The sequence below is a fragment of the Triticum urartu genome, chromosome 6 (genome assembly GCF_003073215.2).
Source record: "Triticum urartu cultivar G1812 chromosome 6, Tu2.1, whole genome shotgun sequence".
Lineage (NCBI taxonomy): Eukaryota > Viridiplantae > Streptophyta > Magnoliopsida > Poales > Poaceae > Triticum > Triticum urartu.
The window spans coordinates 52,749,032-52,821,120 of NC_053027.1; positions in this window are offsets into that span (position 1 = coordinate 52,749,032).

Below are 72,089 nucleotides of genomic sequence, written 5' to 3' on the forward strand. Positions count from 1 at the left end.
GCTATGTGATGATATGGGATCATGGAACTACAACCGATTGAAATTGGAATTTCATCGGAAGTTTTATCCTATGCATCTTGTTCATCATGATCATAATTATATATATAATTTTTGGCCTCGCGAAGGAGAAAGCATCGCTCAAGCTTGGGGGAGGCTTAAGTCAAAGTTATATTCATGCCCCAATAATGAGCTCTCAAGAGAAATTATTATTCAAAAAATTTATGCTCGGGTTTCTCTCAACAATCGCTCCATGCTCGATACTTCTTGTACTAGTTCTCTTATGATGAAGACTAATGAATTCAAATGGGATTTATTGGAAAGAGTTAAATGCAACTCTAAAGATTGGGATCTCGACGAAGGTAAGGAGTCAGGTATAACACCTAAGTTTGAATGTGTTAAATCTTTTATGGATACCGATGTCTTCCGTGAATTTAGCACTAAATATGGACTTGACTCTGAGATAGTAGCTTCTTTCTGTGAATCCTTTGCTACTCATGTTGATCTCCCTATGGAGAAGTTGTTTAAATATAATCCTCCCATTGAAGTAAAAGTAGTTGAACCTATTGAAGTTGAAGAAAAGACTATCACTTACAATGTTGATCCTATTGTTTGTACCGCTTATATTGAGAAACCACCTTTCCCTGTTAGAATAAAGGATCATGCTAAAGCTTCAACTGTGGTTCGTAAGAGTAATACTAGAACACCTACACCCCCTGAGCAAATTAAAGTCAAATCTAGTATTGCTATGGTCAAAGATCTCTTGGCCGATAATATTGATGGGCATGTTATTTATTTCTGTGATGAAGATGCTAGAATTTCTAAACCCGATACTAAGCGTAAACATAGACCTGTTGTTGGCCTGACTGTTATTTCTGTTAAAATAGGAGATCATTGCTATCATGGCTTATGTGATACGGGTGCTAGTGAAAGTGCAATACCTCATTCCTTATACAAAGAAATTATGCATGACATGGCACCTGCTGAGATAGAACAAAATTGATGCTACACTTAAGCTTTCAATAGAGACACTATTTCACCAGTTGGGATTGTTAGAGATGTATAAGTCTTGTGTGGGAAAGTTAAATACCCTGTTGGTTTTCTTGTTCTTGGTTCCCCATAGGATGACTTTTGCCCCATTATATTTGGTAGACTGCAAAAAGGATGTTGTTACTATTGGTTTGGGGGATAAGTCTCATGAGTTTAATTTTGCTAAATTTAGTAGACAACCCCATGATAAAGAATTTCCTAGTAAATATGAAATTGTTGGTCTTGCTTCTATTGCAGTTCCTCCTAATGATCCTTTAGAACCATATTTGCTAAACCATGAAAATGATATGTTATGAATGAAAGAAGGGAAATAGATGAAGTATTCTTTAAACAGGGACTTATTTTGAAACACAACTTGCTTGTTCAAATCCTAGGGGATCCTCCTCCACCCAAGGGTGACCCCGTGTTTGAGCTTAAAACTTTACCAGATACTCTTAAATATGCTTATCTTGAGGAGAAAAAGATATATCCTTTTATTATTAGTGCTAACCTTTCAGAGCATGAAGAAAAGAAATTATCGAAAACTCTGAAGAAGCATCGTGCTGCTATTGGATATACTCTTGATGATCTTAAGGGCATTAGTCCCATTCTATGCCAACACAAAATAAAATTGGAGAAAGACGCTAAACCGGTTGTTGATCACCAATGACGGTTAAATCCTAAGGTGAAAGAAGTGGTAAGGAAAGAAATACTAAAGCTTCTGGAGGCAGGCATAATCTATCCCGTTGCTGATAGTCAGTGGGTAAGTCCTGTCCATTGTGTCCCTAAGAAGGGAGGTATTACTGTTGTTCCTAATGATAAAGATGAATTGATCCCACAAAGAATTGTTATAGGTTATAGAATGGTAATTGATTTCCGCAAACTTAATAAAGCTACTAAAGAGGATCATTACCCTTTACCCTTTATTGATCAAATGCTAGAAAGATTGTCCAAACATACACATTTTTGCTTTCTACATGGTTATTTTGGCTTCTCTCAAATACATGTGTCAAAAGAGGATCAAGAAAAGACCACATTTACTTTCCCTTTCGGTACCTTTGCTTATAGACGTATGCCTTTTGGTTTATGCAATGCACCTGCTACCTTTCAAAGATGTATGACTGCTATATTCTCTAACTTTTGTGAAAAGATTGTTGAGGTTTTCGTGGATGATTTTTCCGTAGATGGAACTTCTTTTGATGATTTCTTAAGCAACCTTGATTGAGTTTTGTAGAGATGTGAAGAAACTAATCTTGTCTTGAATTCAGAGAAGTGTCACTTTATGGTTAATGAAGGTATTGTATTGGGGCATAAAATTTCTGAAATAGGTATTGAAGTTGATAAAGCTAAAGTTGATGCTATTGAAAATATGTCGTGTCCTAAGGACATCAATGGTATCAGAAGTTTCCTTATTCATGTCGGTTTTTATAGGAGGTTCATTAAAGACTTCTCAAAAATTTCTAGGCCTCTGACTAATCTCGTACAAAAAGATGTTCCTTTTATCTTTGATGATGATTGTGTAGAAGCATTTGAAATACTTAAGAAAGCTTTGATTTCTGCACCTATTGTTCAGCCTCATGATTGGAATTTACCCGTTGAAATTATGTGTGATGCTAGTGATTATGCTGTAGGTGCTGTTTTATGATAAAGAGTTGATAAGAAATTATATGTTATTCAATATGGTAGTAAAACTCTAAACAGTGCCCAGAGAAATGATGCTAGTACTGAAAAAGAATTTTTAGCAGTTGTATTTGCTTGTGATAAGTTCCGACCTAATATCGATTATTCTAAAGTAACTGTTCACACTGATCATGCTGCTATTAAATATCTTCTGGAAAAGAAAGATGCTAAACCTAGACTTATTAGATGGGTTCTCTTGCTACAAGAATTTGATTTGCATATTATTGATAGAAAGGGAGCTGAAAACCCCGTTGCAAACAACTTGTCTAGGATAGAGAATGTTCTTGATGACCCACTACCTATTGATGATAGTGAAGGAAATATGCCCTAGAGGCAATAATAAAGTTATTATTTATTTCCTTATATCATGATAAATGTTTATTATTCATGCTAGAATTGTATTAACCAGAAACTTAGTACATGTGTGAATACATAGACAAACAGAGTGTCACTAGTATGCCTCTACTTGACCAGCTCGTTGAATCAAAGATGGTTAAGTTTCCTAGCCATAGACACGAGTTGTCATTTTATTAATGGGATCACATCATTGGAGAATGATATGATTGACTTGACTCATTCCATTAGCTTAGCATTCGATCGTTTAGTATATTGATATTGCTTTCTTCATGACTTATACATGTTCCTATGACTATGAGATTATCCAACTCCCGAATACCGGAGGAACACTTTGTGTGCTACCAAATGTCACAACGTAACTGGGTGATTATAAAGGTGCTCTACAGGTGTCTCCAATGGTACTTGTTGAGTTGGCATAGATCGAGATTAGGATTTGTCACTCCGATTGTCGGAGAGGTATCTCTGGGCCCTCTCGGTAATGCACATCAGTATAAGCCTTGCAAGAAATGCAACTAATGAGTTGCGGGATGATGTATTACGGAATGAGTAAAGAGACTTGTCGGTAATGAGATTGAACTAGGTATTGAGATACCGACGATCGAATCTCGGGCAAGTAACATACCGATGACAAAGGGAACAACGTATGTTGTTATGCGGTTTGACCGATAAAGATCTTCGTAGAATATCTAGGAGCCAATATGAGCATCCAGGTTCCTCTATTGGTTATTGGCCGGAGAAGAGTCTCGGTCATGTCTACATAGTTCTTGAACCCGTAGGGTCCGCATGCTTAAAGTTCGGTGACGATCGGTATTAAGAGTTTATATGTTTTGATGTACCGAAGGTAGTTCGAAGTCCCAGATGACATCGGGGACATGACGAGGAGTCTCAAAATGGTCGAGATGTAAAGATCAATATATTGGACTACTATATTTGGACATCGGAAAGGTTCCGAGTGATTCAGGTATTTTTTAGAGTACCGGAGAGTTACAGGAATTCGCCGGGAGTATCTGGGCTTTATTGGGGTTTCAAGGAAAGAAAGAGGGGACATTGCGTGCCCTCCCAAGGCCTAGTCCGAATTGGACTAGGGGGAGGGGCGGCACCCCCTCCTTCCTTCTCTTCTCTTTTCCCTTTCCTTCCCTCCTACTCCTACTACATGGAAGGGGGGGGGATCCTACTCCCGGTGGGAGTAGGACTCCCCAGGGTGCGCTGTAGTAGAGGGCCGGCCCTTCCCCTCCTCCACTCCTTTATATACGGGGAAGGGGGCATCCCACGGAGACACACAAGTTGATCATTGATCTTTTAGCCGTGTGCGGTGCCCCCTCCACCATAATCCACCTCGGTCATATCGTAGCAGTGCTTAGGAGAAGCCCTCCGTCAGTAGCATGACCATCACCATCATCATGTCGTCGTGCTGACGGAACTCTCCCTCGAAGCACTATTGGATTGGAGTTCGAGGGACGTCACCAAGCTGAACGTGTGCTGAACTCGGAGGTGCCGTATGTTCGGTACTTGATCGGTCGGATCGTGAAGACGTACGACCACATCAATCACGTTCTCAAAACGCTTCCGCTTATAGTCTACGAGGGTACGTAGACGATACTCTCCCCTCCCGTTGATTTGCATCACCATGATCTTGCGTGTGCGTAGGAAATTTTTGAAATTACTACGTTCCTCTCACATCCCTAGCTTCTGGTGTTCCCTAATGTTTGCATCTTGCTTGCATCATGTTTAAATTTCTGAAACTTGAATTGAGGATTGTTGAAACCTCAGAAATCTGATTAAAAGAAGGACAAGCACCCTTTAAATAGCATTCTGTGAATCCAAAATGCCCTAAAAATAGTTTTGTAAATTTTGGAAAGAGTTATATATCAAACCAAAATTCTGGAACATTTTTAAGGAATTATTTGGTCTCTGAATTTAAATCAATAATCTATTTGAATTTGGGGATATATTCATAATATATAATGAATATATTTTGAAATGCTTTGAAATGTTTTATGTACTTTTGGAATAGTCCAGAGAGGTAGCATAAAATATCTCAGAGTGTTTTGGCACTGTTTTGAATTCATTTTGAATTTTGAATCAGTGGCAAAATGTATAAATAAAAACAAAAACAAAACAGAGATAAAATTAGAAAAGGCAGAGGACATACCAGGTCCTTACCTGGCGCCCACCTCGTGGCCCAACACTGTAGCTGAGGCCCAGTCCAGCAGGCAGCCGACACGCCAGTAGTCTCCCTCCTCCCGCCAGTCGGACGGGGCGCGTGCCCGGCGCGCGCGCGTTCGGCGCGACACGCAGCACCCTGCCTGGCTGCCCCATCGTCGCCCTGGACGCCTCCCGTGACGCCACGCAGCCCTCTCGACCCCCCTCTCACTCTCCCCCATCCTCGTCCCCTCCTCTGCCCTGCTCCTCTCACCACTGAACGGAGCCATCGCCATTGTCACCGTTCGTCATGGCCACCGACCTCCCCACGGCCAGCCATCCCGACCACGAGCTCCGCCTCGCTGCCACGCACCTCTACGCCGAACCACATGACCCCGTACTCCCTGAAGCCTCGTCATCGAGCTCATCTTCTCTGCACGGCCACCGGAGATCGCCATCGTCGCCCCATCGCCTCCAAGCCTCCCCCGAGCCACTGAGCCGCTCGTCTGATTCGCTGTGAGCTTCTCCTTCGTTCGCCTCTCTCCCCTTGCTCGATTGAGCCACCTAGTCATCGTACCCACCGGACCCGAGAACTCACCGCTGCCGGCCATGGCGCCGCCGTAGCTAGAGCGCATCCACGACGCATCCGAGCCCACCCCCGTGCTCAGCGAGTCCGCAGGACTCCGTTTCCGAGCGTGTCGTAGCTCCGGCCGCCGCCCGAGTGGTCGCCGCCGTCGACCCTAGCCTCCCTGCGCCCAGCCGCGTACATCCCTAGATGCGGGCGAGCGAGGGCTCCCTTCTGGTGCCCTCAGCGCACCCAACCGCTGCCCCTAGCGCCACCCCGGCGAGCCGCCGCCGCACCGGATGGTCGCTGGCGGTTAACTCTGGCTGTGCCGACGTGGCACAGCCATTAGCGGCTAATCCCTCCACTAACCAACCCCCCTAGGCCACTGACTCATGGGCCCCACGCCCTAGTTAACATAGATTACATTTTCTGTTTAGTTTTAACTAACCTCAGTGGGCCCATGTGTCAGCTTTGACCAAGCTGACGTGGATGTTAACTAGGCCCACATGTCTGTGACCCTAACCAGCCCTAACACACTGACTATTGGGTCCCACTGGTCAGGTTTGACCTGGACCAAGCCCCGTTGACCTGCTGACGTCATGGCGATGTCATGCTGATGCAGTAATTAATTTCTATTTTAAAACAATTCAGGAAATTCCAGAAAATGACTTAAACTTCAAAAAATCATAGAAATTAAACCGTAACTCCAAATGAAATAATTTATATATGAAAAATTATCAGAAAAATTGAAGGAATCTGTTTATGGCATTTTCATGCATGTTAGAACAACTTATGGCTGCTGTTTAGGCCAATTCACATAAATGGAATTTAAACTCTCACATATGGAGTTTGAATTTGAACCTAGGGTTCAAACCAACTCCATTTAACATGTTGCTAGTTGCATTAGCTCAATACACAGCATATTGACATGTCATGATCATGCATCATATTGTGCATTGCATTGATTGTGTTCATTCTCTGTTGCCGGTGGTTGTCCCCTCTCGATAGACGTTGTACCGATGCTGTGATCGTTGACACTAATGAAGACCCAATGATATCTTCAGAAGTGCCAGGCAAGCAAAACCCCCTTGTTCATTCCGATACAACCCCACTCTGTCGCTCCTGCTCTCTTTTACCGCATTAGGACAACAACGATTCATCTGTTACTTGTTGCGGTAGTTGAACCCCTTATCCTCTGCATGACCTGTCATTGCCACAGTAAATAGGTGAAACCCACTAGCATGAGTAAGAGTTGTTTGAGCCCTGATGTGCCTACTCATTCATGCTTGTTTGTCACGCCTGCTATTGCATAGAATTGTGTCAGGTCTGATTCATCGGGAATGAATTGGAGGTGTGTGAACATGTCCTACTGTGTGTGAGCTAAGTGTGTGAACACGTTTTGGTAAAGGTAGCGGTGAGAGGCCATGTAAGAGTACATGGTGGGTTGTCTCATTGAAACCGTCCTCAGGAACTGAGTTCTGTGTCTATCCCTTCAGGGAAATGTCACGCGGTGACATCCGGAGTCCTGCCTAGCCTGCTACAGCCTAGGTTCCCCGAGTCCTGTTAGCCCAGTGCTACCGCCCGGATTCACACGCTGCTGACCGACATGCTCGATGTGATTCATGTATGCCTGTCCCCACAGGTTAGTGCTACTTTGGGTTCATGACTAGCCATGTCGGCCCGGGTTCTCTGTCATATGGATGATCGCGACACTATCATATACATGAGCCAAAAGGCGCAAACGGTCCCGGGCCATGGTAAGGCGACACCCGTGGGAATACCATGCGTGAGGCCGCAAAGTGATATGAGGTGCTACCGGTTAGATCGATGTGACTTGGAATCGGGGTCCTGACAGCGTTGGTATCAAAGCCTGACTGCCCGTTGCATTACCAAGCCAAGCTGGTCGAAGTCGTGTCTAGAAATGCTTTAGTTATGTTAGGGAATTGATTGTGGAAGGGAACGTAAGGCTCTTTTTACTGCTTTACCCTATGGCCTTCTTATCTGAGTCATCCTCTTCTCTTCTACGGGGATTAAGAACTAGTATTCTCATCTTTCTATCAGGATCACGTGTTACTAATCCGTAGACTCTTAGTATTGTTGGATTCAAGCCCAGTTCAGTCTCTACTACTTCTGTGTGTTCATAGTTGGTCTCGGAACCTTGATATTGTGCTTCTGAGTGGTTATGCCACCATTTCGCAGGATGTCTCAAATAATTTTGAGCATTTACAGCCGTTATGCTGTCCGAGTCATCCCAGGTTTCTAAACAATCTGATGCAATTGCATATCTCTTCATCCCGTTTCCGATGTCCTTTTGGGCCAGATTAAGCACACTAATCGGTCTGTGAGGTACTTCGTTGCCTTGGCGTATATGTTCGAGCTACTATTATGACCCTAGGTGCCTTATGAAACCATCTAGTCATCTAGCCATGTTTGGTGTTCTAGTGTGATGATTCTGGCCACCATTCTCGAAAGCATCCCGTGATGCCACTTAGTAGTAGGCATTCTACTCCTGGGTTCTTGACCCAAGATTCACCCTACTTACCTCATGTCGATAGTGTTTGCTAGTTCCTTTAGGATATTAGTAAACTTTGCATTAGTTCTCGAGGTCCGTGGTATTTCCTTCTTCCAAATACCATGAACCATCCTTGGCAGGAGTTTCTTTGAACCAAAATATCACAACCAGAATACTGTTGAGGAGTTCTCCATTCATAATTGTGATTATGCCAGTTCTACCTTTCTGCATGGGTTATCTGGAGGAAACCTGTTGAACTTGGTTCGACATATTAATCTATGCATCCACAACTCAGAAAGTTATATGCTCCTTGAGTTGCCCATCTTCAGTTGTATTCCGACCATCTTCTATCAATTGATAGTCGAGAGTGTGCATGCATTCGTTCATCGATGCCTAATTATTCTTGTGGTTTGACAAGTCGTTCTATTCCAGAATGACTAGGAGAAACAAGCTCCAGTACCTCATCCATTTCTAGGATTGGGCCAAAGCAGTTGTATTCCGCAGATCAAATGCAATCAAGCTTTGATTCTGTTCTACCCTGGGGTATTACCATCTTTATATCAGGAATGTCATGGGAATTGCACCACCTCTTATGAATTCTTGACGTAGTAATACTTCTTGCCATCATTGTTCATTCCTCTGTTCCATGTTATTATAACCGGAATGCCGACAAGTGAACCGTGATGTGTGAAAGCAATATTCCTAGCAACTCCGTTGCTTGGTAGTTAATGGACAATACTCTCATTCTTAGCGTGCTGGTAAATAAATCATCATCCTAAGATTGATCATGCTACCTAGTCCATATTTCCGGGTGCACTCATCGACCAATGAGTTAGGACTGTGATAATCCCTCGCTCCTTGATCATATCGTCTTGCCCTGAAAAGCAAGACTGTTCTCGAGCTTAATAACATATCGGTGGTTCGTGATGTTCCGAATATCTTCTTGGAAGTATTACCAGGTTGTCACCTGCCTGCTATGTTGAGTTCGTGATCATGTTGGTTTTCCTCCAAACCGTCCTTTCTCCAAGAATCTGTGTCGGATACCCTGAGCAAGTTGTTTAAGCTAAACAACAACTTGGAGAGTTGAAAGATAAAAGCTTGTCTGACTCAGTTCATTCCAAAGGGGTATCTTGCGTGTGTGTGCGTGTGTGTTGGAGAAAGATGATATCTTCATCAATTGATCCTCGTGATCAATTGTTGATGCTATTGTCTTACCCAAACTTTGATTTGAGTGTGGGCTATCGTCAAATCAAATCAGAACCAACGATATTCGTAATGTTGTCCTATTCGTGGTTGATTCCTCGAGCATACATCATTATATTCTTTGGGTCTGACCAATGCTATCACCGTGTTCACTTAATTATGGATTTCCATTTATATGGAAACCTGGATGAATTGTTGTTGAGCCCATCGACAACATCCATGTCCTCTCCATGATTTTGTCGAACATTAAGCGAGTGTTGGAAACTTTTGAAAGCATCTCTTCATGCTAGCTCATGAAGCATGTGTTGGATGAAAGAAGTGACTTCCTCTGATTCACGTGCATTTGGTGCAAGTTGCCGCCATGAGTTCGAGAAAGTTAGTTTTGCTTCCTCTGGAATCATCCCAAGTCAGTCATGCACGTGCGAAGTATTGCATGGTCTGATAGACTGATCATCTTCATTCCATATGAGTTCCATAGCACACTAAGCCACCGATTAACCTGTTCTAGGAAAAGGAGTTGTTGTGCTATCCTAGGTCATGCACAAGATTTCAATATCCTCAATGATGGTTCCCCACCAGAACTCGGTAGTGTTTTATTATAAGACTACTATGTGGTCATACTTGTCTGGGACAACGTGTTCACATGTTGTAGCAGAACCAGCTCATGTTTTGGAGCTTGCTATTGCAGTTCATTCCCCGAGAATCTCGTAGCATCGTCTCGTCGATTTCTGTTGCAAACTTTCTTTCTCCTTTCTAGACTCGATGAGTCTGGAATATCCTCACACCAACCAGATCTGAATCTCAGGTAGATACGATGGTTGGAGCATTTTCCAAGAACTATAATATTGGTCCCTCGAAAACCGGTAAAGTGGATGTCGTGGCCAGCACATCCAGCCGGAAGACCTATTATTGTAGTATCTCGATTGAAGAAAGTTGGCCACCTCCACATGAGGAATTCGTAGGATTTACCTCCGTAGTTAATCCTTACAGATTCTTGTGCTCCCGAAGTCCGACCTTTTACTTGATGTCCTAGATACCAAACCGTATCAATAAATGGGTTATCCTAGCACATCAAGGAGAACATTAGAAGCGGAGTGCTAACTGTCTCTCGGTCGATCATCCAGATTTTGTTCCCTTGGCCTCGCTAAGGTGAAATTTGAGAAAGTGTTATCTTCCTTTGCATCTGCATCATCCATCACCACTCATCATGGTGGTATGTTGTGTTGCCAGGATCCTTGACACGGATATTGGTAAAACCTTGATGAATATGGAGATGCTCAAGTTCTTGAGAGCACGCGCAAGCACCAGGTTTTACCGTTGGCGTTAACTGGGATTTGCTTCCAGTTTCCTGGGTTATGTTATAACCTTTTCAAACAGTGGACTCACTCTCGACTGTTGAGCTCTTCCCCAGTTACCAGAATCATTCCCAACATTTGCACTTTGTTCCCAGCTTGCACCTCAGTAGTTGTTGTTCAGGATCATCTTCAAAAGTAGACTTACCATGGGTCCCATCCATTTCCGATGATAAGCAAAAATCATCCATTGCGTTGTCTTCAACAAGATAGTCCACATCATCCATTCTAGTCGGAGTATGCCATTCTTCGAACTTCTTCAAACAATTGTTGTGATTGCCTTAGGCTGGTATAGAGAGTTTCAATGATCTTTGTATCAAAAGTAATTATTTTTGCAACCTAAGGGAAAATCCCACGGGTCATCTCCCCTAAGGTGCCCCATGATGGAATCATGGCAATTATTTCCTCACTATCTTGAAATCATGCACCATCCTTTTCAGCATGGAATTTTTTCCTACCCAGTAGAACCTTGTCATCTACCTCCTTTCCATCACTCCTGATCTCTGTTTCATGTCTCAGCTCGGGACATGTTACTATGTCTCATTCCATGAGTTGATCTTGTGATCATTAAGATGATCCTATGTTGCTCGAACCTCAGGAAGGTCGATTATTCTTAAATTCTCCCTTTCCACTCGTTGTCATGTTGGATGTAGTTCTCAAAGCAAGACGTCGAGATTAAGGTGATGCAATGAATCAACATCCTCGAGAAAGACATCTGGATCGTGAAGATTGTGATAGCTTGTGTCCCTCTGTCTTCTTACCTCACGACTTGAATCTCGGGACGAGATTCTTGTTTAGTAGGGGTGAGCTCTCACATCCCTAGCTTCTGGTGTTGCCTAATGTTTGCATCTTGCTTGCATCAAGTTTAAATTTCTGAAACTTGAATTGAGGATTGTTGAAACCTCAGAAATCTGATCAAAAGAAGGGCAAGCACCCTTCAAATAGCATTCTGTGAATCCAAAATGCCCTAAAAATTGTTTTGAGAATTTTGGCAAGAGTTATATATCAAACCAAAATTCTGGAACATTTTTAAGGAATTATTTGGTCTCTGAATTTAAATCAATAATCTATTTGAATTTGGGGATATATTCATAATATATAATGAATATATTTTCAAATGCTTTGAAATGTTTTATGTACTTTTGGAATAGTACGGAGAGGTAGCATAAAATATCTCACAGTGTTTTGGCACTATTTTGAATTCATTTTGAATTTTGAATCAGTGGCAAAATGTATAAATAAGAACAAAAACAAAATAGAGATAAAATTAGAAAAGGCAGAGGACTTACCAGGTCCTTACCTGGCGCCCACCTCATGGCCCAGCACTGTAGCTGAGGCCCAGCCCAGCAGGCAGCCGACACGCCAGTCGTCTCCCTCCTCCCGCTAGTCGGATGGGGCGCGTGCCCGGCATGCACGCGCGTTCGGCGCGGCATGCAGCACCCTGCCTGGCTGCTCCATCATCTCCCTGGACGCCTCCCGCGACGCCACGCAGCCCTCTCGACCCCCCTCTCACTCTCCCCCGGCCTCGTCCCCTCCTCTGCCCTGCTCCTCTCACCACCGAACGGAGCCGTCGCCACCGTCACCGTTCGTCATGGCCACCGACCTCCCCACGGCCATCCATCCCGACCACGAGCTCCGCATCGCTGCCGCGCACCTCTATGTCGAACCACACGACCCCATACTCCCTGAAGCCTCATCATCAAGCTCATCTTCTCTGCACGGCCACCAGAGATCGCCATCGTCGCCCCGTCGCCTCCAAGCCTCCCCCGAGCCACTGAGCCACTTGTCTGATTCACCGTGAGCTTCTCCTTCGTTCCCCTCTCTCCCCTTGCTCGATTGCGCCACGTAGTCGTCGTTCCCACCGGACCCGAGAACTCACCGCCGCCGGCCATGGCGCCACCGTAGCTAGAGCGCATCCACGACGCATCCGAACCCACCCCCGTGCTCAGCGAATCCGCAGGACTCTGTAGCAACCCGCAGCTCGTCCTTCCATGCATCAAAACGCCGTTTCCGAGCGTGTCGTAGCTCCGGCCGCCGCCCAAGTGGTCGCCGCCGTCGACCCCAGCCTCCCTGCGCCCAGCCGCGTACACCCCTAGATGCGGGCAAGCGAGGGCTCCCTTCTGGTGCCCTCAGTGCACCCAGCCGCTGCCCCTAGCGCCACCCTGGCGAGCCGCTGCCGCACCGGATGGTCGCCGGCAGTTAACTCCGTTTGTGCCGACGTGGCACAGCCATTAGCGGCTAATCCCTCCACTAACCAACCCCCCCTAGGCCACTGACTCATGGGCCCCACGCCCTAATTAACATATATTATATTTTCTGTTTAGTTTTAACTAACCTCAGTGGGCCCACGTGTCAGCTTTGACCAAGCTGACGTGGATGTTTACTGGGCCCACATGTCTGTGACCCTAACCAGCCCTAAGACACTGACTATTGGGTCCACTGGTTAGGTTTGACCTGGACCGTGCCCCGTTGACCTTCTGACATCATGATGATGTCATGCTGACGCAGTAATTAATTTCTGTTTTAAAACAATTCAGGAAATTCCAGAAAATGTCTTAAACTTCAAAAAATCCTAGAAATTAAACCGTAACTCCAAATGAAATAATTTATATATGAAAAATTATCAGAAAAATTGAAGGAATCTGTTTATGGCATTTTCATGCATGCTAGAACAACTTATGGCTGCTGTTTAGGCCAATTCACATAAATGGAATTTAAACTCTCACATATGGAGTTTGAATTTGAACCTAGGGTTCAAACCAATCCATTTAACATGTTGCTAGTTGCATGAGCTCAAAACACAACATATTGACATGTCATGATCGTGCATCATATTGTGCATTGCATTGATTGTGTTCATTCTCTGTTGCCGGTGGTTGTCCCCTCTCGATAGACGTTGTACCGACGCTGTGATCATTGACACTGATGAGGACCCAATGATATCTTCAGAAGTGCCAGGCAAGCAAAACCCCTTGTTCATTCCGATACAACCCCACTCTCTCGCTCCTGCTCTCTTTTACCGCATTAGGACAACAACGATTCATCTGTTACTTGTTGCAGTAGTTGAACCCCTTATCCTCTGCATGACCTGTCATTGCCACAGTAAAGAGATGAAACCCACTAGCATGAGTAAGAGTTGTTTGAGCCCTGATGTGCCTACTTAATCATGCTTGTTTGTCATGCCTGCTATTGCATAGAATTCTGTCAGGTCTGATTCATCGAGAATGAATTGGAGGTGTGTGAACATGTCCTACTATGTGTGAGCTAAGTGTGTGAACACGTTTTAGTAAAGGTAGCAGTGAGAGGCCATGTAGGATTACATGGTGGGTTGTCTCATTGAAACCGTCCTCAGGAACTGAGTTCTGTGTCTGTCCCTTCGGGGAAATGTCACGCGGTGACATCCGGAGTCCTGCCTAGCCTGCTACAGCCCGGGTTCCCGGAGTCCTGTTAGCCCAGTGCTACCGCCCGGATTCACACGCTGCTGACCGACATGCTCGATGTGATTCATGTATGCCTGTCCCCATAGGTTAGTGCCGCTTTGGGTTCACGACTAGCCATGTCGGCCTGGGTTCTCTGTCATATGGATGCTAGCGACACTATCATATACGTGAGCCAAAAGGCGCAAACAGTCCAGGGCCATGGTAAGGCGACACCCATGGGAATACTGTGCGTGAGTCCGCAACGTGATATGAGGTGTTACCCGCTAGATGGATGTGACTTGGAATCGGGGTCCTGACAGTTCCCCAACAGTGGCATCCGAACCAGGTTTATGCGTAGATGTTATATGCACGAGTAGAACAAAAAGGAGTTGTGGGCGTGGGTATATACGTATTGCTTACCGTCACTAGTCGATTCTTGATTCAACAGCATTGTTGGATGAAGCAGCCCAGACCGACATTACGCGTATGCTTACGCGAGACTAGTTCTTCCGACGTGCTTCACACACAGGTGGCTAGTGGGTGTCTGTTTCTCTAGCTTTAGTTGAATCAGATTCAATGAACAGGGTTCTTTCTGAAGATCAAAAAGCAATCACTATACTGCGTTGTGGTTTTTGATGCATGGGTAAGGACGGTTCTTGCTCAGCCCATAGCAACCACGTAAAACTTGCAACAACAAAGTAGAGGACGTCTAACTTGTTTTTGCAGGGCATGTTGTGATGTGATATGGTCAAGATGTGATGAGATATAAATTTTTGTATGAGATGATCTTGTTTTGTTGAAGTTATCGGCAACTGGCAGAATCCTTATGGTTGTCTCTTTATTGCATAAGATGCAAGAGCCAAATAATTGCTTTACTTTATCACTATGCGATAGCAATAGTTGCTAAAGCAATAGTTGGCGAGACGACCATGTGACGACACATTGATAGAGATCAAGATGATGGAGATCATGGTGTCATGCCGGTGACGATATAGATCATGATGGTACTTTGGAGATGGAGATCAAAGGCGCAAGATGATCATGGCCATATCATGTCACATATTTTGATTGCATATGATGTTTATCGTTTGTGCATCTTATTTTGCTTAGTTCGGTGGTGCATTATAAGATGATCTTTCACTAAATTTCAAGGTATATGTGTTCTCCCTGAGTATGCACCGTTCCCTAAGTTCGTCATGCCGAGACACCACATGATGATCGGGTGTGATAAGCTCTACGTTTACATACAACGGGTGCAAGCCAGTTTTTGCACACGTAGAAATACTCGGGTTAAACTTGACGAGCCTAGCATATGCAGATATGGCCTTGGAACACTGAGACCGAAAGGTCGAGCGTGAATCATATAGTAGATATGATCAATATAGTGATGTTCACCATTGAAAACTACTCCATCTCACATGATGATCGGACATGGTTTAGTTGATTTGGATCACGTGATCATTTAGATGACAAGAGGGATGTCTATCTAAGTGGGAGTTCTTAAGTAATATGATTAATTGAACTTTAATTTATCATGAACTTAGTCCTGATAGTATTTGCATAACTATGTTGTAGATCAATAGCTCGCGATGTAGCTCCCCGTTTATTTTGATATGTTCCTAGAGAAAAACTATATTGAAAGATGATAGTAGCAATGATGCGGATTGGATCCACGATCTGAGGATTATCTTCGTTGCTGCACAGAAGAATTATGTCCTTGATGCACCGCTAGGTGATAGACCGATTGCAGGAGCAGATGCAGACATTATGAACGTTTGGCGAGCTCGATATGATGACTACTTGATAGTTTAGTGCACCATGCTTTACGGCTTAGAATCGGGGCTTCAAGGATGTTTTGAACACCATGGAGCATATGAGATGTTCCAAGAGTTCAAATTAGTATTTCAGACTCATGCCCATGTCGAAAGGTATGAGACCTTTGACAAGCACTTTCCCTACAAGATGGAGGAGAATAGCTCAGCTAGTGAGCATGTGCTCAGAATGTCTGAGTAGTACAATCACTTGAATCAAGTGGGTGTTAATCTTACAGATAAGATAGTGATTGACAGAGTTCTCTAGTCACTATCACCAAGTTACTGGAACTTCGTGATGAACTATAATATGCAAAGGATAAAGGGAACAATTCCCAAGCTCTTCATGATGCTGAAATCGACGAAGGTAGAAATCAAGAAAATCATCAAGTGTTGATGCTTGACAAGACTGTCGGTGTGAAAACCGGCGGATCTCGGGTAGGGGGTCCAGGACTATGCGTCTAAGGTCAATGGTAAGAGGAGACATGGAACACAATGTTTTACCCAGGTTCGGGCTCTCCCTATGGAGGTAATAGCCTACGTCCTGCTTGATTGATCTTGATGAATATGAGTATTACAAGAGTTGATCTACCAAGAGATCGTAATGGCTAAACCCTAGAGGCCTAGCTTGTATGGTTATGATAATGTGTATCTCTCTCCGGACTAAGTCCTCGGTTTATATAGACACCGGGAGGATCTAGGGTTACACAAGGACGGTTACAAAGAAAGGAATCTACATATTTGGTCGCCAAGCTTGCCTTCCACGCCAAGGAGAGTCCAACCCGGACATGGGTGCAGTCTTCGGTCTTCGTATCTTCACAGCCCATCAGTCCAGCCCATGGCTAACAGGCCGAACGCCCGAGGACACTTAGTCTAGGACTCCCTCAGTATCCCCTGAAGCTGGGTTCAATGACAAGGTATCCGGCGCATAGATCTGTCTTCGGCATTGCAAGGCGGGTTCCTCTTCGGGTAGTCTTCGGATGTATCGAACATGTCCGGACCTGTAACACACAACACACACAACCGTAGAGAGAATATAATATTCCACGAGTCCAATCTGCTGACAACTTTTTACAATATGACATCACGTCTGCCCCGGTCACTATATCGAACCATTTTGTCTGCCACCCCATGTTTCGAGATGCAGTTTCCATTGGCACATCTTGTAAAAGCAGAGATTATGTCCCCATGTTGTGGGATCTTCATCAATACTGGTGTGGGCAACCCAACCGTGCCGTTTACACAGCCCTTGGGAGTAGGCGAGTAGGAAGGCGTTTGACATTCGTGGCCTTTATAAGGGGATAAGGATTCGTCCTCATTCAACCACTCCTTCACTTTCCTCTGCCCATCCATTCTTGAGCTCCAGCGCCCAAGCTCTAGCTTCCCCCACCGGAGAAAGCACTCCAACCATGTCCGGATCCGGAGCTGGAGGCAAGTGGATGGCCTCCTCTGTTAAGAAGAAAGACATCAAGGAGCTCCGAGAGACCGGATACCTGGCCAAGGAGATCGTTCACCGTCTCCCAACCGAGGGACAGATCATCCCTACCCCAGAGCCCCATGAGAGGGTTGTATTTCTCACACATTTCGTCCGCGGGCTGGGATTCCCTCTCCACCTGTTCATCCGCAGGCTGGGATTCCCTCTCCACCCGTTCGTCCGTGGACTGATGTTTTACTATGGGCTGGACTTCCATGATCTAGCCCCCAACTTTATCCTCAACATCTCAGCATTTATAGTCGTTTGCGCGGCCTTTCTCCGTATCCCACTTCACTTCGGCCTATGGTTGAAGACCTTCAACGTAAAGCCGAAGGTGCTGAGAGGCCAACAAGCAGAGTGCGGAGGCGCCATGGTGGGCAAGATGCCCAATGTCGCATGGCCCGAAGGCTCCTTTGTGGAGACGGTGAAGGGGTGGCAGTCGGGGTGGTTCTACATCACCGAGCCGCGCGACACCAACTGGTCGGCGATCCCCAAATTCCGATCCGAAGTTCCGATGCGGCTCACCTCCTGGCAAGAGAAGGGTCCAACCGGGGGTTCTTCGAATGAGCTAACCGAGATCCAAACGTGCGTCCAGAACATGATAACCAAGAGAATCAAACTTGTCAACGTGATCCAGGTTATGCTCATTCGCCGGATCCTTCCGTGCAATGCCGGACTTGCTATTTGTGGGAGTTCGATCCGGCCAAGCACTAGACGCTACTAGAGCTCTTCGGCACGACGCACGAAGATATCTGGTAAGTACTCTTCAAGGCCGGTAAGACACCACCGCCTATGACCGAGGATCGCGTGCTTAGCTTAAAATGCCAGGCAAATTCAGTAAGTTCTTTCATATTTTCAAGGTATAGCCTTTACTGGCGTATTTTGAGAAGGAGTCTAGATGCTGGACCTATCGGAGACGCTCGCCGCCACTCAGCGTCGCCTGGATGCCGCTCAGCTGGAGCGCGATGCCGCCTACGGATTCACGCCGCTGCAGCCGGGCCAAGCTGGGTCGCCGATGTGCGTGCCCGGGGAGGAGCGATCGGCCGGGCCCTCGGCGCCGTCCCAACCGTCTACGAGACCCCAGCAAAGAACATGCATGCTGCCCAGGCAGCCGCAGCCGGCCTGGACCAGATCATGGGTGAAGAGCTGAAAGAGCGCATCGGGCGGATGCGCGAACTCCTCCACGCCGCCAACACCCAGCAGGACCGCCTCAACTAGCTTGCCAAGCCGGCGGGATCCGGCTCCGCCCGCCTCGGCGGGTCCGGCGAACTTCTGCACACCGCTTCCTCGCCACCCAGCGACGCGCACTCCGGTTCTGCTCGGACTCGTCGCGACCCAGCCATTACAGCCGCCGGCGGATTGGGCGATGAGCCCGTCCTAGAGATCTAACACGGACCTAGCCCGCATGGCCGGCGTCCGGCTCCAACCGACCCGCCCCCCCGTGGCCTGGCCGCAAGTCGACTCGGCCCGAGCGCCATCGACGACACCGATGCTCACCACCGCCTCGATCAGCTGGCTCACTCCCTGGAGGTGGAGAAGAGCGGCGCTATCGGGCCGGCGTGCTTCGGCCCGCGCATCTGGGAGGAGCCCTTCCCCAAAGGATTCATGCTCTCCCGCGACACCCCCAAGTACAACGGGGCGGTGAAGCCACAAGACTGGCTTACCGACTACACCACGGCCATTGGCATCACCGGTGCCAATCGTCATCTCGCCGTGCGCTACGCACCGCTCATGCTCCAAAGGTCGGCCCACACGTGGTTGAACAGCCTGCCGATGGGCAGCATCAACACGTGGGTGGACTTCGAGGAAGCCTTCATCCGCAACTTGACCTACAAGTGACCCGGCCGCCCTAGCCAGCTCGCCATGTGCGTGCAAGGGCCTATGGAGACCGGTCGCGAGTACATCGCATGCTGGACCGAGCTCTGGAATAGCTGCGAGGGCGTCCATGAAGTCCAGGCGATCCAGTACTTCATCAGCGGGTGCCGAGACGGCACCCTCCTCAAGCACAAGCTCTTACACTCCAAGCCGGCCACCATGGCCGCGCTCATGGTGACGGCGGACAAGTACGCCAACACCGACTCCGCCATGAAGATCCAGGTGGTGCTGGATGAAGCCGGCAAGACAAAGCCGGTTCCCCCTCCGAAGCCGGCCGGCGAAAGCAGCCGACAGCAGCATCACCAGAACAACAAGCGCAAGGCTGACCAGCCGGCGCCGCGTCATGACAACCGGCTAGTCGCGGCCACCGAGCCCGCGGGGGACCCGGCGGCAAAGCACCAGCAAACCGGCAAGACAGCATGGCAACCCGCCATGAGCTTCGAACAGATGCTCGACGCCCCCTGCAAGCACCACAGCGGCGCAAGACCCTCCACGCACACGCTTCGGCAGTGCACCATCACCAAGCGCATGATGAGGGGCAACGTCCCGCCCCCTCCGGCTCTAGCTCAAGGCGCAGGACAGTCGTCTTCACCAGCCTCGGCGACGACAAGCACAGTGAGTGCCTCCTTCGGCAGGAGGTGAACACCGTCGTCCCGACCAAGCTGGAGTTCATGCATTGGTCAGATCGTCCTATCACCTGGACCCGGGAGGATCACCTAGCAGTCATGCCGAGTCCGGGTGGTTACGCCCTCATCCTCAACCCCACCATCGTCGCGCGGTGCACATGCAAGTTCTCCCTCGACATCCTCTACCGCGACACGAGTCCTCATCGACGGTGATAGCAGCATCAACATCCTCTACCGCGACACGATGTCCAAGCTCGGCCTCAAGGCCGAGGACCTGGAGCCGACCCGAACGATCTTCCACGGCATCGTGCCCGGCCTCTCCTGCTCCCCCATTGGCCAGGTCCGGCTAGATGTCCTGTTCGGTGACAGCAGCCACTTCCGGCGCGAACCGATCTGGTTCAAGGTGGTGGACCTTTCCAGTGTGTAAAACGTGTTGCTTGGCCGGCCCGCGCTCGCGAAATTCATTGCAGTTCCCCACTACGTGTACCTGAATATGAAGATTCCGGGTCCCAAGGGCCTCAACACCTTCACCGGCGAGTACCGCAAGTCCCTGGAGTGCGCCCGAGATGGCGCCAAGTTGGCCGAGTCGCTGGTCATTGCCGAGGAGCAACGCCAGCTCGATCGGATCGTCGCCCTGGCAGGCGAGGCCTACGCCGCGTCGATCCCGACCCCGGACCCGGACGACGAGGCCGCCTTCAAGCCCTCCATGTCAGGACCCCGATTCCAAGTCACATCGATCTAGCCGGTAACACCTCATATCACATTGCGGCCTCACGCATGGTATCCCCACGGGTGTCTCCTTACCATGGCCCAGGACCGTTTGCGCCTTTTGGCTCACGTATATGATAGTGTCGCTAGCATCCATATGACAGAGAACCCGGGCCGACATGGCTAGTCGTGAACCCAAAGCGGCGCAGACCTATGGAGACAGGCATACATGAATCACATCGAGCATGTCGGTCATCAGCGAGTGAATCCGGGCTGTAGCACTGGGCTAACAGGACTCTGGGGGACTAGGGCTGTAGTAGGCTAGGCAGGACTCCCGATGTCACCGCAGGACATTTCCACGAAGGGACAGACATGGGAACAAAGTGAAACACATGCCAGCCAGTCAAGTGGCCTGAGCAGTAGTGCTGGGCTAGCAGGACTACGGTGAACCGGGATGTAGCGGACTACTATGGCTCGAGGAACACTAGACTACATTTCCCCATAAGAGAGGTTGCCAAGGATAAACAACTAGATTTTCGGATCCCACTCATACCAAGCATTTCAATCATACAAACAATATGCCCGATATCAGTACATACAAGATGGCATCACAACAAAACTCTACAACTCAAGTACTTTATTTAAAGGCTCTAGAGAGCCGTACATAACATGTTCATATAGGTAGGGGTCACATGACTCGACACTCAAGTCATACAAGTATACAAGCACATGCGGAAGCAAATAGTCTGAGTACAGACACTAGAAAGCAAGAAAGCTTCTCGAAGCCTGTCTATCTACATAGGGCCCTCCATGGCCAGGATCACCACCTGGGTGGCGAGTTACTCATCGACGTCGAGGTCTACATAAAACCCATCAGAGGGGGCGGTGTTGTCGTCTACAAAGGTACTCAGCAAGTCTTACATCAGATCCTACTATACATGCTCATTCTCAAGAAGGTGGTGCGGTTATTGCAGCAAGCCAGCTTTGACTCTTGGCTAAGCTATCCTATGGAACTCCACTAGTAAAATAGTTTTCGCACATGAGTCCACTACTCACCAACACAATACTCCACCGGGGATCCTCCCTCATCATCCTACAAGAGGGCCATCCTCTGTACTCACACTTATCTTGAGTCTTTTAGTTCTATCCATTAACTTGTCTATGAACTGTATAGGCAACCAAGTAGTCCTTTACCGCGAACGCGGTTATTCGAATAGTTTTATACCCTGCAGGGGTGTACTTCTTCATACACGCTTTCACCACTTACCGCCATTTACAGGACATGTACTCGGCAACCTTCAAGCGGAAGCCAAACGAGGGTGTCGGCCACGGCCTACCTAAACACTCAAGCCTCTAGTCTAGGTTTATTGCCTATCCAGGTTCCATCCGCAGGGAGTCCGGCCGAGGTTTCCGCATACGGCCCCGAACGATGTGAACAGGGTTCCCGAGACACAAACGAGTGACTCGGTACACCATGCCACGGTGTATCTACCGCAAAATAGCCCACCCCTAGGGTCAGCGCTATGCACGGCCGCCAACACATAACCTACAAACACAAGAAACTAATTGCAACTCCTGGACAGAGTACTAGGGTGAATAAGAAGCCGAGAGGATCCATTGGTTTCGGGCCCAATGTATGGTAGTAACTGAATCTTAAATCACACATACAGATCTCAGTTCCTATGGACGGCCTCAATGAAACAACCCACCATGTACTCCTACATGGACTCTCATCGATACGTTTACCAAATCATGTTCAACACATACCTCACATTACCGACATAATCATTTCACTCTAGCCCATCACCCAGATGAACCAAACATGACACAACTCTAAGCATAGCAGGCATAGCACGGTAGGAAACACATACATGGCTCAATCAACTCCTACACATGCTAGTGGGTTTCATCTAGTTACTGTGGCAATGACAGGTCATGCAGAGGATAAGGGTTCAACTACCGTAGCACACATCAGTTTGAATCGCGTTGTCTTAATGCAGTAATCAAGAGCAGAAGCGAGAACATGGGTTTGTATCGGAATGATCAATGGGTTGCTTGCCTGATGTAGTGGTAGTAGGGTACTGCCCTTCAGACGGATACTTGGGGTTATCCTCGGAGGCAGAACCTACCATGAACACACCGAACATAATCAACACATGACAATATGCAACAATATGATGCATGCTATGACATGGCAAAATAAATGTGTCTTGGCCTAATGCAAGCTAAAACAGAAAGGAATGAACCCATTTGAATCAAAGATTCAAATGTTAGTTCATTTAACATAGCCTTATTAGTGCATTATCTTATTCTGCTTAAACAACAAGGTTAACTTTTTTTGTCATGCATTAAACCATTACAGATGGATAGATTGAATTTTTCTGATCATTTTTCTTATATAAATTGTTTGATTTGGAGATATGGATGATTTTCTATGATTTTTAGAAGTTTTGGCTATTTTTTGGAATTTCCTATATAAGAATAATTCTAGTAATTGAATTAATGCGTCAGCATGACATAGGTGTGACGTCAGCGGGTCAACTGGGTCAGCCAGGTCAAACATGACTGGTGGGCCCTGTGTGTCAGTGGCTCAGCTAATTAACAGGATTAAATTAGTACTAATTAAGTGTTAGTGGGGCCTGGGCCCACATGTCAGTGACTAAACTAATTAAAATTAGTTAACCCTAATCCTAAACTAATTAGCAGGCCAGCCCCACCTGTCATAGGCTCAGAGGGGGAGTCAACCTGGGCCCATGCGTCAGTTCACAGTCAAAAGTGGTCAAACTCGCCGGCGTTTAGCCACCGGCTTTTAGCCGCCAGTGAGGCCAGACGCGGTGGAGGGGCTTGTGTTTTGCACTCCGGCGACCAAAAGGACAGCAGAGACCATCTACATGATGCGGGGAGTGAGCCGCGTCGAGTGGAGGCAGTAGGTGGAGCTGGGGTGGCCGGAGACGACGGCGGCGAGCACGTCCGCGGCGGCCTTAGTTCGGACGAGGTTGAACTAGTCGGTAGCAGGCACGGCGAGGGGCGTGCGGGGGTGCTACGGGCTCCTGCGAGTGCGTTGAAGATGATGGCATGCTCGGTTGCGGCCCAACGTGGCTGTGGCCACGACGGCGACGTGCGGTGGCGGCAGCGAGCTTCGCCTCCGATGGCCGTGGTGGTTAGAGGACGCGGACGAGCGCGGGGAGAGGGGGAAACAGTGGCGGAGCTCACATCGATCATGAAGAGGGGATCGGCTTGCTCGGAGATGGCTTGGCGACGGCGAATCCGTCGATGGAGTCCGGCGGCCGTGCTCGGGGAAGATGACTCGTGGCGGCGATGTGGGGCTTCTGCGGTGGCGTGGCTCGGGGTGGAAGGAAGAGGAGGTCGAGGCGGAGCCTCTGGGCCGGTCAGAGAGGCGAGGGAGAGGCGGTGGCCGCGGTGGTGCTTGTCGGCGGCGACGGCTGCGCTCGGCAGGGGATGGGGAGAGAGCCATAGGGGGAAGAGGGGCACGAGGAGAGTGGGGAGAATGAGAGGGGGACGTGGGGGAGTGTGTGGCACTCGTAGGCGCGTCCGGGGCGTCGGCGGAAGCAGGAGGTGGCCGGCGTGTGGCCGCGGGCGCCGGCCACGCGCCTCTCGTCCTCCTGGCGAGAGGAGGAGGACGACTGGCAGGGGCCAGTGTGCTGGGCCGAGCTGGGCCAAGCCAGGCGACAGGTAAGTCCTCCAACTCTCTCTCTCTTTCTGTTTTGCTTTTATTTATTTCCTGCTATGTGTATTGAAATAGAATAAATACTATTTCATTTCCTAAAACTCTGGAAATATTCAGAGACACATTTGGGAATATTCCCAACTGCCTAAAAATGCTTCCAAGATTATTTGAGCACTTTAAATTATTTATAGCATTTAAAATGCCCAAATTCAAATACTTATGGCTTGTTAAAAAAATCCAGAATGGCTCCATAAATTGCAAGACCATTTTTGGCAGAGGTTTTAGTCAAGACCAAAAATGGTGGGCTTTTATGAAGGGCATTTTGGGTTCATTGAAATTCCAATTGTTGGAAATTAGCATTTTCAGGGGGGTGTTGGGGTTGATTAGGCCCCATTTCAAGTTTAAGAGAAATTTAAACATGATGCACAAGTTCAACCAACCCTAATGCGTGACTAAAAGCAGGGATCTGACACTCCAAGGAGACCAAGAAAGTGAAGCTCAACCCAGAAGACCCCAGCTGCAGCAAGTATGTTGTCATAGGCGCCCGCCTCGACAGCAAATAGGAAGGCGAGCTCGTCGACTTCCTCCGTGAAAATCGGGATATCTTCGCATGGACCCCCAAGGACATGCCGGGTATCCTGAGGAAGTACGCCAAGCACAAACTTCACGTCTGCAAGGACGCCAAGCCTATCCGTCAACCCCTACGATGATTTTCCGAAGAGAAGAGAAGAACCATTGGTGAAGAGGTCGCCAAGCTTTTGGCGGCCGGCTTCATAATGGAAGTGTTTCACCCCAAGTGGATAGCCAATCCAGTCCCCGTCCATAAGAAGAACAAGACCTGGCGCATGTGTATCGACTACACCAGCCTCAACAAGGCCTGTCCCAAGGATCCGTTCGCCCTCCCGCGGATCGACCAAGTCATCGACTCGACCGCCGGGTGTGAGCTCCTGTCCTTCCTGGACGCTTACTCTGGCTACCACCAGATCAAGCTGGACCCGGTAGACGCCCTGAAGACGTCCTTCATAACGACCTTTGGGGCATATTGCTACATCACCATGTCGTTGGGCTTGAAGAACGCTGGTGCCACCTTCCAGTGCCGCATGCAGAAATGGCTGCTACCGCAACTCGGCCGCAATATCCACGTATACGTGGACGACATCGTCGTGAAGACCAAGCAGCACCTCATGCTCCTCGACGATTTAAAGGAAACCTTCGCCAACCTCCGCCAATACAAGGTCAAGCTTAACCCGGAAAAATGCATCTTCGGCGTCCCGGCCGGAAAGCTACTCGGCTTCCTCGTCTCAGAATGCAACATTGCGGCAAACCCGAAGAAGATCAAGGCCATCGAGCGCATGCGCAAGCCGGCTCGGCTGCGAGATGTCCAGAAGTTCACCGGATGCTTGGCCTCGGTCAGCCGGTTTCTAAGCCGGCTGGGTGAGAGGGAGCTACCCCTGTACCAGCTGATGAAGAAGACGAGCCCGTTCGAATGGAACGACAAGGTAGACGAGGCCTTCCAAGACCTCAAGCGAATGCTCTCCATCGCACCAGTCCTGGCCGCGCCGATCGACAAGGAGCCGCTGTTGCTCTACACAGCCGCGACCTCGCGGGCGGTCAGCACGGTGCTGGTGGTCGAGCGACCAGAGAAGGGCAAGATCCAAGCTGTCCAGCGCCCAATCTACTACCTGAGCGAGGTGCTCTCCATCTCCAAGCAAAACTACCCGCACTACTAGAAGATGTGTTACGGCGTGTACTTCACCGCCAAGAAGCTGAAGCAGTATTTCCAAGAGCACGTTGTCACCATGGTCAGCACGGCGCCTATCAGAGAAATCATCGGGTGTCGGGATGCCTCTGGCCGGGTTGCCAAGTGGGCGATCCAACTAGCCAGACACACCATTGTCTATGAGCCCCGCACCGCGGTCAAGTCTGAAGCCCTGGCCGACTTCCTCGTCGACTGGACCGAGACCCAGTACTTGCCACCGCCTCCCGACTCGACGCATTGGCGCATGCACTTCGACGGGTCCAAGATGCGACTCGGCTTGGGGGCCGGCATCATACTGTCGTCCCTGAAGGGCGACCGGCTCTGCTACGCGCTGCGGATCCACTTCGCCGCCTCCAACAACATCGCCGAGTACGAAGCCCTTGTGTACGGCCTCCGGCTTGACAAGGAACTCTGCATCCGGCGCATCCTGTGCTACGGCAACTCGGACCTGGTGGTGCAGCAATGCTCCGGCGAATGGGACACCAGCGACTCCAACATGGCAAGCTACCGCTTCCTCGTCCAGAAGCTGTCCAGATCCTTCGAGGGCTGCGAGTTCCTCCACGTCCCGCGCGCGGAGAATGAAGCAGCTGACACGCTCGCCAAGATCACCTCGTCGCGACAAGCCATCCCGTCCGGCGTCTCCCTCTAGCACCTGCGCAAGCCATCCGTCAAGCCATTGCCGGACTCCGAGTCCATCCACGTTCCAGACAACCCGGCCGCACCTCAAGCCGGCCCGGGGACTGCTGAACCCAGCCCAGGGGCTGCTCAGCTCGACCCGGCCACCATCGCCCCGAACCCGGCCGTCCCAAGGATTCGGTCGCCAACCCGCGCGCCTTACTTGGTGATTCCTGATAAAGTTAGGATGCTACGGTCCCCCACTTCGCCCTAAAGCCACAGATCCAACTTTGGCTGTCGGCTGGCAAGCACAGCGGGCCAAAGCTCCTTTACGCTTCATACACTAAGTCAAAGGCTGTCGGGTCGATCAACCCGGCCCACCATTCATCAAATGAACAGCCGCAAGACCGGCTCCTCGCCAACCGGCTTCGCCGAATTGCCGCTAGCTGGCCCAGTGGGTGTTTCACTCGTGCTCAACGTTTCTAGGGACCCAAGTCCTGCGCGCTCCTCTCAAAGAACCGAACTCCTTGTCAAAGACCGGAGCCTCGGCCATCTGACTCGCGGGGGGGAGGTTTGAGAAAGGAAAAAATGGAAGGCAAAAAAGCAAAACCACCCACAACATCTACACAAGTATTTAAGAAAAGGCCCACGGCCCGAGTTCATTACACCCTAAAACCCCCAGTGGGTGGGTGGACCTGCTATTTAACAAATTTTACAAAGTGTCTCAGGAATCTCCAACGTCGCGTCGCGTCGTCGACGGCTCTCCCCTGGCGGCCTCCAGGTCCAGTGAGGTGCCGGTGTCCTCCTCAGCACCCGCCTCGCGGTAGACGCCCGTCACCTCCGAGCTCCGCTCCGGATCGTGGAGGAGCAAGCCGTAGTCGTCGCCGTTCACGGCCCTGCCATCTTCCGTCCGCTCCGGATGGAACTCATCATGGAAGGCAAACTTGGTGATGTAGCTGGGCCGGGAGGCGATCCGACCGGCTTGCTCCTGCAAGAGCTGCTCTGAACCGGCCCGGTGGTCCATCAACGCGTCTAGCTGCAGGTCCGGATGCCAGGACAGCGTGAACCGGAGCACCATCTCAGCACCGGCACGAGCAGCGGAGACGCGCCACTCGCCAAGCCGGTCTGGCCCCACCTCCAACGAACACGCCAGGCGCGACAAGCTACTCGGTTGGACGGAGTCCGGCCATAGGGCCGCCATCATTGCGGTGCCGGCCTGGGACAGCCGCCCCAACTGCGTTCCCAGGATCTAAAGGTGGGCCTCAGCGGCGGCGATGATCTCCGGGAAGGTCCAGGCCACCCGCGGATGTCACAGCCCTAGAATTGTTTGCAATAGTTGCATAAGACAGCATCCATGCATCATGTCTAATTTCTGAAAGTTGAATTGAGGTTTGTTGAAACCCTCAGAAATCAGTTCAAAAATAACCAACTTTAAAAGTCTTCTCAAATGAGTCCAATAAAATGTTTCTGTTATTCTATAGAATTATTGGCAAGAGCTGAAATTCAAACCAATATTTTTATGAGCTCAGAAACATTTATTTTGTCCATTTGAATTAATCCAATAATTATTTGCTTTGGATTTATATTTAATATATATTAAATATAACTTCAGTATTTCTGGAAGTTTGTGAGTGGCTTTGTATATATTTAAGCAAGCCATATAATAACCTACAGAATTTATGAAATGATTTAGTGGCTAAAACTAAATCAAAACAAAGAGGAAATAAAATAGAAAACAGTAATTAAAATAGAAAACAGAGAAGGAGGGAGTACCTGTAACTTACCTGGCCCACGAGAGAAGCTAGCCCACCAGGCCCATGTGCCAATCATCCTCCTCCTTGCGCCCGAAGAACGCCGGGCGCGTGCCCGACGCGCGTCGGGCACCTCCACCTTGCCTGCCTGTCTCCTCGCTGCCCTGAAGCGCCTAGAGGATGCCACGCACCCCCCCGGACCGCTCTCACTCTCTCCTGCGCTCATCCTCTTCTTTGCCGCCCTCTCTCTCCTGCGACCGAACGCTGCCGTCGCCGGCGCTCGTCATCGCCGTAGCCACAAACACCCCCTCGCCTCTCCGACGCGTCCCCGAGCTCTGCATTGTCGTCCTCTTCTTCCACTTCGAGCCAAGCAACTAGGGAAGCACCGCATCGCCATCCCTGACGCCTTCTTCAACCTCGGTGCCGGTGATCCCCGCCGCTCAATTCGCCACCCACAGAGCGTCCCCGGCCTCGCCCTCGCGCTCGTTGGACTCGCGGTGAGCCGTTGACCCGAACCCCTCTTCTCCCCCTCGCGTTCGCATGCTCTAGCCCAATCCCCCGACATGGCCGAAGCTCGCCTCCCCTCGAGCTTGTCGCCGGTGTTGCTCCGGCGACCATTTGGTCATCCCGTGCTACCTAACATGCTTACCGCACCGCGTAGTTCCTCGCTAGCGCCTCAGTTCACGCGCTTGCACGCCGCAGCCCCAACCCCGTTGTCGGTGTCAAAAACGGCGGATGTCGGGTAGGGGGTCCCGAACTGTGCGTCTAGGCTGGATGGTAACAGGAGGCAAGGGACCCGAAGTTTTACCCAGGTTCGGGCCGTCTCGATGGAGGTAAAACCCTACGTCCTGCTTGATTAATATTGATGATATGGGTAGTACAAGAGTAGATCTACCACGAGATCGGAGAGGCTAAACCCTAGAAGCTAGCCTATGGTATGATTGTCTGTTGTGTACGTTGTCCTACGGACTAAAACCCTCCGGTTTATATAGACACCGGAGAGGGTTAGGGTTACATAAAGTCGGTTACAATGGTAGAAGATCTACATATCCGTATCGCCAAGGTTGCCTTCCATGCCAAGGAAAGTCCCTTCCGAACACGGGACGAAGTCTTCAATCTTGTATATTCATAGTCCAGGAGTCCGGCTGAAGGTATAGTCCGGCTATCCGAACACCCCCTAATCCAGGACTCCCTCAGTAGCCCCTGAACCAGGCTTCAATGACGACGAGTCCGACGCACAGATTGTCTTCGACATTGCAAGGCGGGTTCCTCCTCCAAGTACTTCATAGAAGATTTTGAACACAAAGATAGTGTCCGGCTCTGCAAAATAACTTTCCACATATTGCCATAGAGAGAATAATATTTACACAAATCTAATCTGCTGACGTATTCCGTAGTGTGACACACCACGGCCAAGCCTTTATCCGAGTCGTTTCATTATCCCACCTCAGCGCGTCATGCGAGGCGGTTTCCTTGGCACGTCTTGTTAAAGCAGAGATAGTGTCCCCTTATTCCGGGATTCTCATCAATACGGGCGTGGGTAACCCAACCGCGCCATTGATTATGGCGCTTGGAGATAAGCCAATTTTACCAGGCTGGCGGGGACACGTAGTTGCGTCCACCCATATAAGGGGATAAGGATCCACCTTTTCACCTACGCCTTCTTCCTCCCTTGCTTATCCATTCTCTCACACTCAAGCTCCAGCGCCCAAGTCTGCACTTCCCACCTCAACCTTCTCCAGCCATGTCCGGAGCGGGAGGCAAGTGGATGGTCTCCTCCGTCACAGAGGGACACATCAAAAAACTGAGGAAGGACGGATACTTGTCTAACGACATCACGTACCGGCTTCTCGAAAAGGGGCAGCTCCTCCCCACCCCAGGTCCCATGAGAGGGTAGTGTTCCTTCCCCACTTCCTCCACGGACTGGGCTTTCCGATCCACCCATTCTTCCGGCCTGGATTTCCATGATCTGGCCTCGAACTTCATCCTCAACATCTCGGCGTTTATCGTCATGTGCGAGGCTTTCCTCTGCATCCGCCCCCATTTTGGCCTCTGGCTCAAGACTTTCAACGTCAAGCCGAAGATGGTGCGCGGCAACCAGGCGGAGTGCGGAGGCGCCATGGTGGGCAAAATGCCCAACATCGTATGGCTCGAGGGCTCCTTTGTGGAGACCCTGAAGGGGTGGTAATCGGGGTGGTTTTACATCACCGAGCCGTGCGACCCTGAGTCGGTCGCAGCCCCCAAGTTCCAGTCCGAACCCCCAATGCGGCTCACATCCTGGAAAGAGATGGGCCTATCGTGGGGCAACAAAGGAGAGGTGACTAGACTGCAAACATGCATCCAAACCCTGGTGGACAAGCAGCTCAACCTTGTCAACGTAGTCCAGGTTATGCTCATCCGCCTGATCCTCCCGTGTCAACAACGGGCCTTCAATCTGTGCGAGTTCAACCCAGCGTAGCACCGAACTCTAAGCAGGCTCTTCGACACTACGTACGAAGATGCCTGGAAGGTGCTTTTCAAGGGCGCCGAGGCTCCCGCATCCGCCACCGAGGATCGCGGATTCAGCACGCAGTGTCACGCTAGCGCGGTAAGTTGTTTGTACCTTTCACAGGGTATTAGTTTTCCATAGTTTAACTCAATGTGGGATCTAAGCTCCCTTACCTTTGACAGAGTTGGAAGGTGAAGTCCGGATAGATCGACTGTCCGGCTCCCTTGCTTGAAGACCCAGCTGATGCCTGCTTGGCGAAGCTGCTGGTTCCGGCACCCTATGTGGTGCCGGAGAAGAAGGCCACGAAGAAGGCCACGGGGACTCAAAAGAGTGCCCGGCGCCAGGAGGTGTCGGGTTCATCACCCGACGGCTCCGAGGAGCATTCCTCCCGTGAAGACGAGGAGGAAGAAGAAGAGACCTCTCCCCCTCCAGCGGGAGGAGAGAAGAAAAGGAAGGCCGCCCTCTCTGGGAGGCCGGAGGGTCCAAGAAGGGGAGAACCCTTCCCCCGGACTACTCCACCAACACCGACGACGGCGGAGAAGAGTGGCTGCTCAGGGCCAAGCCCCCAGCGAAATCGTAAGTATCCGGATACCAAAGTAATTCATAGTATTAATTTATTGCACAGTTTTCCCTTATGTCGAATATGATTATGCAGCCCACCCAAAGACCGGCTCGACGCATCATCGAGCGGTTCACTGGACTCGTCGGATGTGAATTCGCTTCCGACGGCTTCCTCCCCCCGCCCTACGGACGACGCCGAAGTGTTGTCCCAACAGGTTCCAAGCCGGGAGGAGGTGGTCCTGGAGGCGCCGCAAGGCGACCTCCCGGACTCCAGGAGTAAAGGGGATAAAACCCCCCAGGGCTCCAAGTTCGGCTCTAGGCCGGACACTGCTCTAGAACCTTCAAAGGTTCCAGAGTCTGGCTGGGGACCTCCTTCCAAGAGGAGCAAGCCCACCGTGCCGGTGACCCCCGTCCAACCGGAGGCGCCGGACAATCTGTTGGAGGCGCTCCAAGGTGCCTGCATCGACGAGGAGCACCGCACCATTATGAGTGCGGTGGTCCAGAAGGTTTAGTCCGCCAAGAGCGGACTGACTGAAGCTTGTACTAGCCTGTTAACAGGCTTTGAGGTATGTGAAGAATGTGTAAATAATATTACCGCATAGACAGTAGCCCCTGATGCTCTGTTTGGCGTTCGGGAAGAAAAGCCGAATAGAGGATCAAATAAAATTCGCAGGAGTCTAACAAAAAGGGGTCAATACGCGTATGTAGGCTTCTCTTCTTGCGTCCGCCACACTGACTGCGGAAGTGGACACGCTAAAGCAGAACCTCGAGCGGTCTGAGAAAGAGCTCGGGTGTGCCAAGAACAGCTCGAGGACAATGAAGGTAAGAAATACCTTGTTTAAATATATATAAAAAGGTGCAATTGCAAAAAATGACAGGATTATCTTGGCTATTGTTGGGGCCACGTCTGAGGTGGCAACCCTTAAGCAAGCGCTGGTCGAGGCCAAGAAGAGGGCGGCCACGGAGCGCACCGAGCGGGAGAAGTACGAGGCCTAGGTTGGCAAGGTGCAGCAAGAGCTCCAGGTTCTCATGAAAAAACATGAGTTTGGAGCTTGACTCAAAGACGCGAGCGTCCGAGCTCGCGGCGGCTATTGAAAATGCCAAGTCTGCCAAGGCCGAATCCCAAAAGACCCTCCAGGAGTTGGATGAGGTGAAGAAGATAGCGGCGGGTAAGGCATTCTTTATGCAAAGCAAACACATAAACGTGAGTTACTTGTTACTTACCCGAATCCGGAGCTCTCCAGGAGCGTTCGCAGATCTTCCCCGGAGTGTGTCCAATGCAGCTCGACAGAGAAGGTGTTCTGGTCTCAGTATGCTGAGGCCGGACACCCCGTGCCCCTGAGCGACCAGCTGAAGCAACTGGTCGAGCTCCACAAGGCGGCCGAATAGGCCATGAAGGGCCTCATAGTTCGGCTGTGGCCTGGAGAGGCTCTGCCTGGTAGCTATTTCAGGCTGATGCGGCGGCTAGTGGAGGCCTGTCCAAGGCTCGAAGTCATCAAGCGGTCCGTCTGCATTGAAGGTGCCCGTAGGGCCCTTGCCCGTGCTAAGGTGCACTGGGGCAAGCTGGATGCTGAGAAGCTTGTGAAGGACAGGCCACCGCCGGGGAAAGAGCATCGCAAGCCCGAGAATTATTATAAGGATGTTCTGAAGGGTGCCTGCCTTGTGGCGGATGAATGTTCTAGGGATGTAATTTCTGAGTGAAACTTGCTCGTTTTGTCCTGTGCGCTGAAAACTTGTTCATATGCGCTAAGCAATGCTGTTGGAATTTAAAATATTACCTTCTGTGCGGCTGTTTATCAATTTTGAGAGATGGCGAGTCGTCGGCTTCTCCCCCGTGCCGCTAGTGCTGGGGTGTTCGGGGATAAACCTGAGCATTCCCATGTTTGGGTCCTTCGAGGGAGGCGCTCAGCCCAACAAACAAGGCAATCGGACTATAATGCATGAACACTCTCACTTAGCCATAGAATTCTATAATTTTAAATTTCGGCGAAGCCCCTGGTATTCGGAAGACCGAGTTCAGGGCGCTATCCACGCCTTGGCCGGACAGAGCCGACTCCTCGCTCTAAGCGGCATAAGTCTTTAGGGACTCGAAAAACCTCTCGAACAGCGACCAGCTCTCGCTTCATCATGATAGTTAGTTTTAGCTTTCTCCGCTAAGGTGCTCGACCTAGCTCAACTGGCGCACAATCGCAGTGGTTCTCCTAGTGCTACCTTAGCCGATATAGCGGAACGTAAGGCACCAAAACATAGGAGCCGGGCAAACCCAACTATTGACCCAAGACATGATTCGGAGCCGATGCATATAATGCTATAAGTTCGGGGTGCCGCACTTGTTAAACTGTTCGGACTTCTTACACCATATTGAGGGGTACTAAAGTGTAACGCCCTCGATACGGCTATAGCTCCCACGTGTCAAGGCACGACTTAGAGTCATAACCGCATTGAAAGCAATGTCGCAAGTCAGGCAATCATTACAACATCCCATGTATAATATAATAAAAGGGGGAGAAACATAGTTGGCTTACACTCGCCACGTCACATCAGAGTACATAAATAACATCCATCATACCAACACTCATGACCCGACTACGGCGCCAAAATAGAAGAACACCCAACATGCGACAAGGCCCTGAATCAACCCCAACTAGGCACCACTACTGATCGTCAGGAAAAGAGACATAATAACGCTGAGAGTCCTCGTCGAACTCCCACTTGAGCTCGTACTCGTCACCTGGAGCGGAATCACCTGGACCTGCATCTGGAGTTATAGTATCTGTGAGCCACAGGGACTCAGCAATCTCGCACCCTCGCGATCAAGACTATTTAAGGTTATAGGAATGGATAAGGCCAATGTAAGTGGAGCTGCAGCAAGCGACTAGCATATATGGTGGCTATCTGATACTCAAAAGAGAGCGAGAAGAGGAGGCAAAGCGCGAGCGAGAATCTAGAAGAACAACCTGCGCAAGCATTACTCCAACACCGTGTCCACTTCCCGGACTCCGCCGAGAAGAGGCCATCACGGTAACACACTCAGTTGATTCATTTTAAAAATTAAGGTTTAAGTTATCTACAACCGGACGTTAACAAATTCCCATCTGCCCATAACCGCGGGCACGGCTTTCGAAAGTTCAATCCCTGCAGGGGAGTCCCAACTTAGCCCATGACAAGCTCTCACGGTCAACGAAGGAATAGACCTCCACCCGAGACACACCGATCAGACTCGGTAACCCGGTACAACAAGACAATTCGACAGGTTAAAACAAGACCAGCAACACCACCCGCTGGGCCGACAAATCCCGATAGGAGCTGCACATATCTCGTTCTCAGGGCACACCGGATAAGCTAAGCGTACGGGAGCCAACGTAACCCAAGTTGCCGAGGGACGGCCCCGCACGGAGCTCTAGTTTGGACCAACACTCAGAGGAGCACTGGCCCGGGGGGGGGGGGTAAAATAAGATGACCCCTGAGTCTGCAGAACCCAAGGGAAAGAAAAGGCTAGGTGGCAAATGGTAAGACCAATGTTGGGCATAGCTGGAAAAGCTTTAATCAAGGCGAACTATCAAGGTGTTCCCATTATAACCCAACCGCGTAAGGAACGCAAAAATCCGGGAACATAACACCGATATGACGGAAACTAGGGCGGCAAGAGTGGAACAAAACACTAGGCAAGAGGCTGAGCCTTCCACCCTTCACCAAGTATATAGATGCATTAAGATAACAGAGCAATATAATGATATCCCAACAAGTAAATAAATGTCCCAACAAGGAACGGCTCCAAACTTCACCTGCAACTAGCAACGCTATAAGAGGGGTTGAGCAAAGCGGTAACATAGCCAATCAATGGTTTGCTAGGACAAGGTGGGTTAGAGGTTCAACATGGCAATTGGGAGGCTGACAAGCAAAAGGTAGGCATCGTAGCATTGGCATAGCAAAAGAGCGAGCAAACTAGCATAACAAAGATAGTAGTGATTTCGAGGGTATGATCATCTTGCCTGCATAGTTGTCAGAGTTGACTGGATCCTCACAAGCAAACTCAACGGGCTCCTCAGTAGCGAACTCGTCTCCTGGCTCTACCCAACAAGACAAACAAGCAACAAGGATACAATCAACCACGTGCAAGACCAAGCAATATGATGAAATGAAGATATGCTATGCGGGATGTGATGCGGGATGCAAAACGCAAGATATGACAGGAAATGCATGAACCTGGCCCCAACATGGAATTCCAAGGGCTCCACTGGAAAGATGAGATGAAATCGCTTGAAAACGATATAAAGAACGCCGGAATCGGACTTACGGTTTCGAAATGGCAAGCGTTTCAAAAACGACACCGGTCTGCGATTTACAGCAAGTAGGCATCTAAACGCAACGAAATGAACATGCTACAGCCACCAAACATGACAACAAAAGACATGGCAGGGATTCCCACAAGATGCTTAACAAAAGACTAGCACTGAGCCACGGCCAATTCATCCATTATGAGGTTCAAACAAGCATGGCAAAAATGCAAATGCAAAACAGATTCCAGACTTAGTGAAATTAACACTTGTCTGAAATTTTAGATCACGAAGCCCTCTTCGGAGCAGCAAAACAACATGACACATGACCTGATTAAGACATGTAAGAACATGGCATGGAGCTACTCAACAAGCTTAACAAAAGACCCAAAGTGACCTGGGGCCAAAAGGGTTCACAAAATATATTAACGGGCACACGAACATAGCTAAAACACAATCAGTTTTCAGACTTAGTGAAAACTGAGACATGCTGAAATATAACTCACGAAGGCATGTAAACGAGCTCGATGCACTCACCACGGTGCAAGTCATGGCAATGCAGTCATACATCCATTAAGAAGGCACAAAATACAAGCTAGACATGGCAAGAACAATGGCATATCATGCACGGATCAACTACAATAACATCGGCAAAATCGCAAACGAGTTGACGATCTGCCCAGATTCACCACGAAGCAAAAGTAGAGCTCAATTGACTCAAGCTAGGGTGCACCATACTTGCAAACAAAGACATGGATGGATAGAGCATAACATGGATAACAAAACTCCTTTACTTATCATCCTCAAAAGAGGCACGAATCAGTAGGAAACAAGCTGAACATATGGCATCATGAACTAAAATATCCCAGACTTAGTGAAAACAACTAAGTCCCTGAAAACAGATTTTCCGGGTGCCTCACTTTGCAAGCTTGCACAAGCCACCACACACATCCTAAAAATGCATGGGCTGCACCTCTGGAAAGAAGACAAAATGCTTAACAAAACATACGAAGGACTCACAGGCATAGCATGCACACAATAATCATGGCAAAAATGACAAAAGCCTAAGATGAACTAGCAGATCTGACAATTAACTCACGAAGCCTCCTTCTAACATAATTTTGGGCATGAAGATGAACTCAAATGAAAATGATGTAATATAATGAAATGATTTACTCGCCGAGGCGAACATTCTGATATATTATACGTCCAAAACGGAGCTACGGATGCAAAGTTATGGGGCCTCGAACAGGAGCATATGGAGTAAAATTTCTGGGGACTTAGACGAAATTTCAACCTCTCTCTCAGATCTAGGGCTTGCACGGATATCGAGGCGTGGCCGGGCACTGGAGCTGTTCGTCGGGAAGAAGAAACGCAGCAAGCCGGCGGGAGGAGGTGGTGGCCGGCGGCCGGATCTAGCCGGGCTGGGGTCGCCGGACAGCGAGGCGGCCGCGGCGGCTGGCGGCTGCGCGGGGCGGCGTCGGGCGCCGGGCGAGGAGGCGCGACGGCTGCCGGAGTTGAAGACGGCCACGGTGGCGCGGGACGCCGGACTCGGGGAAGAAGACGGGCGCGGTCGGCGGCTGGAACTGGCCCGGTCGGGCGGCGGACGGGCCGGCGCTGGGCCTGCGGGCCCGCGTCGGTGGGAGGCGGCGGTGATGTGGGCACGCTGCCACATGGCGATGCCCGGTTGGGCGCGGGCGGCGGCGGACGCTGTCCTGCCGGGGGCGGACACGTCCGTCGGTGCGGGGAGGTTTTTTTTAGAACTAGGGTTTCGAGGGGGAGGAGAGATCCGAAAATGGAGGGGGGTATTTATAGGCATAAGTGGAGCTAGGAGAGTCCAAATGAGGTGCGGTTTTCGGCCACGCGATCGTGATAGAACGCTCTAGGATATAGAGCAGAGTTTGGTGGGTTTTGGGCCAAATTGTGGGGGTGTTGGGCTGCAACACACACGAGGCCTTTTCGGTCCCTCGGTTAACCGTTGGAGTATCAAACGAAGTCCAAATGATACGAAACATGACAGGCGGTCTACCGGTAGTAAACCAAGGCCGCTTGGCAAGTCTCGGTCCAATCCGGAAATGTTTAATCCCCACACACGAAAGAAAGCTAGAAATGACCACCGGAGGAGAACGAAGCGCCGGAATGCAAAACGGACAACGGGGAAAATGCTCGAATGCATGAGACGAACACGTATGCAAATGCAATGCACATGATGACATGATATGAGATGCATGAAAAAGAAAACAACACATGGAGAAAAAGACCCGAACCCGAGAAATAAATATAACTTAATGCCGGAAACGGCAAGAGTTGGAGTACAAATAGGGAAAGTTACGTCCGGGGTGTTACAACACTCCACCACTACGAAAAGATCTCGTCCCGAGATCTAGGACTGAAAGAACTCTGGGTACTCAGAACGGAGGTGATCCTCGCGTTCCCAGGTAGCTTCACGGTCGGAATGGTGAGACCACTTGACTTTGAGGAATTTGATTGACTTGTTGCGAGTCTTGCGTTCAGTCTCTTCAAGAATAGCAACTGGGTGCTCACGATAAGAGAGATCTTCTTGGAGCTCAATGTCCTCGAAGTTGACAGTGTGGTCAGGAGTCTTGAAGCTCTTTCGAAGCTGAGAGAAGTGGAACACATCATGAACATTTGCAAAGTTTGAAGGAAGCTCGAGTTGATAGGCGATGTCGCCTCTCTTGCTGACAATCTTGAAAGGTCCCACTTATCTAGGGGCAAGCTTCCCTTTGATACCGAAGCGACGAGTACCTTTCATAGGAGAGCACGGAGGTAAACATGATCTCCGATCTTGAAAGCCAAATCACGGTGCTTGCTATCATAGTAGCTCTTCTGGCGGTATTGGGCTGCTTTGAGGTTATCACGAATGACTTTGCACATTTCTTCTGCTTCTGTGATTAAGTCATTACCCAAAAGCTGACGTTCACCGGTTTCAGACCAGTTGAGAGGGGTACGGCACTTCCTGCCATACAGAATTTCAAATGGGGCCTTGCCCGAACTTGCTTGAAAACTGTTGTTATAGGAGAATTCAGCATAAGGAAGACAATCTTCCCACTTCATGCTGAAGGAGATCACACAAGCCCTGAGCATATCTTCAAGAATCTGGTTGACACGCTCGACTTGACCGCTTGTTTGAGGATGGAAAGCAGTGCTGAAGCGGATGTTGGTGCCCATGGCCTTCTGAAAAGAATCCCAAAACTTCGAGGTAAAGATGCTGCCACAGTCTGAAGAGATCACTTGAGGAATACCGTGCAGAGAGACAATGCGAGAGGTATAGAGTTCCGCCAATTGAGCTGCAGTGATCGACTCCTTGATAGGCAGAAAATGAGCCACTTTGGTGAGCTTGTCGATGACAACAAATATAGCATCATTGCCACGCTTGGACTTTGGAAACCCAGTCACGAAGTCCATTTCAATGTGGTCAAACTTCCATTCTGGAATGGCAAGAGGTTGGAGGAGACCAGCTGGCCTTTGGTGTTCTGCCTTCACTCTTCTGCAGACAACACATTCGTTCACGAATTGAGCAATCTCGCGCTTCATTCGAGTCCACCAATAAGCTTGCTTGAGATCCTGATACATCTTCGTGCTCCCAGGGTGGATGGAGAGGAGAGAATTGTGAGCCTCGTTCATGATTACTTTACGAAGTTCACCTTTGGGCACAACAATACGATCCTCGAAGAAGAGAGTGTCCTTGTCATCAAGGCGGTAGCACTTGTACTTGGACTGACTCTTGGCAATCCCAATCTTCACCTTTTTCACCATAGCATCAAGAAGCTGGGCTTGGCGAATCTAGTCTTCTAAGGTAGGAGAGACTTGAAGGTTGGCGAGGAAACCTTGAGGAACAACTTGCAGATTAAGTTTGCGGAAAGCTTCACAAAGCTCGGGTTGATAAGGCTTGAGAATCAGACTGTTGCAATAGGCCTTTCTGCTCAAAGCGTCAGCAATCACATTGGCCTTGCCTGGAGTATACTCAATACTCGGATTATACTCTTGAATCATTTCGACCCATCGAGTTTGCCTTAGGTTGAGATTAGGCTGAGTGAAGATGTACTTGAGACTCTTGTGATCAGTGAAAATGTCCACTTTTCTTCCCAATAGAAGATGTCTCCAAGTCAAAAGAGCATGCACAACTGCCGCCAACTCGAGATCGTGAGTGGGGTAGTTCTTCTCATTAGGCTTCAACTAGCGAGATGTATAAGCAACAACTTTCTTCTCTTGCATCAAAACTGCGCCAAGACCTTGGAGAGAGGCATCACAAAAGACCTCGTACGGCTTGGATTCATCAGGCGGAGTCAGAACTGGAGCAGTGATCAATTTCTCTTTCAAAGTGTTGAAAGCAATATCACACTCTGAAGACCAAACATACTTGACGTGCTTCTGAAGAAGATTTGAGAGAGGCTTCGCGATCTTAGAAAAGTTTTCAACGAATCTTCGGCAGTAGCTTGCGAGACCGAGAAAACTGCGAAGTTGCTTCATGTTCTGAGGAGGTTCCCAATTCACAATTGCGGATACCTTCTCGGGATTCACGGAAATGCCCTTGGCAGAGATGATATGACCAAGATAAAGAACCTCATCGAGCCAAAATTCACACTTGGAGAACTTGGCGTAGAACTGATGTTCCCTGAGTTTATCGAGAACCAAACGCAAGTGCTTGGCATGATCTTCCTTGTTCTTGGAGAAAACCAGAATGTGGTCGAGATAGACCAAAACGAAGTCATTGGTGTAGGATTTGAAGATGAAGTTCATCATGCGAGAGAACGTTGGAGGAGCGTTGGCGAGGCCAAAAGACATGACAGTGTATTCATATGAACCAAAGCTTGTTCTGAATGCTGTCTTGGGAATATCTTCTTCACGAATGCGAATCTGGTGATAACCCATACGGAGATCAAGCTTGGAGAATACTTGGGCACCTTTGAGTTGTTCGAAAAGCTCATTGATGTTGGGAAGTGGGTATTTGTTCTTGATGGTCTTCTTGTTCACTGGACGGTAATCAACACAAAGTCGGTCCGTTCCATCCTTCTTCTTCACAAAAAGAACACCACAACCCCACGGAGAAGTACTAGGCCGGATGAGACCCATTCTTTCTTGCTCATCGAGTTGCTTCTTCAGCTCCTTCAACTCTTCAGGTCCGAGCTTGTAAGGACGTTTGCACACAGGTTCCGTGCCAGGCTCAAGTTCAATAACGAATTCAACTGGCCGGTGCGGAGGCATTCCTGGGAGCTCTTCTGGAAAGACGTCTTGATATTCGCGAACGACTGGAATTTGAGAGATGGCATCCAATTCACCCTTCTCATTGAGAGAAAATAGACGAATGGTATCATCACGAGCGGCAAAGACAATTACATCCTCAGACGAATGAGTCAATTGAATCTACCTAGATGCACAATCAAGCTGAGCCTTGTGCTTAGAAAGCCAATCCATCCCGAGAATAAGATCAATATCCGAGTTACCAAGAACCATTGGAGAAGCCAGAAACTTGAAATCACCCATCATGATAGAAACATCCGGAACTATTGAAGTAGCCCTCATAGACTTAGCCGGAGAAACCACTCCCATAGGTTTACCCAACATTTGTGAAACGAAGTCATGCTTGGAAACAAATGATCTTGACATGAAACAATGCGATGCACCCGAGTCAAAAAGAACTTTTGCTGGAAAAGAGTTAACTGGAAAGTTACCCATGATCACATCTGACGAGTCCTCTGCCTGAGCTGCATTCATCAAATTTACCTTGGCGTGCTTGGGGTTATGCTTGACCACAACTGTACTTGCCGATCTGACAGGAGGAGGAGGAGGAAGACGCCTCTGGTTGAAACACTTGTTGGCATAGTGACCCTTCTATTGGCACTTGTTGCACATGACCTCTGAAAGCGGACGGTGATACGGAGCACTCGATCATGGAGCTTGAGACGAAGTCTTGTTTTGAAAGCCGGGGTTGGGGGGGTGGGAAGAACCACTGCCACGTTTGCTCTTCTGCTGATATGGCTGACGGAACGGAGGAGGAGGAAGCCAAAACTTCTGCTGCTTGGCCACTTGTGTAGAGGAAGAAGGAGTAACATCTCTGACTCGCTTCCTGGAAGCATCACACCTCAACTGAGCAGCCTCTTGCTTCAGTGCCATGTTGTAGAACTCATCGTATCTCAAGGGCTCGAAGAGGACAAGAGCGAGCTGAATATCTTCTCTAAGACCACCCCTGAACTGGTATATCATGCTCTTCTCATCAGGCACGTCCTGCTTGGCAAAGCGGGCAAGCTTCTGGAACAATTTTTTGTAGTCATAGACAGACAAAGAGCCTTGCTTCAGATTGCGGAATTCCTCACGCTTGCTTTCAACCACACTCTGCGGAATGTGATGAGCTCGGAAATCTCGACGGAAATCATCCCAAGTGATAACACGTCCACCTCTGGAATCCTTGTACTGCTGGAACCATTCTGCAGCTTGATCTTTGAGTTGGAAGGAAGCGAACTTGACAAAGTCCTCAGGCCTGATGTTACTGCACTCGAAATGCTTACACAGATCCACAAGCCAATCGTCAGCATCGGTTGCGTCGACACAATTACTGAAAGTCTTTGGCCCGTTAGCAAGGAACTGGTTGAGTGTAGGAAAGTGACTCTGATTGCTGCCTTGATTCCCTTGACTGCCTGGATTGCGCTCTTGAAGAATTTGCATGATCAGCTGAGTGTTTGCATTGGTTGCGGCCATCACAGCTTGCCATGCCTCTGGAGGAGGTGGAGGCGGTGGCGGATCTTGATTCTGGTTCTGACTGGTGCTCTTAGCGGGAGCCATCCTAAAGAGGTTGACTACCGTTAGCACATTGACAGATAAATATTGAAGCTGAATCCAATGGAATGAAAATTGCAACATATATTCTTCACATCCGAACAAAATGAACGAATGCATTCCTCTTCAAATGGTCACATATCCATAAATTGAGAAGCCACGTAGAATTAAGGTAGAGAAATAAATCAACAAGGTACGGATCAAGAACGAATAATCGGTAAGAAATCCCAATCACAAACCAATATCCATGGAAGAAGAACTAGAGCTACTAGAATTCCCACCTATGAAACTCCCGAACCTTTCCGGTTATGCAATCAGGTGTTGGGGATACAGGGGAAGCATAATATCTCACCGAAACTAGCAAATCCTACATCCAGATATATCCATCCTTCAACACATAACCAAGAAAACTTCGGAAACCATCTACCTCAACCTTCAAAAAGCATCCGTTATAAAAGTTATGGCGATACTCCCGAACTCCCGCCCCAGTACTGGGTGGCGTCGAGGTTATCTCACCAACGAACTGCATAAAAGAGATTTTCAATGTCGGCGAACATATCTCAAGTATTCCAGAATTGCAACGATAAAATTATGATGACAACACCTCAGAGCTCAACTCCCCGGGACACTTCCACTAAACCCCTGACAGGAGGCACCAAGACAGTATTCTCATCATAAGCCATCGGAACAAATCCAAGATACTCGCGTGATCCTAAAAATTTTTTTAGTGAAATTTGAGAAGAGAAGAGTCAAAACCCTACGTCAGGATGCCTTACCAGAGCGATGAGGAGACTGGGAAGTAAAAATAATTCCTAAGCTCTCCGATATATAATTCCTAAAGAATCAAAGCATTTTTCTAAACACAACTCGGCTGCTAAAAACGATCAAGCAATGGGGCTCCTAAGGTCGGGGAAGGCTCTGATACCAACTTTTAATGCCCTCGATGCGGCTATAGCTCCCACGTGTCGAGGCACGACTTAGAGTCATAACCGCATTGAAAGCAATGTCGCAAGTCAGGCAATCATTACAACATCCCATGTATAATATAATAAAAGGGGGAGAAACATAGTTGGCTAACACTCGCCACGTCACATCAAAGTACATAAATAACATCCATCATACCAACACTCATGGCCCGACTACGGCGCCAAAATAGAAGAACACCCAACATGCGACAAGGCCCTGAATCAACCCCAACTAGGCACCACTACTGATCGTCAGGAAAAGAGACATAATAACGCTGAGAGTCCTCGTCGAACTCCCACTTGAGCTCGTACTCGTCACCTGGAGCGGAATCACCTGGACCTGCATCTGAAGGTATAGTATCTGTGAGCCATAGGGACTCAGCAATCTCGCACCCTCGTGATCAAGACTATTTAAGCTTGTAGGAATGGATAAGGCCAATGTAAGTGGAGCTGCAGCAAGCGACTAGCATATATGGTGCCTATCTTATACGCAAAAGAGAGCGAGAAGAGGAGGCAAAGCGCGAGCGAGAATCTAGAAGAACAACCTGCGCAAGCATTACTCCAACACCGTGTCCACCTCCCGGAATCCGCCGAGAAGAGGCCATCACGGTAACACACTCAGTTGATTCATTTTAAAAATTAAGGTTTAAGTTATCTACAACCGGACGTTAACAAATTCCCATCTGCCCATAACCGCGGGCACGGCTTTCGAAAGTTCAATCCCTGTAGGGGAGTCCCAACTTAGCCCATGACAAGCTCTCACGGTCAACGAAGGAATAGACCTCCACCCGAGACACACCGATCAGACTCGGTAACCCGGTACAACAAGACAATTCGACAGGTTAAAACAAGACCAGCAACACCATCCGCTGTGCCGACAAATCCCGATAGGAGCTGCACATATCTCGTTCTCAGGGCACACCGGATAAGCTAAGCGTACGGGAGCCAACGTAACCCAAGTTTCCGAGGGACGGCCCCGCACGGTGCTCTAGTTTGGACCAATACTCAGAGGAGCACTGGCCCGGGGGGGTAAAATAAGATGACCCCTGAGTCTGCAGAACCCAAGGGAAAGAAAAGGCTAGGTGGCAAATGGTAAGACCAATGTTGGGCATTGCTGGAAAAGCTTTAATCAAGGTGAACTATCAAGGGGTTCCCATTATAACCCAACCGCATAAGGAACGCAAAAATCCGGGAACATAACACCGATATGACGGAAGCTAGGGCGGCAAGAGTGGAACAAAACACTAGGCGAGAGGCCGAGCCTTCCACCCTTCACCAAGTATATAGATGCATTAAGATAACAGAGCAATATAATGATATCCCAACAAGTAAATAAATGTCCCAACAAGGAACGGCTCCAAACTTCACCTGCAACTAGCAACGCTATAAGAGGGGCTGAGCAAAGCGGTAACATAGCGAATCAATGGTTTGCTAGGACAAGGTGGGTTAGAGGTTCAATATGGCAATTGGGAGGCTGACAAGCAAAAGGTAGGCATCGTAGCATTGGCATAGCAAAAGAGCGAGCAAACTAGCATAACAAGGATAGTAGTGATTTCGAGGGTACGATCATCTTGCCTGCACAGTTGTCAGAGTTGACTGGATCCTCACAAGCAAACTCAACGGGCTCCTCAGTAGTGAACTCGTCTCCCGGCTCTACCCAACAAGACAAACAAGCAACAAGGATACAATCAACCACGTGCAAGACCAAGCAATATGATGAAATGAAGATATGCTATGCGGGATGCGATGCGGGATGCAAAATGCAAGATATGACAGGAAATGCATGAACCTGGCCCCAACATGACAGGAAATGGAAAGATGAGATGAAATCGCTTGAAAACGATATAAAGAACGCCGGAATCGGAGTTACGGTTTGGAAATGGCAAGCGTTTCAAAAACGACACCGGTCTGCGATTTACAGCAAGTAGGCATCTAAACGCAACGAAATGAATATGCTACAGCCACCAAACATGACAACAAAAGACATGGAAGGGATTCCCACAAGATGCTTAACAAAAGACTAGCACAGAGCCACGGCCAATTCATCCATTATGAGGTTCAAACAAGCATGGCAAAAATGCAAATGCAAAACAGATTCCAGACTTAGTGAAATTAACACTTGTCTGAAATTTTAGATCACGAAGCCCTCTTCGGAGCAGAAAAACAACATGATACATGACCTGATTAATACAAGTAAGAACATGGCATGGAGCTACTCAACAAGCTTAACAAAAGACCCAAAGTGACCTGGGCCAAAAGGGTTCACAAAATATATTAACAGGCACACGAACATAGCTAAAACACAATCAGTTTTCAGACTTAGTGAAAACTGAGACATGCTGAAATATAACTCACGAAGGCATGTAAACGAGCTCGATGCACTCACCACGGTGCAAGTCATGGCAATGCAGTCATACATCCATTAAGAAGGCACAAAATACAAGCTAGACATGGCAAGAACAATGGCATAGCATGCACGGATCAACTACAATAACATCGGCAAAATCGCAAACGAGTTGACGATCTGCCCAGATTCACCACGAAGCAAAAGTAGAGCTCGATTGACTCAAGCTAGGTTGCACCATAATTTCAACCAAAGACATGGATGGATAGAGCATAACATGGATAACAAAACTCCTTTACTTATCATCCTCAAAATAGGCACGAATCAGTAGGAAACAAGCTGAACATATGGCATCATGAACTAAAATATCTCAGACTTAGTGAAAACAACTAAGTCCCTGAAAACAGATTTCCCGGGTGCCTCACTTTGCAAGCTTGCACAAGTCACCACACACATCCTAAAAATGCATGGGTTGCACCTATGGAAAGAAGACAAAATACTTAACAAAACATATGAAGGACTCACAGGCATAGCATGCACACAATAATCATGGCAAAAATGACAAAAGCCTAAGATGAACTAGCAGATCTGACAATTAACTCATGAAGCCTCCTTCTAACAGCATTTTGGGAATCAATATGAGCTCAAATGAAAATTATGTAATGTAATGAAATGGTGTACTCGTCGAGGCGAACATTTTGATATATTATACGTCCAAAACGAATCTACGGATGCAAAGTTATGGGGCCTCGAACAGGAGCATATGGAGTAAAATTTCTGGGGACTTAGACGAAATTTCAACCTCTCTCTCAGACCTAGGGCTTGCACGGATATCGAGGCGCGGCCGGGCACTGTAGCTGTTCATCAGGAAGAAGAAACGCAGCAAGCCGGCGGGAGGAGGTGGCGGCCGGCGACCGGATCCGGTGGCCGGCGGCCGGATCTAGCCGGGCTGGGGTCGCCGGACGGCGAGGTGTCCGCGGCGGCGGGCGGCTGCGCGGGGCGGCGTCTGGCGCCGGGCGAGGAGGCGCGGCGGCTGCCGGAGTTGAAGACGGCCGCAGTGGCGCGGGACGCCAGACTCGGGGAAGAAGACGGGCGCGGTCGGCGGCTGGAACTGGCCCGGTCGGGCGGCGGACGGGCCGGCGCTGCGCCTGCGGGCCCGCGTCGGTGGGAGGCGGCGGTGATGTGGGCACGCTGCCACGTGGCAATGCCCGGTTGGGTGCGGGCGGCGGCGGACGCTGTCCGGCCGGGGGCGGACACGTCCGTCGGTGCGGGGAGGTTTTTTTTTAGAACTAGGGTTTCGAGGGGGAGGAGAGATCCGAAAATGGAGGGGGGTATTTAAAGGCATAAGTGGAGCTAGGAGAGTCCAAATGAGGTGCGGTTTTCGGCCACGCGATCGTGATCGAACGCTTTAGGACATAGATCAGAGTTTGGTGGGTTTTGGGCCAAATTGGGGGGGAGTTGGGCTGCAACACACACGAGGCCTTTTCAGTCCCTCGGTTAACCGTTGGAGTATCAAACGAAGTCCAAATGATACAAAACTTGACAGGCGGTCTACCGGTAGTAAACCAAGGCCGATTGGCAAGTCTCGGTCCAATCCGGAAATTTTTAATCCCCACACACGAAAGAAAGCTAGAAATGACCATCGGAGGAGAACGAAGCGCCGGGATGCAAAACGGACAACGGGGAAAATGCTCGAATGCATGAGACGAACACGTATGAAAATGCAATGCACATGATGACATGATATGAGATGCATGAAAAAGAAAACAACACATGGAGACAAAGACCCAAACCCGAGAAATAAATATAACTTAACGCCGGAAACGGCAAGAGTTGGAGTACAAATAAGGAAAGTTACGTCCGGGGTGTTACATAAAGCCCCTGGCGTATTTTAGCCATACCAAAGTGTACGGGTGCAACATGTCGTTAAGGAACATATATTAAAAAAAAGAGTAATGCAAAAATAGATAAAAGCTATGCATTGTTTATTAAAAAGGGTTGTGATCAAAGCAGAACGATACAAATAATGCGATAAGCAAAAGGTTGGACTATTTAACATGTCCGTTCCAGGGGCAGGCTACGGAATGGTATGCGAAACAGGTATACTGCTCGTGACAGAGACCACCTGGGAGTTCCATAATGCGGCGTGGCTTGTCTGCTTCCCTGGTTCTTGCATCGTTTGTGCGGCAATTGAACTGCCGAACAGGCCTTCCGAAGAATGGAGTCCTGAAATTAAGAGAAAATTAAAAAATCGGCAGCCCCTGGTGCGGTTTAAGCCGTGTTTCGGGCGTACCGTGATGGTGCCCCTCCCCCTGTACCCATGGTATTTATAGAGCGTAGTTATGTATGTGAAGCACTGGCGTCGCCTTTTTGTGAGGGCTGGGGTTGGGGCCGCATTGCTACGCCTACTCGGATCGTGCCAGGAGGTCTTGTTGTAGGTTACTCCGGGCGCGCTTGATAGTGTCCGGTCGTTTAATGGCCGGACTGGAGAACTGCCTGGAGAGGCTGCTTTGTACTTCCGCTGCAAGGGCCGCCGTGTCCTCCTCCGTTCGGAGGGAGCGTTCGGTGTTTCCATTGATCGTAATTACTCCTCGAGGGCCTGGCATTTTGAGCTTAAGGTATGTGTAGTGCGGTACTGCATTGAACTTGGCCAATGCGGTTCGCCCGAGCAGTGCGTGATAGCCACTGTGGAATGGGACTATGTCGAAGATTAACTCCTCGCTTCGGAAATTATCCGGAGATCCGAAGACCACTTCAAGTGTGACTGAGCCTGTACAGTTGGCCTCTACACCTGGTATTACGCCTTTAAATGTCGTTTTGGTGGGCTTAATTCTCGAGGGATCTATGCCCATTTTCCGCACTGTATCCTCGTAAAGCAGGTTCAGGCTGCTGCTGCCGTCCATAAGGACTCTAGTGAGATGAAATCCGTCAATAATTGGGTCTAGAACCAATGCGGCGAATCCGCCATGACGGATGCTAGTGGGGTGGTCCCTTCGATCAAAGGTGATCGGGCAGTAGGACCATGGGTTGAACTTTGGGGCGACTGGCTCTACCACGTATACGTCCCTTAACGCGCGCTTCCGCTCCCTCTTGGGGACGTGGGTTGCGTATATCATGTTCACCGTCCGCACTTGTGGGGGAAAACCCTTCTGTCCACTGTTGTTCGGCGGCCGGGGCTCTTCGTCGTCATCGCTATGCAGCCCCTTGTCTTCGTTTTCGGCATTTAACTTGCCTGCCTGCTTGAACACCCAACAATCCCTTTTGGTGTGATTGGCCCACTTTTCGGGGGTGCCATGTATCTGGCACAAGCGGTCGAGTATTCGGTCCAAACTGGACGGGCCCCTAGGATTCCTTTTGAATTGCTTTTTCCGCTGACCAGATTTAGAGCCTCTGAATCCGGCATTAACTGTCGTATCCTCAGCATTGTTGCCGTTAATGCGGCGCTTCTGCTTGTTGCGACGCGACCTGCCACTACTGTCCCTGGTATCCGAATTACCAGGGTTCTTGGTCATATTGTTGCTATGAGCAAGCCAGCTGTCTTCTCCCACGCAAAAGCGGGTCATGAGTGTCGTGAGTGCTGCCATAGACTTCGGCTTTTCCTGTCCAAAGTGCCGGGCAATCCACTCGTCACGGATATTGTGCTTGAAGGCTGCTAGGGCCTCAGCATCCGGACAGTCGAATATTTGATTTTTCTTTGTTAGGAACCGTGTCCAGAATTGCCTGGCCGATTCCTCTGGCTGCTGAATTACGTGACTTAGGTCATCGGCGTCTGGGGGTCGCACATAAGTGCCACGGAAATTGTCGAGGATTGCGGCTTCCAGGTCCTCCCAACAACTGATTGATCCCGCCGGCAAGCTGTTAAGCCAATGCCGAGCTGGTCCTTTAAGCTTGAGTGGGAGGTATTTGATGGCGTGGATATCACCGCCGCGGGCCATGTGGATATGAAGGACATAATCCTCGATCCATACCGCAGGATCTGTTGTGCCATCATATGATTCGATGTTTACGGGTTTGAAAGCCTCGGGGATTTGATGATCCATTATTTCGTCTATGAAGCATAGTGGGTGTGTGGTGCCTCTGTACTAGGCTATATCACGACGTAGCTCCAATGAGCTTTGTCTACTGTGTTCGGCCCTGCCGAATTTGTGGCCGGAGTGACGGTTACCGTCTCAAGTCGTGGGGCGCCCACGCGATCCGTTGATCGATCTTGTTTGCCTTGCCTTGTCCTCCAACATATCTCGCAGGTCTGGCGCATTTTCCCATGCCTTGGTACGGGGTGCGCCTTGAGTGGAGGGCCGAGAGGCCTCTCTGTCATGGCCACGAGGTGGCCGATCGGCCGTATCGAGTGCTGGTGATGTAAGTTTAAATGCTTCCTCCTCTAATCGGGGTAGCAACCTGTGCTTTGGGTAGCTCTTGGAGGGGCATTCGAGTTTATGCTCTTCGGCCGCAAGGACTTCAGTCCATCTGTCGACTAGCAAATCTTGATCAGCTCTAAGTTGTTGCTATTTTTTCTTGAGGCTTCTTGCCGTGGCCATAAGCCTGCGTTGAAAACGCTCTTGCTCGACGGGATCCTCTAGCACGACAAATTCGTCATCGTCGAGGCTTGCCTCGTCTTCGGAGGGAGCCATATGATTATCGTCCTCGACCTCTCTGTCTGCCGCTTTCTCATGAGGGCTGGTTTCTCCATCCTCCTGTGCTAAATCTTGCTGGAGGGGGTTTTCTTCGGCACTTTCCGGAGTATTATTATCTCCCATGCTGGAGTCACCGTATTTGTTTTGGCGGGATTTTGAGCGGCGCCGCTGACGCCGGCGCTTTGGCTGTTTCTTGGAGGGGTCATCCTCCGCTGTTCCATCGCCATCTCCTTCTTTTGGGGTGTCCACCATGTATATGTCATATGACGAGGTGGCTTTCCAGGGCCCAATAGGCGCTGGTTCTTCATCATCTCCATCATCGGCGTCCATATCGTCGATGTCTTCGGAGTCGAAGTCGAGCATGTCGGTTAAATCTTCGACAGTGGCTACAAAGTGGGTGGTGGGTGGGCTTTGAATTTCTTCATCGTCCGTATCCCAACCTTGCTGACCGTAGTCCGGCCAGGGCTGTCCTGATAAATAGAGAGACTTCAGTGTCTTCAGAATATCGCCGAAAGGCGAGTGCTGAAAGATGTCCGCGGTAGTAAACTCCATGATCGGCGCCCAATCGGATTCGATCGGCAGGGGCGCGGAGGGTTCAGAGTCCGGAGAGGAGTCCGGCTCCTTGGAGTCACGAGTCTCGCGGAGTGCGGGGCTGGTGTTCGGCTCGATGGCCGTTGGGATCGTAGCCCCCGAGGCGGCGTCCAACCGCCCATCCTCGATCGGCACAGTTGTCTCCGAATTAAGGGTCGAAGCCAATGCGGGTGCGGCCTCCAGGGCACTGTTCGGCGACAGAGCTAGATCATGCTCGTCGTGACAGTGCGGCGCGCTCGGCAGTGGCTCGAATCCATCAAAGATCAAGTCCCCGCGGATGTCAGCCGTGTAGTTTAAACTTCCAAATCTGACCTGACGGCCAGGGCTGTAGCTTTCGATCTGCTCCAGATGGCCAAGTGAATTGGCCCGCAGTGCGAAGCCGCCAAAGACGAAGATCTGTCCGGGGAGGAAGGTCTCACCCTGGACTGCATCACCATTGATGATCGTAGGAGCCATCAAGCCTGACAGCGACGACACAGAGGAACTCTCAATGAAAGCACCAATGTCGGTGTCAAAACCAGCGGATCTCGGGTAGGAGGTCCCGAACTGTGTGTCTAGGCCGGATGGTAACAGGAGGCAAGTTACACGAAGTTCTACCCAGGTTCGGGCACACTCGATGGAGGTAAAACCCTACGTCCTGCTTGATTAATATTGATGATATGGGTAGTACAAGAGTAGATCTACCACAAGATCGGAGAGGCTAAACCCTAGAAGCTAGCCTATGGTATGATTGTTGTTGTGTATGTTGTCCTACGGACTAAAACCCTCCGGTTTATATAGACACCGGAGAGGGTTAGGGTTACACAAAGTCGGTTACAATGGTAGGAGATCTACATATCCGTATCGCCAAGGTTGCCTTCCACGCCAAGGAAAGTCCCTTCCGGACACGGGACAAAGTCTTTAATCTTGTATCTGCATAGTCTAGGAGTCCGGCTGAAGGTATAGTCCGGCTATCCGAACACCCCCTAATCCAGGACTCCCTCACCCATACATGGCCGAACTTCGGCGGCCGCAAAAGAGCTCGCGGCCGTCAACTCCGGCCACCTCAGCTCTAGCCGATGCCACCGTTGGATGCGCGAGACTCTCAGCTTTCCGTAGCCGCAACCCGTGTCCAAAACCGAGCCCTGTGGGTGTTTTCTGAAGCCCTCCGCTGCGTCTGTCGTCCCCGGTGTCAAACCGCCAGCAAGTTGACCTAGTTTGACCTGGGGTTTGACTTCCCTGGGTTAACGAAAGGTGGGCCCAGAGCCCTGCTAATTTTAGCTTAGCACTAATTAACTTTTAGTTAACCCAATAAGTCACTGACATGAGGTCCCAGGCCCCACTGACAATTTAGTTAGTATTAACTTAACCCTATTAATTAGTTGTTTCACTAACGTGTGGGTCCCAGCCGTTAGGTTGGACCTGGGCTGGCGCCTTTGACCTGCTGATGTCACGGTGACGTAATGCTGACGTAGTAATCTATTTTCTGGATTTTAAATAAATCAAAAATGATTTATTTATTTCAGGAAATATCCAAAACTTCTAAAAATCATAGAAAATAATCTATAACTCAGATTGAAAAGATTTATATATGAAAAATGATCAGAAAAATCCAATCTATCCATCTGTGCCACTTCCATGCATGTTTAAACAACTTAACCTTGTTGTATAGATCAAAAAATGAAAATGCACTTTATAAGTTCTCGGTTTGAATTTGACTTTGAACTTTTGGTTCAAATCAACTCAGACCCTTCTGTTCTTAGCTGCATTAGCTCAGATCACAGTATATCGACATGTCATGATCATGCATCATATTAGGCATTGCATTGATTGTGTTGTTTCTGTGTTTGCCGGTGGTTGTCCCCTCTCGATAGACGTGGTTCCGGCGATGAGTTCGATCACACCGATGAAGAGTTATATTTTCTTCAGGAGTGCCAGGCAAGGAAAACCCCATTGTTCATTCCGATACAATCCTGCTCACTCGCTCCTGCTCTCTTTTACTGCATTAGGACATCAATGATTCAACTGTTACATGCTGTGGTAGTTGAACCCCTTTCCTCTGCAAGACCTGTCATTGCCGCAGTAAATAGATGAAACCCACTAGCATGAGTAGGAGTTTTTTGAGCCCTGGTGTGCCTACTCATTCATTCTTGTTTGTCATGCCTACTAGTGCTTAGAGTTGAGTTAGGTCTGATTCATCGGGGATGAATTGGAATGGCGATGAACATGTCCTACTATGTGTGAGCTAAGTGTGTGAACACGATTTGGTAAAGGTAGCGGTCAGAGGCCATGTAGGAGTACATGGTGGGTTTTCTCATTGAAACCGTCCTCAGGAATTGAGATCTGTGTTGGTGATCCATGAACAGGTACTACCACTCATTGGGATCCTTAATTGACCCTCTCGACTTATTAACTGCCCTAGTCCTCTATCCAGGAGTTGCAACTAGTTTCTGGTGTTTATAGGATATGTGTTAGCGGCCGTGTGTAGCACTGACCCTAGGGGTGGGCTATGATGCGGTAGATACACCGTGGGACGGTGTACCGGGCGCCCCTTTGGTGTCTCGGGAACCCTACACACATCGTTTGGGGCTGTGAGGCGAAACTCCGGCGGATCTCCTCGCGGATGGAACCCGAATAGGCGATAAACCTGGACTAGAGACTTGTGTGTTAGTCAAGTCGTGGCCGACACCCTCGCCAGGCTTCCGCTTGAAGGTTGCCGAGATACATGACGTGTATATGGTGATAAGTGGTGAGAGCGTGTGTGAAGAAGTGCACTCCTGCAGGGTTATCATTATCTATTCGAATAGCCGGATTCCTCGGATATGGAAACATGGACCCCTTGCATAGTTCATAGACAAGTGAAAGTGGATACTCTAAAATGCGCAAGATAAGCGTGAAGTGCTATGGATGGCGTTCTCGTTAGGGAGACGGAGAGCGGATCCATAGTGTGTGTTGGATATGGTGAATGTGGACTCGTGTGCGCCACCTCAAAAGAGTTACTTGCAGTCGTAGTTTAAGATAGCCACCGAGTCTAAGTTGGCTTGCTACAGTTAAACTCCACCACCCCCCTTGTTGATACCGATGAATATGTAGTTAGTTCTGATGTAAGTCTTGCTGAGTACTTTTGTACTCACGTTTGCTTATTTTATGTTTTTCAGAGAGACTTCACTCTCGCTAGTAGTTCCACGTGGACTTTGACGTTTAGCTTGATACCTCAGCTACGATCTTGTGCCCTCGGCAGGATCTGGTAGATAGTCAGGCTTCTCAACCTTTTTCATTTGTAGATGTCTGTACCCAGACATGTTAAGCTTCCGCATGGGCCTTGATTTGTATGCTCTGAATGATGGGTCATGAGACCCATGTTTGTAATATCTCGCTCCTCGGAGCCTAATGAATAAATACTTTGAGTCGTAGAGTCTTGTTGTGATGCCATGTTGTATTTACACATATCGAGCATATTGTGTGTATGATTGAAATGCTTGGTATGAGTGGGATCCGACAACCTAGTTGTTCATCCTTGGTAGCCTCTCTTATGGGGAAATGTAGTCTTGTGCTTCCATGAGCCATAGTAGTCTGCTACAGCCCGGTTCACCGGAGTCCTGCTAGCCCAACACTACTGCTCCGAAACACTTGATTGGCCGGCATGTGATTCACTTCGTTCCTGTGTCTATCCCTTCGGGGAAATGTCACGCGGTGACATCCCGAGTCCTGCCTAGCCTGCTATAGCCCGGGTTCCCGGAGTCCTGATAGCCCGGTGCTACAGCCCGGATTCGCACGCTGCTGCCCGACATGCTCGATGTTGATTCATGTATGCCTGTCCCCGTAAGTTAGTGCCACTTTGGGTTCACGACTAGTCATGTCGGCCCGGGTTCTCTGTCATATGGATGCTAGCGACACTATCATATACGTGAGCCAAAAGGCGCAAACGGTCCCGGGCCATGGTAAGGCGACATTCGTGGGAATACCGTGCGTGAGGCAGCAAAGTGATATGAGGTGTTACAGGCTAGATCGGTGTGACTTAGAATCGGGGTCCTAACAGCTTTGGTATCAGAGCCTGATTGCCTGTAGGATTACCAAGCCAACTGGTCGAAGTGGTGTCTAGAAATGCTTTAGTTATATAAGGGAATTGATTGTGGATGGGAATGTAAGGCTCTTTTTACTCCTTATCCTCATGACCTTCTGATCTGAGTCATCTTATCTTTTCTACGGGGTTAAGAACTAGGCTTCTCTTCTATCTCTCAGGATGACGTGTTACTAAACCGTAGTTGCCTAGGATTCTTGAGCTCAAGCCTCAGTTCAGTTCCTACTACTTCCATATGTTCATAGTTGGCCTCGGAACCTTGATATTGTGATGTTGAGTGGTTATGCCACAATTTTTGCAAGTTGTCTCAAATCTTTTTGAGCATTTATAGCCGTTATGCTGTCCGAGTCATCCCAGGTTTCTAAACAATCTGATGCATTTGTAAATTCCTTCTTCCCGTTTTCGATGTTCCTTTGGTCAGAATAAGCACACTAACCGGTGCATTGAGGTACTCTATTGCCTCGGTTTATAGGTTGGAGCTATTATTATGACCCTAGGTGTTTTAGGGAGTCACCTAGTGATCTAGCCATGTTTTGTATCCCCAGTGTGTGATTTTGGCCATTATTCTCAGAAGCATCACGTGATGCCATGTAGTAGTAGGTATTCTATCCATGGGTTCTTGAACACGAGATTCACCCTACTTACCTAATGTTGATAGTGTTGATAGTTCCTTTAGGATATTAGTAACCTTTGCAATAGTTCTCGAGGTCCGTGGTACAATGTTCTTCCAATACCATGAACCAATATGGCAGGAGTTCTCTTGAACCAAAAGATCACAACAGGAGTGCTCTCGATGAGTTCTCCATTCTATATTGTGACTCTGCCAATTCAACATTTCTGCATGGGTTATCCGGAAGAAATAACATGCTAATCCATGCATCCATAACTTAGAAAAATTATATGTTCCTTTGAGTTGTCCCTCTTTAGTTGTATTCTGAACCTCGTCCATCAATTGTTGGTCAAGAGTAGTTGTGCATTCGTGTTATCGATGCCTATTATTCATGTGATCCGTCAAGACATTCCATTCCGGAATCACTAGGAGAAACAAACTCCAGTACCTCATCAATATCTAGGATTGGGTCAAAGCAGTTGTATTCCACAGATCAAAGTGCCAATCCAGCTTTTGATTCTGTTCAACCCTTAAGTATTGCCCTCTTTATGTCAGGCATATCATAGGAATTTTACAACCTCCTATGAACTCTTGATACAGTGATACTTCTCGCCATCATTATTCATTCCTCGGTCCCGTGTTGTTGTAACCGAAATGCCGACAAGTAAACTGTGATGTCTGAAATCAATACTCCTAGCAACCCTGTTGCTTGGTAGATAGTGGACAATAATCTTATCCTTAGCGTGTTGATTATTGAATCATCACCCTAAGGTTTATCGTGCTACCTAGTCCTTATTTCCGGTGCAATTTTCGATCAATGAGTTAGGATAGTGTCAACCCTTGCATATTTGATCATATTGTCCTGCTCTGAAAAGCAAGATTGTTCTCGAGCTTAGTAACATATCGGTGGTTCGTGATTTTCCGAATATCTTCTCGGAAGTGTTACCAGGTTGTCACCTGACCGCTATGTTGAGTTCGTGATCAAGTTGGTTTCTTGTAAACCACTCCTTCTGCAAGAATCTATGTTGGATACCACTGAGCTAGTTGGTTAAGCTAAACAACAACTTGGAGAGTTGGAAGATAAAAAGCTTTGCCAAATTTGGTTCTTTCTAAAGGGTTATCTTTGTGTTTGTGTGTCTGTTGAAGGAAGATGATATCTTCACCCATTGGTCCTCGTGATCAGTTGTTGGATCTATTGCCTTGTAAAAACTTTGACTTGAGTATGGGCTATCGTCAAGTCAAATTAGAACCAACGATGTTCATAATGTTGTCTTACTCGTAGTTGATCCCTCGAGCATACACCATTACATCTTTTGGTCTGACCAATGCTATCACCGTGTTCACATGATGGTGGAAGTCCAGTGCTATGGAAATTCCGATGAGTTGCTATTGAACTCATCAGCAGCATTTTGTCTTCCCCCATGACTCATGTTGAACATCAACTTAGTGTTGGAAACTTGTGTAAGCATTTCTTCATGTTTCGTTCATGAAGCATATGTTTGGATGAAAGTAGTGACTTCCTCTAAATCATGTGCATCTGATGCAAGTTGCCGCCGTGGATTCGAGAAAGTCAATGTTGCTTCTTTTGGAATCATCCCAAATCGGTCATGCATACGTGCGGAGTATTCTGTGGTTCGGAGACTTGCAACCTTCGTCCTATATGTGTCCCTAGCACACCAAGCCACTGATTGATTTGTTCAAGGAAAAGGAGTTGTTGTGCCAATCCTAGGTCATGCACAAGACTTCGTTACCCTAGATGATGGTTCCCCAGCTGAACTTGGTAGTATTTTATCATAAGACTACTATATGGTCATGGTTGTCTGGGACAGCATGTTCACATGTGTTTAGCAAACCCAGCTCATGTTTTGGAGCTTGCTATCTTAGTTCATTTCCCGAGAATCTCGCAACATTATCTCGTTAATTTGAGTTGCAACTGCTCCTTCTCCAGACATGCTCTCTAAAATATCCTGTTACCAACCACGTCTGAATCTCAGGCAGATATGATAGTTGGAACTTCTCCAAGATCTATGATGTAGGTCCCGACAAGGTTGATGTTCTGGCTGACGCACCTAGCCGGAGAATCTATCACTATAGTATCTTGATTGGGTAATTTGTCCATCTTCTCCGCAAGGATTTCATGCGGCTTATGCTATAAGTTGTTCCTTAGGGATTCTTGTGCTCCTCGTTTCCTCGATTAAGCTATGACCATTCAAACGGTGGAATCACTCTCGTTGAGTTATTCCTAGTTACCAGAATCATTCCCAGCATTTGCATTTTGTTCCCAGCTTGCACCTTAGTAATTACTGTTTAGGATCATCTTCAAAAGTGGTCCTACTATGGGTCCCATCCATCCCCGATGATAAGCAAAATCATCCATTGTGCTATCTTCAACAAGGTAGTCCACATCATCCATTCTGGTATGGGTATGCCATTCTTTCGAATTCGTTCACACGATCATTTGTGAATGCCCTAGGCTGGTAGAAAGAATTTCAATGATCTTGTATCAAAAGTACTTCTTTTTGCCACTTAAGGGAATAGTTCTTCGAGTCACCTTCCCCGAGGTGCCCCGTTTTGGAATCATGGCAATTTTCCTCGCTACTTTGAAACCCTCGTCAAATTGTTTCTTCTATCGCTCTTGATGCAAGTTTTGCCTCTCAGCTCCAGAGATGTTTCTATGTCTCATTCCGTGAGTTGATCTTGTGATCATCAAGATGATCCTAAGTTGCTCGAACCTCAAGAAGATCGATTCTTCTAAAAATTGTCCCTTTCTACTCGTTGTCATGTTGGACGTAGTTCTCAAAGCAAGACGCCAAGATCAATATGATGCAATGGATCAATATATTTGAGAAGAGCAGTTGGGTCATGAGGATTGCATTAGATGTGTGTCCCCTCTATCTTCTTACCTCACGTCTTGAATCTCGGGACGAGATTCTTGTTTAGTGGGGGTGAGTTGTCACAGCCCTAGAATTATTTGCAATAGTTGCATAAGAGAGCATCCATGCATCAAGTCTAATTTCTGAAAGTTGAATTGAGGTTTGTTGAAACCCTCAGAAATCAGTTCAAAAATAACCAACTTTAAAAATCTTCTCAAACGAGTCCAATAAAATTTTTCTGTTATTCTATAGAATTATTGGCAAGAGCCAAAATTCAAACCAACATTTTTATGAGCTCAGAAACATTTATTTTGGCCATTTGAATTAATCCAATAATTATTTGCTTTGGATTTATATTTAATATATATTTAATATATATTAAATATAACTTCAATAATTCTGGAAGTTTGTGAGTGGCTTTGTATATATTTTAGCAAGCCATATAATAACCTACAAAATTTATGAAATGATTTAGTGGCTAAAACTAAATCAAAACAAAGAGGAAATAAAATACAAAACAGTAATTAAATTAGAAAACAGAGAAGGAGGGAGTACATGTAACTTACCTGGCCCACGAGAGAAGCCAGCCCACCAGGCCCATGTGCCAATCATCCTCCTCCTTGCGCCAGAGGGACGCCGAGCGCGTGCCCGACGCGCGCCGGCCACCTCCACCTTGCCTGCCTGTCTCCTCGCTGCCCCGAAGCGCCTAGAGGATGCCACGCACCCCCCCCCCCTGGACCACTCTCACTCTCTCCTGCGCTCATCGTCTCCTCTGCCGCCCTCTCTCTCCCGCGATCGAACGCTTCCGTTGCCGCCATTCGTCATCGCCGTAGCCACAACCAACCCCTCGCCTCTCCAACGCGTCCCCGAGCTCCACATTGTCGTCGTCTTCTTCCACTTCGAGCCAAGCAACTTGGGAAGCACCGCATCGCCATCCCTGACGCCTTCTTCAACCTCGGTGCCGGTGATCCCCGCTGCTCAATTCGCCGCCTACAGAGCGTCCCCGGCCTCGCCCTCACGCTCGTTGGACTCGCGGTGAGCCGCTGACCCGAACCCCTTTTCTCCCCCTCGCGTTCGAATTCTCTAGCCCCATCCCCCGCCATGGCCAAGGCTCACCTCCGCTCGATCTTGTCGCCGGCATCGCTCCGGCGACCATTTGGTCATCCCGTGCTACCTAACATGCTTACCGCACCGCATAGTGCCTCGCTAGCACCTCAGTTCGCGCGTTTGCACGCCGCAGCCCCAACCCCGTACATGGCCGATCTCCGGCGGCCGCAAAAGAGCTCGCAGCCGTCAGCTCCGGCCACCTCAGCTCCAGCCGATGCCACCGTTGGGTGCGCGAGACTCTCAGCTTTCCGTAGCCGCAACCCGCTTCCAAAACCGAGCCCTGTGGGCATTTTCCGAAGCCCTCCGCCGCGTCTGTCGTTGCCGGCGTCAAACCGCCGGCGAGTTGACCTCGTTTGACCTGGGGTTTGACTCCCCTGGGTCAACGAAAGGTGGGCCCAGAGCCCTACTAATTTTAGCTTAGCACTAATTAACTTTTAGTTAACCCAATAAGTCACTAACATGCGGGCCCAAGCCCCACTGACAGTTTAGTTAGTATTAACGTAACCCTGTTAATTAGTTGTTTCACTAACGTGTTGGTCCCAACCGTCAGGTTTGACCTGCAGATGTCATGGTGACGTAATGCTGACACAGTAATCTGTTTTCTGGATTTTAAATAAATCAAAAATGATTTATTTATTTCAGGAAATATCCTAAACTTCTAAAAATCATAGAAAATAATCTATAACTCAGATTGAAAAGATTTATATATGAAAAATGATCAGAAAAATCCAATCTATCCATCTATGCCACTTCCATGTATGTTTACACAACTTAACCTTGATGTTTAGATCAAAACATGATAATGCACTTTATAAGTTCTTAGTTTGAATTTGAATTTGAACCTTTGGTTCAAATCAACTCAGTCCCTTCTGTTCTTAGCTGCATTAGCTCAAATCACAGTATATCGACATGTCATGATCATGCATCATATTGTGCATTGCATTGATTGTGTTCTTTCTGTGTTTGCCGGTGGTTGTCCCCTCTCGATAGACATTGTTCCGACGATGAGTTCGATGACACCGATGAGGAGCTATATTATCTTCAGGAGTGCTAGGCAAGCAAAACCCCCTTGTTCATTCTGATACAATCCCGCTCTCTCGCTCCTGCTCTCTTTTACTGCATTAGGACAACAACGATTCAACCGTTACATGCTGCGGTAGTTGAACCCCTTTCCTCTGCATGACCTCTCATTGCCACAGTAAATAGATGAAACCCACTAGCATGAGTAGGAGTTGTTTGAGCCCTGATGTGCCTACTCATTCATGCTTGTTTGTCATGCCTGCTACTGCTTAGAGTTGAGTCAGGTCTGATTCATCGGGGATGAATTGGAATGGCGATGAACATGTCCTACTATGTGTGAGCTAAGTGTGTGAACACAATTTGGTAAAGGTAGCGGTGAGAGGCCATGTAGGAGTACATGGTGGGTTGTCTCATTGAAACCGTCCTCAGGAACTTAGTTCTGTGTTGGTGATCCATGAACAGCTACTACCACTCATTGGGATCCTTAATTGACCCTCTCGACTTATTAACTGCCCTATTCCTCTGTCCAGGAGTTGCAACTAGTTTCTGGTGTTTATAGGATACGTGTTGGCGGCCGTGCGTAGCGCTGACCCTAGGGGTGGGCTATGATGCGGTAGATACATCGTGGCACGGTGTACCGGGCGCCCGTTTGGTGTCTCGGGAACCCTACACACATCGTTTGGGGCTGTGAGCGAAACTCCGGCCAGATCTCCTCGCGGATGGAACCCGAATAGGCGATAAACCTGGACTAGAGACTTGTGTGGTTAGTCAGGTCGTGGCCGACACCCTCGCCAGGCTTCCACTTGAAAGTTGCCGAGATACATGATGTGTATATGGTGATAAGTGGTGAGAGCGTGTGCGAAGAAGTACACCCCTGCAGGGTTATGATTATCTATTCGAATAACCGGATTCCTCGGATATGGAAACTTGGACCCCTTGCATAGTTCATAGACAAGTAAAAGTGGATACTCTAAAATGCGCAAGATAAGCGTGACTGCTATGGATGGCATTCTCGTAGGGAGACGGGAGCGGATCCATAGTGGTGTATTGATATGGTGAATATGTGGACTCGTGTGCGCCACCTCAAAAGAGTTACTTGCAGTCGTAGTTTAAGATAGCCACCGAGTCGAAGCTGGCTTGCTGCTGTTAAACTCCACCACCCCCTTGTTGATACCGATGCATATGTAGTTAATTCTGATGTAAGTCTTGCTGAGTACTTTTGTACTCACGTTTCCTTATTTTATGTTTTGGAGAGAGACTTCAGTCTTGCTAGTAGTTCCGCATGGACTTAGACGTTTAGCTTGATATCTCAGCTACGATCTTTTGCCCTCGGCAGGATCTGGTAGATAGTCAGGCTTCTCAACCTTTTTCATTTGTAGATGTCTGTACCCAGACATGTTAAGCTTCTGCATGTGCCTTGATTTGTATGCTCTGAATGATGGGTCATGAGACCCATGCATGTGCCTTGATTTCTCGCTCCTCGGAGCCTAATGAATAAATACTTTGAGTCGCAGAGTCTTATTGTGATGCCATGTTGTATTTACACATATCGAGCATATTGTGTGTATGATTGAAATGCTTGGTATGTGTGGTATCCGACAACCTAGTTGTTCATCCTTGGTAGCCTCTCTTATGGGGAAATGTAGTCTTGTGCTTCCATGAGCCATAGTAGTCTGCTACAGCCCGGTTCACCGGAGTCCTGCTAGCCCAGCACTACTGCTCCGAAACACTTGACTGGCCGGCATGTGATTCACTTCGTTCCTGTGTCTGTCCCTTCGGGGAAATGTCACGCGGTGACATCCGGAGTCCTGCCTAGCCTCCTACAGCCCGAGTTCCCGGAGTCCTGTTAGCCCAGTGCTATAGCCCGGATTCGCACGCTGCTGACCGACATGCTCGATGTTGATTCATGTATGCCTGTCCCCGTAAGTTAGTGCCACTTTGGGTTCACGACTAGTCATGTCGGCCCGGGTTCTCTGTCATATGGATGCTAGCGACACTATCATATACGTGAGCCAAAAGGCGCAAACGGTCCCGGGCCATGGTAAGGCGACACCCGTGGGCATATCGTGCGTGAGGCCGCAAAGTGATATGAGGTGTTATAGGCTAGATCGGTGTGACTTAGAATCGGGGTCCTAACAGCGGATCCGTCCCGGACCCAACAACGCCGGTTGGGTCGCGCTGATAGCGGACGGCTTCCTCCGCCAGCCGTTGCGTCTCCGGGAAGGCCCCTACCGCAAAGGAAGAAGCGAGTTAGAAGAAGAACAAGGAAGAAAGGCCGGATCCCGACCCGGCAAATGACAAGAAAAAGAACTTACTGGAGAAGGACTCTTCCAGGTGCTGCGCGTCAAGCAACGTACCACGCCATTCCCGTTCGATGGCGCAGTCGCGCTCCTTGAGCGCCTTTTCCAGATTGGCCTCCTTGGCAAGTGCCGCTTTAAGCTAGGTGTCATTGTCTTCGGCCGCCTCGCGGCGATGGGCCTCGTCTTGATGGGCCCCCTCAGCCGTGGTGACCTGCCCCCACAGGCGATCCACCTCGGCATGGAGCCGGCCCTTATCGTCGGCCAGCTGGCCGCGCTACTGGTCCGCCTCCACCAGGGCCTGCTGCGCCTCGGCCACCTTGGCGGCTTCCGCCTTAAGGAGCTCCACCTCGGCCTCGAGGCGGCTCTTGTGACCCACCAGCTGCTCATGTAGCCGGTTGGCCTCGTCGAGAGAACGCTGAGCCGCAGCCGCCTCCGCCCTCGCCTACGCCGCCTCGACGCCAAGACGGCCGGTGTCGGCAACGAGCCGGTCGTAGTGATGACCGGCCCGGAGCAGACGAGTCCGCCAGGACAGCACCTCGGCTGCGAAAAAGAAGGACTCAGCAGAAGAAGAAAGCAAGACTTAAGATTTGGCCCAACTGTTACACAGTTGGCTCGAATCTCGAGGGCTACACCCAGTGGGTGCGCTAGCGCGCCCCCACTAGAAAAGAGCACAAGAATTCTTGCGGCGACGCGGAGCTCCTCCTCCTTGGCGGGAAGCTGCTCCATGAGCTCCCGGTGCTTGACCAGGAGACGATTGTAGGCGGCGACCAGAAGGCGTCAAGATGCTGAAGAAAGCAGAAATCAGAAAAAGGCCAACACTCTGAAGATTCGACCCAACTACAACGTAGTTGGCCCGAACCTCGGGGGCTACACCTAGTGGGTGCGCTGGCGCGCCCCAACAAAGAAGAAATTACAAGAAGACTTACCAGAACGGCGCGCTCCAGGTAGTGCGTCCGCTCCACCTCGGCCTGGGCGAAGGTCTCGTGCAGTTCCGTCCGGCCTCACAGGCGGCGACTGACGGCGTCCAGTGCCGCCTCCTCCTGGGTCTGAGGCACGAAGACAACGACGCCCCCGCTCTGTGCCGGCTGTGGCACGGCAGCTTGGCGCCCTCCCTGCCAGGGCACCAAGGCGTACTCCCCGCTGTTCACTCGCGACGCGGCCAACACCTACTCCGATGACCCTCCCAGCACCGACGACGACCCGGACACCGGGACGCCCTGCGTCGCCGTCTCTGACCCGGACACCGGGACGCCTGTGTCGCCGTCTCCGGCCCAGCTACCGGGGTGGCCTCTGGCACCGCCGCCCGTGGTGCCTCCTCCAAAACCGGAGGCGCCTCCGACACCGCCGCCCGCAGCGTCTCTTCCAAAACGACGCCGCCTCCACCACCATCAGTCCCTGCTCGCTCGACCACGTCGGCCCGCAGCGGGGTGTCATCTGCCACCTCCACGACTGCCCAGTCGGGGATCACCACCTCAGCCAGGCCTCCACGGTCGCGCTCCCTCACCAACGACAGCTCAAAGACCGTCGCCGCCACCACCATGCCCTCCGGCATCTCGCGCCAGGCCAGCTCCGCGCCGGCTCGCGCCCCTTCCCTCCACCTCGGCCTGGTCGGCAAGGTCGGACTAGCTCCTGCGGAACGCGGCCCCTTCGGTGGTTGCGGCTTCCGCCGCCGCCCTCGCCAGCGCGATTGGCGACCTGAAGAAGAAGACAGAATGAGCAGAAAAGAAACAAGACTAGCTCACGAAAAAAAATCTGAGCGCAAACAAGAGATGAAGCTTACCCCGCCAAGACCGGGACCAGGGTTGGCCTCCCGTCCCCGCCGCCGCGCTTCCTCTTGGCCGGCCTCCCGGCCCCGGTTGGGTCCGCCATGCGCTTCAGGGCCCGGGTTCACCATGCGACGCTGTCTTTCCCATGCGGGCGGCTCGGCGCCGCCCCATGCGAGGACCCGGCTCCGCCGGCATCACCACCTCCCCCACCCAAGGCCACTACACCGACAACTGGCGTCAGCATTGACCGTTCCATGCCGTAGTCAGCAATTCAAGACACATGAAGAAAAACACGAGTCTTACCCACGCGACGCCAAACGCTGGCGTCGGACTTGGCCTCCTCCTCCCCGCCATAAGCTGCAGGCTCCTCTGGCGCCACCGGCGCCACTTGTGTCAAGGCCCGGGTGTAAGGACGCTGAATCGCGTTCAGAAGTACCCCCTGCATCGTGTCAGGACGGATGAGAAGGTGCGCCGCAGCAAAGTAAGAAGACCGAACACTCACCTGCGGCGCCGGCTTCGACTGGCTGTACAACGCCTTGCCAAACCGCCAGTCCCCCTCCCCAAGGTTGGACTTGGAGATGTCATTCATGGCGCGCGCGATCTGCTCCGCGGACAGCCGCGTCGACCCGATGCGGTTGGGATCTTGAAGGCCGACCATTTCTCCGATGAGGTAGGAGCGCCCCTGAATCGGAAGGACCCGGCGCTTGATGAACGCGGCGACGAGGTTGGTGCCGGTGAGCCCCTCCTGCGTCCTCATCACCGTCACCCGCTCGTAGAGATTGACGATCTCCTGCGACGGGCGCCTGGGCGAGTAGCCCCAGTTCGTGTTCGCTCACGGCGGTGCGATGGCGAAGGCCGGAAGGTTGATGCGATCCGCACCAAGGTTGCGGACGTAGAAGAAGGAGTTCTGCCACTTCTTGGCAGAATCCTCCAACGGGATCTTGGGGAAATCTGCCCCCGACCACTTCGAGATGACGGCGGCGCCGCAATCGGCGAACTCCCCGGCCGAAGGGCCCTGCTGCTTCAAGGAGAAGAAGCGGGCCCAGAGGTCAATTGTCGGCTCGACCCCTAGGTACCCCTCGCAGAGGGTGACGAAGCCGGAGAGCGGGACGATGGCGCCGACGCCAAGATTATGCGGCTGGAGCCCAAAGAACTCCAGGAACGCATCAAAGAAGGTGCTCGCCGGCAGCCCGAACCCGCACTCAAAGTGCGTGAGGAAGACCACATGCTCCTGCCCCTCGGGTCGCGGCCTCTGCTCGCTGAGCGGCAGGCGGACGCCGACGTCCGTCTCCCATGGCAGGGGCCGCATCGCCCGGAGTTGGGTGATGTCATCAGAGGTGACATTCGAACCCATCCATGAGCCCGATGGCAGCGACTGACCAAAGGAAGAAGAAGGAAGATGGACGGTGAAGGAGTTCTGCTCGGAGCAGCGGGCGCCGCAGTGCGCTAGTTGCAAGGAGCGGAGCGAGAGCAAAGGGACAGGAGGGCGCGAGCGAGAATAATGTCTGCCGCCACCCTACCCCCCGATTTATAACCCTCGGTTTGAACGTGGGAAAGTGGGATCGTCTGCACGCGCCCGTTCCACTACCCCGCAATAAGTGTGCATGTACACGCGCAGTAATTACCCGGGGAAGAGCAACCGGCCCCCGGACGCCACAATAAACCCGCGTGCTTGGGCCGAGGGCGCGTGGTGGTGGGCCCCAGCCCGTCGCCCGGTCCCGTCACGTGCGTGGCCTGTTAGGCCCCTCCGACTTCCGGGCACCACGTGGTGCCCGCGCAAAGCCCGAGGGATTGCCCCAAGATTCAGCGGACTTCTCGGTCCCCGCCACAGTCGGGATGCCCACTTGTCCGAAGACGGCGGACCATCATAGCTTCGGGGACTACTGTCGGGGGATGGACTCGGGCAGGCAGTGGAACCCAGATCCTCTTCAAAGAACAACGGGGCTGGCACCGCCCCTCAATACCGGCACACGACTGGCCGGGTCGCTCGACTCGGCCAAGCCCCGCAAGCCGGCCAGACTAGCCGACCCAGCAAGACACGTCGACTCGGCCCCAACAACTAGCGGAAGACAGCCGTACCCGGTACAACCAAAGCCTCCTCAACAAGCCAGCACCATGTGTGGCGTGCTACGCAATCCAGCCACAGGTCAACTCCTGTCCCATCCAGGCCGTATGATGGGGACGAGACTTCAATCAACGATAACCGAGGCAACAGTGCCCCGCCCATGCCTCTGGTTAGCAGGAACGTGGCAACAGTGCCCCTAACCTACGCGCTATCCAGGGCCGGCGTGGCTACAGTGCCCCCGCCTTCACCGCTGACGACAGCAAGCGGCGACCTGACGGAGAGCACTTTATGCGACTCGACTCGGCCATGCCCTGACGATCGACAAGACGGTGCACAGTCCCCCTAGGCATGCGGGGCCCGCACCTAGTGGAACCCGGCGAACCACAAGCCCTCAGCGGGACCCAGCCCGGGTCCTTGGACACCGACAATATGGACCCACCGACTTGTAACCTTACCATTGTACCCCCGGGGGGTTGGACTATAAAACCCCCCGGGAGCCCACAGTCATAAGGGAGATTATCTCTCAAGGGGCGAGCGAGAGGGCAAGCAGAAAACACATATGAGAGAAAAGCAAGTGAGCATAGGACAAGCCAAAAAACAGCAACACCGGAGAGAAGGAACAGCCCAAGCCTTGGCCAGCTTCCTTCCTCCACCATACAGCTCCAGGAGCAACATTGTACTATCGATCATCCAACTACACTCGGGGTATTATCTCTCCGGAGAGCCCCGAACCTGGGTATGTCCAGCGTCCCGCGCCCGCTCATGCCAACCCCACCACTGGAGTCCACCAGCGCCCTCGAGCCTCCTCCTCTCTTTAGCCATCCCTTGGCATCTGCTGTGCACCCAGCACGACAACTGGTCCGAATTCGACTAGGGAAATGAGGCGCCCCCTTCCTTCCTTCTCCTTCCCCCTTCCCTTTTTCCTATTCCATGTGGGAGGTGGAATCCTACTAGGACAATGGAGTCCTAGTAGGACTCCACACTTTGGGCGCGCCCTATGAGGGTCGGCCTCCTCCTCCCTCCATCCTTTATATACGTGGCCAGAGGGCACCCCATAGACACACAAGTTGATCATTGATCCCTTAGCCGTGTGCGGTGCCCCCTCCACCATAATCCAGCTCGGTGATATCGTAGCGGTACTTAGGCGAAGCCCTATTCCGGTAGCATCATCATCGCCGTCATCATGCCGTCGTGCTGATGAAGCTCTTGCTTCACAGTCTGCTGGATCGTGAGTTCGTGGGACGTCACCGAGCCGAACGTGTGCAGATCACAGAGGTGTCGTACTTTTGGTAATAGGATCGGTCGATCGTGAAGACGTACGACTACATCAACCACATTGTTATAATGCTTCCGCTTACGGTCTACAAGGGTACGTAAACAACACTCTCCCCTCTCGTTGCTATGCATCACCATGATCTTGCGTGTACGTAGGATTTTTTTTGAAATTACTGCGTTCCCCAACACCGTATACTTGATCGTCCATGTCAGATCCATGGCACCCCTGATAAACCAGCCAATCATACCCACCGGAGTTGTTGGGTTTTTAAACAGGCCGGCAAGTTAAATGCCGAGAACAAGGAGAAGGGGTCACAAAGCGAGGACAATGACGAGGAGCCCTGTCCACCGAACACAGGGGGACATAAGAAGTTTCCCCCCAGGTTAAAACGGTGAACATGATATACGCTACCCAGATCCCCAAGAGGGAGCGCAAGCGCACGCTTAGGGACGTCTATGCGATAGAGCCAGTCGCTCCAAAATTTAGTCCATGGTCGTCATGCCCAATCACCTTCGATCGCAAGGACCATCCGACCAGTATCCGTCATGGCAGTTCAGCCGCACTCATCATCGACCCAATAATTGCTGAATTCCACCTCACGCGAGTCCTCATGGATGGTGGCAGCAACCTCAACCTGCTCTATCAGGATACAGTGCGCAGAATGGGCATCAATCCATCAACAATCAAGCCCAGAAAAACTAACTTTAAAGGAGTTATACCAGGTGTAGAGGCCCACTGCACAGGGCTCAATCACATTGGAGGTCGTCTTCAGATCCCCGGACAACTTCTGAAGCGAAGAGTTGATCTTCGATATCGTCCCCTTCTGTAGTTCCTATCACACACTGCTCGAACGAACCGCATTCGCTCGATTCAATGCGGTGCCACACTATGCTTATCTCGAGCTCAAGATGCCCGGACCACATGGCATCATAACAGTCAATGGAAACACGGAGGGCTCCCTCCGTACCGAGGAGCATACTGCGGCGCTGGTAGCGGAAGTACAGAGCGGCCTTTTAAGGAAGAATTTTAATTCACCGGCCAAGCTCCCGGACACCGTCAAACGAGTCCGGACTATTCCGTAGCATGGCAATCCGGCTCATCAGGAGTTAGACTAGCAATTTGACCTCAGTCTCAGTCCTGACCAAGTGGCAGCATACGTATCGCGCGTCCATAATTACGCACTAAAAATACCATGGACAGAGACGGAGGCATAACCAGACCGTGGTCCATAATATGGCTCGACCTTCCCTGGACACACATACTTTCACTTTTCTTTTTATCCTTTTCAGGTTTATTTTCCATAGTCCCCTCTTAGCAGCCTGCTCATCGGTCCTTTTGAAGGACGGATACACCAAGGCGGCAAGTAGCACAGACGCATGGGGGGAATTTCTAGATGTTTTTTCGACGATCATTCTACCTGTTTTCAGGACCCACACACAAGCTCCCCCCTTGATCTTGGCATGTTAAATAGCCTGGTTGCTTATGGCATTATTTGTACAAATATGATTTGACATATTAATCAAATTATAATGAAAATAGTTTGTGGCCCAACTTATGTGGCACTGGCTTACTACTTCATTTTACCTCGCTATTCTTATCGATTACATCCGTACACTTTGGTACGTCTTAATTTGCCAGGGGCTTCATTGCGCCCCATAATATGGCAACAAAGTCCGAACACTTTTTACATTATAGTTCGGCACCCCGGATTTAGCATTATATGCATTATCTCCGAATCATGTATTTGGTCAATAGTTGGGTTGCTCGTCTCCTGTGCTTACTACCTTACATTCCGCTATATTGGCTAGGGTAGTAAAGGGAGAACTACTGCGATTGTGTCCTGGTTTATCCGTATGGGCACCTCAGTAGAGAAAGCCAAAAATTGACTGTCATGATGTGGCGTGAGCCGGTCAGCTGTTCAGAGGTTACAAATCTTTTGCGATTTTTCCCGCATTATGCGACGAATCGGTCTTTACCCGATCAGGTGTTTACAACACCACAGTTCAGACTCATGAATACTAGGGGCTGCACCTAAATTTCTATTGTCAAACTCATATGGCTAAGTGAGGGTGATAGAGCCACATAGTCCGATTGCTTGGTTCGTTGCGCTAAACACCTCCTTCAAGGACCAAACCTTTGGATGAAGAGTGTTTAGATTCCATCCCGAACACCCCCGTACTACCTACGTGGGGGCTATAGTCGACAACTAGCCAACTCTCAGATTTAATAAAAAAGGCCGCACAGGAGGTAAAATTTCAAAAAATAAGCCGGCATTATATTACACATCAAATCTGATTCATAATATAGGACAGGATAACATGAATGCATTCATTCAAAAATAATGTCCTTAGCACATTGCCCCGCTACAATTCGGGATCCCTCCAGGACATCATCAAATATCGCTCGAGCATGCAGTGCTCCTTGCCCTCGGGCGGTCCCTCGGGCGCGAGCTTGACGGCATGCATCTTCGCCTACTGCATCTTGACACAGGTGAAGGCCATCCGCACACCTTCGATATAGGCCGACCGCTTGTTGGCGTCAAGCCGGGGGCAGACATTGACCAGCCACTTCACGAGCCCGATGTAGCTGCTGGGTACAGCTTCGGCAGGCCACAGCCGGATTGTCAAGTCCTTCATGGCCAGTTCGGCCACCCTATGTAGCTCGACCAGATGTTTTAGCTGATCGCTAAAGGGCATCGGATGTTCTAGGCAAGGTATTGCGACCAGAACAGCTTCTCCGTTGAGCTCCCCTCTTCGGCTCGGAAGAATTCCGCAGTGTCAGAAACACTTCGCGGCAGATCCGCAAACGCCCCTGGAGAACTCCAAATCCAGGTTAGTAAGAGATACCTCTTCTTCACATACTTGCTTTGCATAATAAAAGCCTTACCCGCCGCAATTTTCTTGGCCTCTTGGATCCGCTATCTTGATCTGCTATCTTGCACTCGAAGGACTCGTATTTCTTCACGGCGTCCTAGAGTTCTTGCTGGATCTCCCCGACCCTGGTCGTGTGCTTTTTGCGGACGGATTGTTCTTCCGCCGCTCTCTCCTGGGCTTTTGAAAGCGTGGCCTTGAGGGTCTCCACCTCGGTCGCAGCTCCTACGACATATCATGATACTGTGATCAACATGAAACAATTCATATCTTTCTAGATTTGAATAGGCCATTGCATAACTTTCTTGTCCTCTAGCTGCTTTTTTACATGGCCGAGCTCTTCCTCAGTCCGCTCCAGACTCTGCTTCAGTCCGGAGACTTCGGCAGCGTGGGAGGTGATACGTCCATTTTGCATAATGCTTTTATCTCGATATTTATTGCATTATGGGCTATTATTACACATTATGTCAGAATACTAATGCCTATTCTCTCTTATTTTACAAGGTTTACATGAAGAGGGAGAATGCCGACAGCTGGAATTCTGGGCTGGAAAATGAGAAAATATTAGAGACCTATTGTGCACAACTCCAAAAGTCCTGAAACTTCACGGGAGCACGTTTCAGAATATATAAAAAATACTGGGCAAATAAAGAACCAGAGGGGGGCCACCCAGCATCCACGAGGGTGGGGCCGCGCCCCCTGCCTCGTGGGCCCCCTTGCAGGCCTGTGGTGACCATCTTCTGCTATATGAGGTCTTTCGTCCGAGAAAAAATAGTAAGAAAGCTTTCGGGATGAAACTCCGTCGCCACGAGGCGGAACCTTGGCAGAACCAATCTAGGGCTCCGACGGAGCTGTTTTGTCGGGGAAACTTCCCTCCGGGAGGGGGAAAGCGTCACCGTCATCATCACCATTGATCCTCCCATTGGG